Below are 72,089 nucleotides of genomic sequence, written 5' to 3' on the forward strand. Positions count from 1 at the left end.
AAAGTTCCGAACTGGACCTAGCTCATTTCAAAGGTATTGACCCAGGCTATTCCCCACTTTAATATTTTTCTGGGATCCGGGCCCGTCTAGCCACCACAGAGGTTCAAAGTCGCCCATTTACGTATTTTCTATACCAGACACACATTCGGTACTTTTCGGCATATACCTACGGCAAAGTTCCGAACTGGACCTAGCTCATTTCAAATTTATTGACCCAGGCTATTCCCCACTTTAATATTTTTCTGGGATCCGGGCCCGTCTAGCCACCACAGAGGTTCAAAGTTGCCCTTATGGCAAATTTTCATTATTAATCCCACACTCGGTACATTTCGGAATATCCCTACGGCAAAGTTCCGAACCAGACCTAGCTCATTTTAAAGGTCTTGACCCAGGCTATTCCCCACTTAAATATTTTTCTGGGATCCGGGCCCGTCTACCCACCATAGAGGTTCAAAGTCGCCCATTTACGTATTTTCCATACCAGACACACATTCGGTACTTTTCGGCATATACCTACGGCAAAGTTCCGAACTGGACCTAGCTCATTTCAAAGGTATTGACCCAGGCTATTCCCCACTTTAATATTTTTCTGGGATCCGGGCCCGTCTAGCCACCACAGAGGTTCAAAGTCGCCCATTTACGTATTTTCTATACCAGACACACATTCGGTACTTTTCGGCATATACCTACGGCAAAGTTCCGAACTGGACCTAGCTCATTTCAAATTTATTGACCCAGGCTATTCCCCACTTTAATATTTTTCTGGGATCCGGGCCCGTCTAGCCACCACAGAGGTTCAAAGTTGCCCTTATGGCAAATTTTCATTATTAATCCCACACTCGGTACATTTCGGAATATCCCTACGGCAAAGTTCCGAACCAGACCTAGCTCATTTTAAAGGTCTTGACCCAGGCTATTCCCCACTTAAATATTTTTCTGGGATCCGGGCCCGTCTACCCACCATAGAGGTTCAAAGTCGCCCATTTACGTATTTTCCATACCAGACACACATTCGGTACTTTTCGGCATATACCTACGGCAAAGTTCCGAACTGGACCTAGCTCATTTCAAAGGTATTGACCCAGGCTATTCCCCACTTTAATATTTTTCTGGGATCCGGGCCCGTCTAGCCACCACAGAGGTTCAAAGTCGCCCATTTACGTATTTTCTATACCAGACACACATTCGGTACTTTTCGGCATATACCTACGGCAAAGTTCCGAACTGGACCTAGCTCATTTCAAATTTATTGACCCAGGCTATTCCCCACTTTAATATTTTTCTGGGATCCGGGCCCGTCTAGCCACCACAGAGGTTCAAAGTTGCCCTTATGGCAAATTTTCATTATTAATCCCACACTCGGTACATTTCGGAATATCCCTACGGCAAAGTTCCGAACCAGACCTAGCTCATTTTAAAGGTCTTGACCCAGGCTATTCCCCACTTAAATATTTTTCTGGGATCCGGGCCCGTCTACCCACCATAGAGGTTCAAAGTCGCCCATTTACGTATTTTCCATACCAGACACACATTCGGTACTTTTCGGCATATACCTACGGCAAAGTTCCGAACTGGACCTAGCTCATTTCAAAGGTATTGACCCAGGCTATTCCCCACTTTAATATTTTTCTGGGATCCGGGCCCGTCTAGCCACCACAGAGGTTCAAAGTCGCCCATTTACGTATTTTCTATACCAGACACACATTCGGTACTTTTCGGCATATACCTACGGCAAAGTTCCGAACTGGACCTAGCTCATTTCAAATTTATTGACCCAGGCTATTCCCCACTTTAATATTTTTCTGGGATCCGGGCCCGTCTAGCCACCACAGAGGTTCAAAGTTGCCCTTATGGCAAATTTTCATTATTAATCCCACACTCGGTACATTTCGGAATATCCCTACGGCAAAGTTCCGAACCAGACCTAGCTCATTTTAAAGGTCTTGACCCAGGCTATTCCCCACTTAAATATTTTTCTGGGATCCGGGCCCGTCTACCCACCATAGAGGTTCAAAGTCGCCCATTTACGTATTTTCCATACCAGACACACATTCGGTACTTTTCGGCATATACCTACGGCAAAGTTCCGAACTGGACCTAGCTCATTTCAAAGGTATTGACCCAGGCTATTCCCCACTTTAATATTTTTCTGGGATCCGGGCCCGTCTAGCCACCACAGAGGTTCAAAGTCGCCCATTTACGTATTTTCTATACCAGACACACATTCGGTACTTTTCGGCATATACCTACGGCAAAGTTCCGAACTGGACCTAGCTCATTTCAAATTTATTGACCCAGGCTATTCCCCACTTTAATATTTTTCTGGGATCCGGGCCCGTCTAGCCACCACAGAGGTTCAAAGTTGCCCTTATGGCAAATTTTCATTATTAATCCCACACTCGGTACATTTCGGAATATCCCTACGGCAAAGTTCCGAACCAGACCTAGCTCATTTTAAAGGTCTTGACCCAGGCTATTCCCCACTTAAATATTTTTCTGGGATCCGGGCCCGTCTACCCACCATAGAGGTTCAAAGTCGCCCATTTACGTATTTTCCATACCAGACACACATTCGGTACTTTTCGGCATATACCTACGGCAAAGTTCCGAACTGGACCTAGCTCATTTCAAAGGTATTGACCCAGGCTATTCCCCACTTTAATATTTTTCTGGGATCCGGGCCCGTCTAGCCACCACAGAGGTTCAAAGTCGCCCATTTACGTATTTTCTATACCAGACACACATTCGGTACTTTTCGGCATATACCTACGGCAAAGTTCCGAACTGGACCTAGCTCATTTCAAATTTATTGACCCAGGCTATTCCCCACTTTAATATTTTTCTGGGATCCGGGCCCGTCTAGCCACCACAGAGGTTCAAAGTTGCCCTTATGGCAAATTTTCATTATTAATCCCACACTCGGTACATTTCGGAATATCCCTACGGCAAAGTTCCGAACCAGACCTAGCTCATTTTAAAGGTCTTGACCCAGGCTATTCCCCACTTAAATATTTTTCTGGGATCCGGGCCCGTCTACCCACCATAGAGGTTCAAAGTCGCCCATTTACGTATTTTCCATACCAGACACACATTCGGTACTTTTCGGCATATACCTACGGCAAAGTTCCGAACTGGACCTAGCTCATTTCAAAGGTATTGACCCAGGCTATTCCCCACTTTAATATTTTTCTGGGATCCGGGCCCGTCTAGCCACCACAGAGGTTCAAAGTCGCCCATTTACGTATTTTCTATACCAGACACACATTCGGTACTTTTCGGCATATACCTACGGCAAAGTTCCGAACTGGACCTAGCTCATTTCAAATTTATTGACCCAGGCTATTCCCCACTTTAATATTTTTCTGGGATCCGGGCCCGTCTAGCCACCACAGAGGTTCAAAGTTGCCCTTATGGCAAATTTTCATTATTAATCCCACACTCGGTACATTTCGGAATATCCCTACGGCAAAGTTCCGAACCAGACCTAGCTCATTTTAAAGGTCTTGACCCAGGCTATTCCCCACTTAAATATTTTTCTGGGATCCGGGCCCGTCTACCCACCATAGAGGTTCAAAGTCGCCCATTTACGTATTTTCCATACCAGACACACATTCGGTACTTTTCGGCATATACCTACGGCAAAGTTCCGAACTGGACCTAGCTCATTTCAAAGGTATTGACCCAGGCTATTCCCCACTTTAATATTTTTCTGGGATCCGGGCCCGTCTAGCCACCACAGAGGTTCAAAGTCGCCCATTTACGTATTTTCTATACCAGACACACATTCGGTACTTTTCGGCATATACCTACGGCAAAGTTCCGAACTGGACCTAGCTCATTTCAAATTTATTGACCCAGGCTATTCCCCACTTTAATATTTTTCTGGGATCCGGGCCCGTCTAGCCACCACAGAGGTTCAAAGTTGCCCTTATGGCAAATTTTCATTATTAATCCCACACTCGGTACATTTCGGAATATCCCTACGGCAAAGTTCCGAACCAGACCTAGCTCATTTTAAAGGTCTTGACCCAGGCTATTCCCCACTTAAATATTTTTCTGGGATCCGGGCCCGTCTACCCACCATAGAGGTTCAAAGTCGCCCATTTACGTATTTTCCATACCAGACACACATTCGGTACTTTTCGGCATATACCTACGGCAAAGTTCCGAACTGGACCTAGCTCATTTCAAAGGTATTGACCCAGGCTATTCCCCACTTTAATATTTTTCTGGGATCCGGGCCCGTCTAGCCACCACAGAGGTTCAAAGTCGCCCATTTACGTATTTTCTATACCAGACACACATTCGGTACTTTTCGGCATATACCTACGGCAAAGTTCCGAACTGGACCTAGCTCATTTCAAATTTATTGACCCAGGCTATTCCCCACTTTAATATTTTTCTGGGATCCGGGCCCGTCTAGCCACCACAGAGGTTCAAAGTTGCCCTTATGGCAAATTTTCATTATTAATCCCACACTCGGTACATTTCGGAATATCCCTACGGCAAAGTTCCGAACCAGACCTAGCTCATTTTAAAGGTCTTGACCCAGGCTATTCCCCACTTAAATATTTTTCTGGGATCCGGGCCCGTCTACCCACCATAGAGGTTCAAAGTCGCCCATTTACGTATTTTCCATACCAGACACACATTCGGTACTTTTCGGCATATACCTACGGCAAAGTTCCGAACTGGACCTAGCTCATTTCAAAGGTATTGACCCAGGCTATTCCCCACTTTAATATTTTTCTGGGATCCGGGCCCGTCTAGCCACCACAGAGGTTCAAAGTCGCCCATTTACGTATTTTCTATACCAGACACACATTCGGTACTTTTCGGCATATACCTACGGCAAAGTTCCGAACTGGACCTAGCTCATTTCAAATTTATTGACCCAGGCTATTCCCCACTTTAATATTTTTCTGGGATCCGGGCCCGTCTAGCCACCACAGAGGTTCAAAGTTGCCCTTATGGCAAATTTTCATTATTAATCCCACACTCGGTACATTTCGGAATATCCCTACGGCAAAGTTCCGAACCAGACCTAGCTCATTTTAAAGGTCTTGACCCAGGCTATTCCCCACTTAAATATTTTTCTGGGATCCGGGCCCGTCTACCCACCATAGAGGTTCAAAGTCGCCCATTTACGTATTTTCCATACCAGACACACATTCGGTACTTTTCGGCATATACCTACGGCAAAGTTCCGAACTGGACCTAGCTCATTTCAAAGGTATTGACCCAGGCTATTCCCCACTTTAATATTTTTCTGGGATCCGGGCCCGTCTAGCCACCACAGAGGTTCAAAGTCGCCCATTTACGTATTTTCTATACCAGACACACATTCGGTACTTTTCGGCATATACCTACGGCAAAGTTCCGAACTGGACCTAGCTCATTTCAAATTTATTGACCCAGGCTATTCCCCACTTTAATATTTTTCTGGGATCCGGGCCCGTCTAGCCACCACAGAGGTTCAAAGTTGCCCTTATGGCAAATTTTCATTATTAATCCCACACTCGGTACATTTCGGAATATCCCTACGGCAAAGTTCCGAACCAGACCTAGCTCATTTTAAAGGTCTTGACCCAGGCTATTCCCCACTTAAATATTTTTCTGGGATCCGGGCCCGTCTACCCACCATAGAGGTTCAAAGTCGCCCATTTACGTATTTTCCATACCAGACACACATTCGGTACTTTTCGGCATATACCTACGGCAAAGTTCCGAACTGGACCTAGCTCATTTCAAAGGTATTGACCCAGGCTATTCCCCACTTTAATATTTTTCTGGGATCCGGGCCCGTCTAGCCACCACAGAGGTTCAAAATCGCCCGGGTTTAACCTTATTTAAGCAGTCCTCGGTAGGTTTTCACTATACATTTCTGTTTTTGTATTTTTGGCTTTCCATACATATTTATTATTTTTATTTTTAAATGTTCCTTGAGTGATGGTTTTTGTTTTTGTTTGTTATATAATGTATTAAATTACATCTTTGGTGTTGATTTATTGATAAAAATCTATATAAAATAAAGACAAATATGCAACTTATATAATGGTTTATATTCGAGGACAACGAAAATTTACGACAGCTTGAAGGGGTCATAAAACGATTTCCGGCGAAGCCTTCCCTCATGCTTTTTAATGATTTTCAACTAAATTTGAATATTTAACCGACTGCTAGCGGCCGATTGGACATTGAATATCAATTATCGAATAACAAATAATGAACGGACTGCTAGCTTCACATACATATTTTAAACGGACTGAAATGCTTTTAGAACCAGTACAAGCCGTGAAATTGTCGATTTCCGGTGTTAGATAGCATTTAACTAATATTTAGCGATTTTTGGAACGTTTGAGTCTCATTCAGTTTTTTGGTTTTTAGACATATCCCCAAAATTGGCTGCTGGAAAAAAGTGGCTGCTATCTTGATTGGCCGATAAAAGTGGCTGCCAGCTTGAGTCTAGTGAATTTATCTGAGATATTCATTTTGATCGCTTTTATCACATTCTTATCTCCATGGAAAAGTTAAGAAAAGGTTTAAATTTATAACAATTGCATCTGTAAAATCTTCAAATTTAACATTGGATATATAGATATTTTTAGGCAACAATGTATTAATTAATAGCATTGACATTAAAAATGTAAATCCATTTATAATAAATTGTAGTGTATTTAACCCAAATATAACTTATTTCCAAAAGCAGTGTGTAGCAAATGTCATATGGGTATCGGGGCGAATACAAATCATTCAAATATTTTCGTTTTATATGCGTCGTCCTGTGTTCGTTGACATTTGTATTCGAAGCAATTTAGTTCCAGATGCTGACACAAGTGTTTTAATTAATGTTAAGTAAATGTTATCCTTTAATTTTAATTTGTGTTTTGGGCTAGCCGGCGAGTTAAAGTACAAAGTAGGGTTGGTGAATATTCATTTTACATTAGTTTTTCTCGATTTTGTCTTGCGTACAAAATTTGAAACTTGGTATCCATGATTAGTTTTTTTACTACCATTTTTTTTAATCGATTTTAATTGAAATCGATTTTAATCTTAAACTTTTTTCTATTTCAGGGTTAAAGGTATAGATAAGCTAAGAGTGGTAGATTCGTCAGTTATGCCTTCTCATGTTTCTGGAGATTTATATGCACCTATTGTAATGATGGCAGAGAAAGCGTCAGATATCATCAAGTCGACCTACAGAAAAACATACAAGAAAAACAGATTACGATAATTTACGGCCATTGAATTGAATCAGAATATCTTGTTTATTATCAGTTCTTGAACAAAAAGAAAAATAATCGGTGGTTCTAGAAAACCTTTTTGAAATAAAAGAGCGATGGAATATTTCTCAATAAGATGGCAACCAAACAACACAGAAGAAAAGACTTATTGCATTGTCTTTAAAGATTAGTTTTAAGTTACAAATATTGCTTATTTCCAGAAGTTACGGAAGAAGATCAGTTTCTTAAATATTGTTTTTGCACGATTTAAGTATTTAATCTTTCCTTAATATAAGGTATCATATATTTAAGGAAAGCATATAACGCTTACCGACCAAAAGGCAACACAGTGTTGATGGTTTTGACTAGTATCGGATTGGAATTGTATTTTCGTGTTTTTATCATGATATTGTACTTTTAGAGAAATATGATGCAATTAAGGTAGGACAATTTCACGAACTTGATGCATGTACTAGAATGTAAAAAGTCATGGAAATGACGATATTTGTTTTTATTGTTACAGTTGTAAATAAGTTGTGTATATATAACACAGGTATTGAATGACCCATGATATGACGAATAGAATGCATATTGTGCTGTATCTTAGTTTTGTTTTATCTATGGTCGCTATAATGTAAAAAAAAACATTTGAAATTATTATGTATTAACATAGGATGAATTACATAAGTGCATATTGTTTTAGTCTGTGTATCCAAATATCTGAACGATAAGTGGATTGTAAATAAGATATAAAAAAGAAGATGTGGTATGATTGCCAATGAGACAACTCTCCACAAGAGACCAAAATGACAAAAGTTTAACAACTATAGATCACCGTACGCCCTTCAACAATTATTATTATTTATTATTACTTATTTTATTAAGCAGTATCTGCTTACCCTTCCGGGACACTTGTGATCATCCCCAGTTTATGGTGGGGTTCTTGTCGCTTATTCTTTAGTTTTCAATGTTGTGTCTTTTGTACTATTATATGTCCGTTTGTCTTTTATTTTTTAGCCATGGCGCTGTCAGTTTGTGTAAGACTTTAAGTTTGACTGTCCCTCTGGTATCTTTCGTCCCTCTTTATTATTTTTTTTAATTCGAAGACAAACTGACGACGCGATGGAAAAAAACAAAAACATCGAAAAGACATTCTACAAGACAGAAAAGACAGTCTTCAAAATACAGAAAAGTAAACTTTAAAGACTGGACAAAATAAATACGACAAAAACAATATTTGGGTGAACGCAGGTGCTTCGGAGGTGATAGAAAATCTTGCTTAACATTTGGAAAGCTCAAACACCTAAAAAAAAAAAACGAAAACTTTTAAATAGTAGAACACTTGAGGAAATAACTTACTGAAAGTGACCAAAAAAAAGAAAACACAGTTCCATCTTCAGTTAACTTTGACTAAGGAGATTAGAATTGGTAAGATTCTTATTGATTTTTAAATTTATCAACGGAGAATTTTAAGGATGATAAATTATCAATAAATAATATCGGTTCGAAGCACTTACTATTTGGCTAATGCAACCCTTTAAGAAGCAGCGGTATCGACCCATAGCTAAATTAAGAAAATCACACCTACATTCGTTTACATTTTATCTTTTTTGTTGTTCAATTGTATACAATACAATTTGGTAAAATCAAATCACTAGAGCGAACATTTATATTATATCACTAAACGAAGAGAGAAATTCCAAAGCCAAATCTCAAAAGTCCAAGGAAAACTGTAAATACCATGGGAAAAATTGGGTGCTTCGGAAGGATAATCAGTTGACACGTGGCATTTGCAATATTACTCAAAATTTGGTGACATGTATCATCCGTTTATGTCACAATTGAGGAAAAAGTGGACGCTATTACTGTGACAATTGGAATATATCCGTAGTCAACTGTGACATAGTTATTGCATAATTTCGATCAACCGACACGTGGCATTTGCAATATTGCTCAAAATTTGGAGACATATCTCATCCGTTGATGTCACAATTGAGGAAAAGGTGAACGGTACTACTGTGACAATTGGAATATATACGTAGTCAACTGCGACATAGTTAATCCATAATGTCGATCAACAAATTCGTTAGAGAGTGGATAATACTGTCAATCTTTTAATCAAATTTTATTGATTAGTAAAAGAACTAAGGAAATACACTTTAACATTCCTTTACTACGGATGTAGAAGGGTAAACACTTATATACTGAAATCATTATCTATAAATTATAGGAATCAAGAGTTAACACGATAAAGATGACAGTAGTATACCGCTGTTCAATAGTCATAAATCGATTGAGAGAAAACATATCCGGTTATACAAACTGAAACCCAGGAAACACGTCACTTATAAGAGGAAGAAAAAAAAATAAAAGAACACTGAAGTTAAACAAAAAACAAACGACAATGCAACATACGTTATTTTAAAACTATTAGAAAACAGCTGCCATATTCCTGACTAATGGTACAGGACAATTTAAGAAAACAAAGGTGGGTTCAACCTGGTTTTGTGGCTAGCCAAACCTCAATGAGTGTTTCAAATAACGTCATTATATGTAAGATAGAAGAGTGAACATATATTGTGAATAATTTTACTTGTAAAGTGCATTTCATGCAAATATAAAATCAACAAAACAAAAAAGTGTTCAACACTGTTGCTCTCTCCCTATTTCTCACTCGCAAACACGTTCTTTCTCATTGATTCGTGCAATCTCAAAATCACCCATTCTCTCTCTCCCTCTGTTCTTGTGCCTTTTTTTCTCTCCCATTCTTTCTTTTAATCTCAATGTCTTGAGTGAATCTCATTGAACACATATGCCTCTATTTCAAATTAGGAAATTTAGTTCAAAGTTTTATAGAATAGCCCTAACTCATCGCTGATTCTAGGTGAGCAAATACAAATATTTTGCATTTGCTAAATAAATAATGAATTAAATGTACACCATGGTTCAAATGAAGAATAAATTAATGTACCCAATATAATGTCACTTTTAAGAAAGTTAAAATGTCAGATTCGTTTTCTTGATTTTTCATTCCTTGATTTCTTATTTTTATTTCGTCTCCTCCTTTTACGATTGCTTTTGTTCTTTCGTCGTTTACGTAAATTATCATCGATATCATCACTGTCCTCGTCACTTTCATCGTCGCCCGGTACTTCCTCATCATTGTCATTTGTTATTGCCTTCTCATAGTTTTCAGTTTTGTTCGCAATTTGTTTGCTTTCATCTAATTCATCGCTTTTCGTATCGTCTTCATTGTCATCTGAGTCATCGTCAACGTCTACAAGTGTCCTGTTTTTTAATGAAAAATAATTGTTAGAGGGCAGCATCGTAACACAAATACTGGTACATTAAAATTGTATGAGTCCATACTTCAATTTGATGTAATGTTAAAAATATTAAATTTAAAAATCATCAAAACAAAACAAATACAAGAAATTATTTGTAAATTTGTCTTAAGAAAATTTTAATGTTAAGGAAAAAAACTTAATTGATCTAAATGTCCAAAACATAGCAGATTCTAATACATACACTACATATATAAACTAAAGCAATTCGAATGACATACATATAAAATTCTATTCAGTTTTAAAATCAAGACTTTCATCGATGCCAACTTCCGAAGAAAGGTTGTCGGCTCTCCGGACATTCCCGAAGTCCTGTGTTTTATAGCCGAGTTTATGAGCTTCGTTCTTTGCTTGGAAGCTGCATCGATGAAAGGAGGGTAAAAACATGTTTTGTTAAAACTTTGACCCAAATACTAACTTGAAGAATTTTATTTTGTTTTGAGGTTAGTTTCGAAGATACAACAATTAATGTTAAGGTCAATGCAGCGTATGATTAGGTGTTATTTAAAATGAGGACAGAAGCAAAATGAATTGTCAAAAATCACGTGATTTGATGTTGGTTAGTTTCACTTTTCAAGATGATTAAAATACTGAACAAGAATAAACAGGTCAATTTAATAAATGTACTGCATAACAACACTTGCTACCATACAAATTTTAAAACAGTTCACTCATTTAGTTGCAAAAACATGGCAGTGAAATCGCTCACTACAGATTAAAAAAGGATAGAACTAATTTGTAATTCCCCTGGAAAAAAGTGAATGCAAGAAAAGCAGCGACCCCTATATCAGAAGCACTGCTCCGCTTAGGATTTAGTATTCCATGCGCTTTATAAAAAAAGATATCACAGTTGACAAGATAATTTGTTAGTTTAGAATGAGATATTATAAGAAAGAATTTCGTTATTATTTAAGATTAAAAAAATAAATAATTATAAACTCTACAGTTAACTTTTATGTTTCAGGACTTTTTAGAAGCCACCATCCGTCGCGGTCATGCACATTTTCAAAAAATATACCATAAGCAAAACGAATAAAGCATGCACAGAACTATATATGATGATGAAAATCAATGATAATATTACCATTTAGTCACGTTGCATGCCATGATCATGCTACTCCGAAGCCATATTGTTTATTTTCGATGTAAAATCTATAACCGATATCCCATTTTTGATTTTCGTAGTTGGAAGTTTGTTTCTTTTTATCTCTTTACTATAAACTATGCCATTCGTAGGTGAGTGTAATTTCATTTCTAATTTCGAATCTGAGTTACCAAGTTTCTTAATTAGATTTTCAATGAGTTGAGCGACTTCATTGGCCTTTCGTCCATAAGTGTATTTGGAATTTCCGATCGATGGAATAATCACTTTGAGAAAATATCTTAGTATTGCCAGATGATTAAGTATGATTGGAACAATTGGTCTGGTAGATGAACGAATTTTAGTTAAAATTCTGAAAAGTACAGAATAATATCTTATTATTATTAATTTTTTTTTAAATTAGTAAATTTCAACACAGTTATCACACAAACAAACTATCATCTCGTTTTAGTCCATTCGAATTCAAACTTATTATTGGAAATTAGTACAAAACAAATACTATATGATAATATAATTTTCTTTTTGAGAATATTAAACTATTTTTTAAGACTATTCATGCATTAGTGGTTATCATGGCAATCCGAATTTCTTTGTGCATTTTATATCTTGTGAGTTTAAAAAACAAAGGTATTTCCGATGGGATTTTACCTTTTTGAATGTTCAATGCAGCAGCGCATAAAGAAGTTTTTACATCGTCTCTTTCCGGCTTTGTATTGTTTTGCTGTAACGTGAGCCTCGTTCTCACACCTGTCCCAAAAATCACCATGGATGTATCCAATACCATACTTCTTTCCCAGATCACAACACTCAAGTTTAGTCTTAGTTCTTTGAAATTTTCTCTTCAACACTAAAATATATATAATTCGACATTTCATAAACGAAATGCATTTCACCATAATATGTTGGATATGCATTTTATTGAGTTTTATTTACCACGTTAGACTTATCTCTCGGTTTGCCTTTTATATGAGCAACACGTAGTTTTATTCGATGTCCACTGAAATCACCCTTGTTTTTGGTGGGTTTCGTGTATCTCAGTCTCAGGTTTTCTATGTTGTGTTTCGTTTCATGTTTTTTGTCATGTCATTGTCAGATTGTTTTCGACCTATGAATTTTACTGTCCCTTTCGTATCTGGTTCACGTTTTATACAATATGTTTTGGTTTTTAAAAGTTTACATATACCCGAAAATCCGTTATTCATACATGTACCATTTCATATTTTTCAACATAATATTAAATATAATGCGGATCCCAATGCTTGACTTGGGATGCAGACAAAAAGTGTCAAGAATGAAATATGTCAATAAAATCTTTTGAAACTTGAAACTATTTATGGGGTCTCAAGCTGTAAGTCACACTTATAAAATCGTGTTCAAGACCATAATTTGGCATGTACATTTAACAGTTCACTTAATAATACCCATAAAATAGGGGCGAAAGATACCAGACGGATAGTCAAACTACTAGCACATAAGACACAACATAGAAAAAATAAAGACTAAGCAACACGAAACCCACCAAAAACTGTGGGTGATCTCATGTGCTCCGGAAGGGTACGCAGATCCTGCTCCACATGTGGTACACTTCGTGTTGCTCATTTTATTACAAACACGGTAAGTAGTCTCATTCGGTAGGTAACATTCATGAAAAGGGAAGTCACGACGTCAGGAATATGTCCGTTGTTATCTATGAAACGGGTTTCCATAACGGTCAACCATGTCCTGTTCATATGACAATAAAATACCCAGCTTACGCAAAGACTTGAACTATCACGTTGTGTTCATTTACCATAATAATTGAACATACAATGTATCACTGCATACTCAATATATATGTGTACTTAGTTTTAAGTTGATGCAACCATAAACTAAAACCAAGACGTAAAACTACAGACCGGAAAATAATGATCATAAGGCGGAAAATACACATTAAAATCCTTTGTTTGATGTAGAACATACCTTCAGAGGTTTCCGTTGAAAAAGTTGATGCCAAAGTAGTGATGTCGTCCTTCTTTTGTATAGATGGACTTGTAACAAGTTTAACTGCTGTTTCATCTAAATCAGTTTTATGCTTGTTGTTCGTTTGTTTTTCTTCCTTGGATAAGTTTTCGCTTCCATCGACGTTTTCATTTTCGTCACTTTCATCGTCTTCCAATTCATTGTAATTGTCTGTTTTATTTTTCCCAAAACTTTCATCATGGGGAATTTCTATATTATCGGCAATCTTGCCAACTGACTGAATGCTGTCATCATTCTTTGGTTCGTTCATTGTCAAGATCATTGGGTTGTTTTGAAGGTCATCATTCATATCATTTTTCGATTGTACAATCTGAAATAAAACATAATTCTATCAAAATATGTCGTTTGATAAATTTTACCTGAAAAAATAAATTGATTATTTAAAATAAAACAATCATACAGTTTCAAGCTTAATTATATTCACAATGATATAAAGAGTTACAACAATAAATGTTATACCATCTACCTTGTAACCAATTTCTGTTTGGAAATCCTCCAAATCATTAATAGGTTCCGATTCATCCATATTTTCTATGGCGTCAACATGGCGACCTGTTCCGTCCACCATAGGGCCACTTGAAAAACATTGGTACCTCCCTTCGCCTGAAATTTCACTGATAATTGAAGGGAACATATCTCATAATAACATCTCATATTTGTCTACAGGTCGGTGTTAGCTTTTTCAATTTGTTTTGCTTTAGCAATGAAGTTTTTGTTATTTTTAATTAGTTACAAGTTCACTAATAATGGATTTAAAAAAATACAAGTTGATAAATAGATAAATACAAAACACAAATACATTGCTATATCAGAACAAAACAAAAGAAACACCTGCCTTTTAATTGCACTCCTGACAATGACGACCAAAAAATTAGCAAAATGTCGTTCTGTTATATTTTAGGTATAACTATTACGGGATGACATATAGAAATGTCAAATGTCAAATTTGGTTTATAACTGCATTCGAATTATTATGAATATTTATTAACCCAAAGTCCGCATTTCTTTTATGCGTTTTCAAAGGATTACATATTTGATCCTTTGATATTTGAAAACAGATTTCCAGACAATAATAAACAAATGAAAACAGCACGTGAAATTTCGTGCTTTGAAAAATAATAAATAAAATAAAAACCAAAAAAACACCAAGTAGAACAGATACAATGTAAGTTTTGATTGACTTTAGCACTTAGTCTGATGAATCCAATCATATTACGTTCATTTGTGCGATTTTTTGAAGTTTGTTATCAAAAACTAGTTCATCCTGAACATGCATGAAATATTTGCCAATTTTTATCTGGGTCTGCATGATTGTTTGATAAATAATCAACGTATTCTGCCTCTAAATATGCACGAGTATTTGCCACTGGACGTTATAAAGTATACAGAAAAGAACTCGTTCACAATTCTTTAAAGCTACCAATCGCATATTTGAACGTTATTTGGGATGATATAACACGTAAAAGTGACATAGGCTTCAACTCGATTGATTTCATCGATGAAGGATTATTTCATCGATGTTAGATATAATTTCATCGATGTTGGATACAATTTCATCGATGTAAGACAAGATTTTATCGATGTTTGATTTTATTTCGCTAATGCATATAATCGATATTAGATACGACTTAGATATGATTTCATCAATGTTAGATTACGTTTCATCGATGTTAATAATTTCATCGATGTTATTTATTTCATCGATGTTTATTTGATACCTACCTAGCCTCCAGCAGCATTCATCCTGCCTCTTGATCATAAAATCTCTTCTTTTATCTGTAAAAGGTACAATGGACTCTCCATAAGCGCAAAATTTGTCTAACCTGTGGCGTCTGACATCAGACAAGCAGTTCTCTTGCTCAGAGGGAATCTTAGATAAAAACAAATATCACTGTATAAAAATGTATTATATCCATTATGGTTTTTGGTTATTTTATATTAGTTTCGGATAATTTCCAAGTAGCCTCTAATTTTCTTTTTTTCCCTCAATATTTCTGAAATCTTTCAGCCCCCTTTTTTATCGATTCTGAAAACCCCATTTACGCTCTATGGCGTTCCTTCATGGTCCGTCTTATATATATATAAGCAACACAGCGTTTACTTATTGTACAAGTTAACTACTAAACAACTCAAATTGAAATATAATGAGGCCCTTCGTGGGGTGATCACTAATCACATAATCAATATAAATGCATAATCATTAAAAAAAAATAATAAGGTACTGAAGTTATAGAAAACACAGTTCTGGAATATCGATAAATCATGAAATATTTGGTCTGGTAATAACTGGAAAAATCACTAAAAACGGCCAAGTAATTACGTAATCAAAAACTCCAAAAAGGAGGCTCTTTTTCTCACCATTTTACAACACTGCTGTACTTCAAAGATTCTTTGGTCAAAGGCCAATATCCAAGCTTCTTGTTCAATCCATGGCATTTTACTAAAGTCCACCTTTCGTCTTGTTTGGACATAAGTCCGTCTGGCAACATCATCCGCTGAAGCACCGTCCGTTACTTCACAGAGAAGCTTGTATTTCTCTTGTTTCGACATCTTTAAAGAAAAGATATATGAAAGTTAAAAGCTGCATGTATCTAACCCGAAATCCAAATCAGATGAATTCTTACATTTTCCTTTAACAGAAAATATGAACGTTCAAATTGTTTGTTACTCATTTATTGTATCGAAATTGCTAGAATTATTTTAGAAATATTCAAAATATCAGATCAAAGCTTGAATGCTTTGGATATCAACAGACCTTTACGTAAATATAAGAAGATGTGGTATGAGTGCCAATGAGATAATAAACATGGCCGCCATGAAAAAGTCAATCAATATATTGCCTACCTGTTTTAATGTCACCGAGCCTTCTTGGGGGCAGATTCGTTTAGTCAGGTAACCAGTAACGACATCTTCATCTTCCATAAAATAAACGCTTTTGTCAGCAGATTCCACACGAGCTCTAAAATAAACAGTCTAATATACGTACATGTAAGTAATTGAAATATCATTTAAGAACGGATTGAAAACTTCAAGAATAGGAACACCCAAAGGATAGCTGTGGAATAGACATAATGTCACTCAGGTCTTTTTTCAATCTGCAGTAATTTAAACACTCGCCAAAATGTGGCCTCCGTTTGAAACATCCTATAGATTATTTAGGAACACTCTTTGCACGTTCAAAACCCTTGCAACAATTCTTTGAGGGGTCCGTAGAGGGCCAAATGCTATACACCCGCCTTTTCCATTGAAATGCGATTTTTAATGAAAATAAGAATTGTAATTATCGAAACGTTGTACATTGATTTATAAAAAGTACAAAAATGAAGTACGAAAAAACAATTTAACCAAACTTTTAATGTAAAAATTTCGTTGGTAAATCAAAATAAATATATATTAATTTTTTTATTTAACCTCAGAATAATTGATGAACATTACTTTGATAAATATTGATATTAATCATTATGATAATGAAAACATAAAGTAGAGCCTCCTCATGGGATGTTAGATATATGTGAATACCTGGCTGTATTTATATTGATTATGTGATTACCTAGATTGGTCCCCTCCGTAAAACATTCAGTATGCCTTCGGAATATACAAGTATTGTCAAGAATTTCAATAACGGCCGGGAAACAGACTAGTGATTAACAGACCTAATGTGTCATGATTACTACGTATTTGATATTCTGTAACTGTATTTTGATTATTTGATTATCCTGTTTAAAACTTCAAGTGAATTACTATGTGATCATATTGGCCAAAAAAATGTGATTTCTTGAACATCCCCATGATGAACCTCAAATAGAATACCTGACAAGTATGCAGCCACAAGCAGGTGCCGTCCACTTGAAAGTAAATTTATATGCCGCTGGTTTCGTGTCTTTGAAAACCATGTGTAGACAGTTTTCTGGCTGAAGATATAACCCCTTGGTGGCATCGAGTTTTCCAACTTTGCATCTATCCGATTCTGTTTGCAACCAGAGCAGAACATCTCCAAACTGTGTATTAGGGTCTTGTGCCAAAACATTGACTAAACAAACAAATAAATATATGATGATATTACAAATCTACAAAAAGGGAAGCCTTTAAAAAACTGATATCTTGAAATGTTATATTACACTAGAACTCCCGAAAAAGGGTCCAGACTTGGTGGGAGTCTTTATTTCTGTTATCTTTATTTATTAATTATAGTCCATTTTCTATTTTTTTTTTTTACATTTATTCTCGATTTTCCTATTTAATACCGCATCCCCCCTCCTACCCATTATTCTTGTGTAGCCCATATTTAACTCTCCTTTACCTTAATCCCATTATTCTCTCTTTTGTTTAACAACATCCAGACCCTCATAAAATGTAAGAACAATGACATTATACCAAAATATCTCGATACGGATTTATCCAATTGAAATGCCAAATATTATAGGCCTCTAAAAGGTTGATTGATTAGTTATTTACATGTGTTTCTGTTGTAAAAATGTATGAAATATTTGTCACTGGGTGCACAACTATCATTCACGAAAGAAGTACTAAGCAGGTAAAAGAAGATGTTCCCGTATATCTATTTGAATTAAATATCAATGTCTAGAATTAAATATTTATATCTATGCATCTATTTATTTGCTCATTATCAAAGTGATGACTTTATTGTAATATAGCAAAAATTTATTTCGTAACTTTAATCGTAGTTCTATGAGGATATGATGCATCTTTTGATATGCAACAGCATTTTTGGATAAATAAATAAAAAAAGATATTATAAATTTTCGTTTGCCTGGTATTTTTTTTCAGCAAGATTTATTTGGGTGTTATAAATTAGTTTATCAAAAAATGCTTTAATTTGTCTAAAATCTAAACACTTTAAAAAAATTTAAAAAAAACCTGGCACGACCGAATTTGATTACTTAGAAATTGTACAACAAATGGTTGCAAGTTCAAAAACAACTTACTTTCATATTGTTGTCCTGATTCGTATCCATGTTTCTGTATTCCTCCAACATCTATCTTAAATACTGGCTTTTTGTCGTGTCTTACATTGACACCCCTCTGAGAGCCTTGTGGAATGCCGGTTGACGGACAACTTCTACGGAAGTCCGACGATGGTCGGGCATATATACCTACATTTAAAATAAATGGTCATTGAAGGGTTTGAATTGTTTGGTCGGGCATATATACCTTCATATAAAATAAATGGTCATTAAAGGATTTGAATTGTTTCATAATTGTCATGCTGGGTGCCTTTTATATACGACTATACGGTAAGGATTTTACTCATTGTTGGAAGGCCATATACAATGTAGTGGCCTGTAATTGCTTATATTAACTTCATTTGAACTTTGGTGGATAGTTGTCTCATCTTTCTATATTTTTAATAACGTACAGTTTATTTCTTCTGACATTAATGGTTTCAAGAACAATGGAAATTTTGTTCCCAAAATCGTTGACTTAGATGGATTAGTTTTTATTTCCTTCTATTATTTGATAATAACCAATTATTATAGTATTATTGGGATAAATACTTTCAAATTCGAAGGGAATGGTTACTACAGATTTTTTAAAAGAGATTGCAAGCTAACTTATTTTTTTTTATCTGTCACCCTTATGAAAAAGGTTACAAAGACATACATCCATGATTTAAAAAATGTGTTAAGCTTTACAGGTGTTTTGTTTTTAATTTTCTGTGTATATTTCTAATGTCAAATGGTCAAAGTACGAGAGTTTCATAATATTTATTGTTATCTCAGCTCCAATTTACAATACGACATTTCACTTATTATGTAATCAATATCAGAATTTACACAATAAAAAAAAAAAAAAATCAAATTAAACAAAATGATTAAATAGTAAAGGTACAAACAAATAAAAAAGGAGAAGCAAACTGTCCAGCTAAAAAATGACCACGTGCTAGATAAAGGACAAAAGATACCCAAAATAATCCGACAATAGAAAACTTCTAGTAGATGATCCTGCAGGTAAAATATTTTTCTAAAAGATGAAGAAGTTGTGATGTTAATAATTTTTTTAAGAGAATTCAACAAACAATCCAAAAGCGCTAAGCAAAATAGTAAAATTTTTAAAAAATCAAAAAACGTCAAACATTAAAAAAATATATTTTCATTTAACTTAATAAATCAATTAGTTTATAAAAACATTTACTTACCCTTCAACTTTATCTGAATCCCCAAAACCAACAGTAAGAAGAAAGTGTTGACAAGGAACATCTGATTTTGAATCGGTCCCACTTCAAAAGGTCCGTCTGCTCCGGACAGTGACTTTGAAATACAGCCATACCCGCTCTTAGTCTAATATTATATAGGTCTGTCCCACGTGATATCACTCATGTACACGATGAAAGTTATGGATAAAAATGCACATTTCGATTAAAATTTTAAATCATTGTTTATATTAATAAGATTTCAATACATTAATATTTTACGTTTAATAATATATTTAAAATTTTCCATTTTGAATTAAATAGAATTTATGTTACATTTAGTACGATGAAATGTACATGTTTCACTCGTGATCTTTCAATACAAATTTAAATATCAAATATAGACGACCACCAGGCGTGTCCTTAACAATAATGTTAATGTGCTATTTGAATTTAAATCTGTATGATGGCTTTGTTTGATACTATTTCAAATCGGTCTTCCATCTCTCAACCTTGGTCAAACTCATTACACTGTAAAGATTTTCACACGAACTACAGTTTAACGAGATTTAAAATTTTCCATTCAGTTAGATAAGATTAAAAAAAATTGGAGACAAGATAATTTTTTGCCCTCCCCCTTTTTTTCAAAAAAAAACCCGTTAGTTTTCTGTTTTTTATTAATTTCATTTTTTTGGGTGTTTTTCTGTATTATATGAACATACATATAATTAAGATATTTTGTAGTTGCTATTCATTATCTCTCTCGAGTTTACTATCCACAGCGGTCAATGATATATCTACACTTGAAGTTGTAATTGTATTAGCTCACCAGAAATTAATTTGGAAAAAATCGTATTATTTTCCTTAACTAAAAATTCGAATCCCGAGCCTACCAGTAATTGCCTTTATTCTTTTATATCGTGTTTATATCTTTACAGAGTTGTCTATACGAAACTTTAAACTATTCTGTTTTTGTTCGTTGATTTCAGACCAGGAAAATACCCCATTTACTTCGTGTATAACGGTCAGTGGCAAATATTACATGAAAATTGACGAGAATAAGTTGATGTGGTATGAACCCTGTTTGGTACTAGACAAACTGAGTTCACAATGGAAAAGACCAAATCAATTCGTTCATTCTGAGCAGTTTATTCTGACTCGTGTCCATCAGTCTAAGCTCCAACTATTTAAATCAGCGTGCTGATCAGTGACGAAGCAGCAAACGTGGAATTGTACTTTTTTAATTTTTTGGTTTTGCCAGGTCGGGGATCAATTCAACAATCTCAGAAATCGGATTTAAGTGGATGTCGTTTGTTTATGTGTTGCATATCTGTTTTCGTTCAATTTTTTACATAAGTAAGGCCGTTAGTTTTCTCGTTTGAAATGTTTTACATTGTCATTTCGGGGCTTTTTATAGCTGACTTCGTGGCATGGGCTTTGCTCATTGTTGAAGGCTGTACAGTGACCTATAGTTGATTATTTCTGTGTCATTTTGGTCGCTTATGGAGAGTTCACGGTCTCATTGGCAATCATACCACATCATCTTTTTCATATTAGTATATACTATAGGCGGTTGTAGTAGTTATATGACAAAAACCAAATATGGTAGGTCTGTTTTATCCTATCGCTTACTTAAGAAAAAAAGTTCCAATTTGTCAATTAAAAAACCAAGATGTTTTATATTTTTTTTAATGTTTATTACACTTTTATCTTATACAGGTTTTGATCAAAACAACTATCCAATTTTCGCGAGCAGTTACTAGCAATTGATAATCACTTGACCACGATGATCATGAACTCTTTATATTTAAATAAGATGATTATCCTGTCGCGGTCAATTAGCTTAAAATAACCTATAATATATTTCCGTTACTATTAATTTAGATCTTTTCATTAACCCCATCCCCCACATCCCACCCTCCCGCACACACCCCCTCCACATTATTTTTTCTGAGATTAATGTATATAAGAATTTGTATAGTAACCGGTATTTTTGTTTTAATGAAGTATGAACATTAAATTAGATTTTGCATTTAGTCAGTCATTTATGCTGTTACTTTTACCGAGGTCCGTATACAGGTCCATATACCGTGAATCTCTACCACTAATGGACGAGACCGATTTCAACTCCTCTGTAACCACACAAAGCCGGACATAAATGTATTTGTGATATAGAGATGTATGTTTTTTTACTTGTCTTTTAAATAATCGTTTTTCAACAGAAACCGCCATTTTTTGAAATTCAAAATTCAAATGACAGTAAGAAGAAAGGATAGGAAATAGGACAGTTAGGCATATAAGGATCCTTTATTTGTAAGTAAGTGCATCACTGTTTTAAATTGAACGACATCCACCTCTTTTTACTCAGGTGCATAACTGTCCAAAAAATGAAATGAACTTTGAACTTGTGGAAGAGATCCTCATTTGTTTTTGCAAAATCAGGCACCCGACGTCCAGACCCCTCCTCCTCTTTTTATTTGTAAACACAGGCACCCTTGATTCTCTTTGTTTCAACACTTGTACCGCGATTTTTTTTATATAAGATAAGGAAATGTGGTATAATTGCCAATGAGAGAACTACAAATGTATCTGCCAAAGTTCAATTAAGTGAAGGTAAGCAAAAATATAATCTTTTAACAACGAGAAACACCATCCCGTATAGTCGGCTATAGAAATCCCCGACACGAAAAATATGAAACCATTCAACCGGAAAAAAACAGCCTAATTAATTTTTTTTTAACGAAAGCAAATGTTGGAGACATTTGCGATATATAACTACAACCACTGAACTAAAGGCTCCTGACTAGGGGACAATCATATACATAATTCAGTCTGGTTGGACATGTTGAAATGCAACAACCCTCTCAGAAACTAAGGCAGTGGATTGTTAGTACAACATGTAAACTATAAAAATCGGTTTCAAAGGGCAAATATAAAAAAAAGAAGATGTGGTATGATTGCCAATGAGACAACTATCCACCAAATACCAAAATGACACAAACATTAACAGCTATAGGTCACCGTACGGCCTTCAACAATGAAGCCTATTAGATCGAAAGCAAGCAAAACAGAATATAACAACAAAAAAACCACACACACCCAAAAAAACCAACAAAATAACAAACCCAGATCGAACGTGGAAAGGGAATTTTTATATCTATCTCTCAAAAAAAGACACAACTGGTAAATCCCCGAGATACCCCACAAACAGTGATGATACATCTACAACTGAAGATTGCTTGCTTGTGTTAAAATCCATATTTGATATTAATCTCCAAATTGAAAAAAAGCTATCTTTGATCATGTTACTCTCAGATTTAATCATAGACTTTCTTTTCTTTTCTTTTATTTATATTTCATTATTTGTTCTATGATTATTCTTTCTGATTTTTACAGATAATACTATTAAATCATTTATAAAGGTTGACTCTTTATTTTGTTTTTGCAATTTAAAAAATATTTGGAATTTGAAGATATACAAGCACTATGCAAGATCAGAATTAGTACACATCCCTTTTAATATAGATAAATAGGTAGTCAAAAAACTATCGGGAAAACGGTAGCATTTATTCTGCCATAGGTGACAATGATAGCATTTTACAAATTTTCCACTGTTTAGAATAAAAACCGGGACAAAACAGTTATGTGTAGTGTTAGTATTTTATTATTCCGTTTTCAAAATTGGAAGTCAAAAAGTATCACGACCAACTTCCAACAGATCTTGTTTATGTTATCCATGCCCGCCGTCATTTTCCATCAAATTATGACATTTTTCATATGAATTCTCAAGAAAAAATTGCAAAGGGTTTCAAAATTTTCATAGTAAATATACACACTTCAGTTAGTCATAGACAATTCAAAAGTATATAATGTACCCTTAGCGCTCCTAAGTTGACTACCTTTTCTCTTTTATAGATTAATAACAAAGATGATGTAAAACATGCATGTTAGATAAAGTTGAAAATAAAGAACATTTTATAAAGGAAATCTGACCTTTATAGTAACTTAAGATAAGAGTTCTTTGATAACATTTTGAGCATTTGAATTGTAAACATTCACAACTGCCAAATCCAATAGTTTTTAATTCCAGAAGTTAAACCTAGAGGTATTGAAACATTTTGGAATTTATATTAGTATATGTTTTGAACTTACAAAAAATATTAAGAAAGTACAGCTATGTTTATATGTAACACATGAGGAATATATGTGTCTGTTAATATAAAAAATGATATATAAAAAAGAAGATGTTTCATTACTGCATTTTACTCATATGCTCATGGCAGTGGCTTAACACTTACATTTGTGTAGTTGATCATATTCATATTTGTATATGATTGATACATGTATTTGTGTTAATTATAAAAAATAAAAGTAAATTAAATAATAAATTAAAATTTGCTCTTCATATGCCCTTTAATGGGAATAAACTTAAAATATCTTATTTTGTCTATCTTAAAGTAAACGAAAATATGTTTTTTAGCAAGAATTTTAATAAAAAAAAAATGATAGGTTTGGTGTAAGAAAGTTTTAACGGGAAATTGAAATTAAAATAATTAACAAATGAAGTTACCGCGTTACACTGCACTTGAAAAATTAATATTTTTTCTTTATACTGTCAACTGTTCGATATCACCCTTACACCCGGCTCTCGTGGTTTTTTTTTTGACAATGTCATGAGTGCGTAAAATAAATGCATAAAAGGCGCATAAGTGAACGCTTGCTATAATTAGTTTCTGCAAGAAGTTGCACAGCTGTACAATAATAAAATATAATTCGGACAACGATTCTATTGCATTCTACAATAGATATTAAGGTTTGAAGGATTCGAAGTTTAGATAGCAAAATGATTGTAAGTATGTCGTCACTGGTATTGACAATTACGAAACATCTATTAGTGCAAGAAATGTCCTGTTATGTTTCGGTATTTTCCACGAGGTGTCATCTAGTGCAGATTGTTCCTTTTATATTTTTGAAATATAACTTAAAGGTGAAACATCTTTCAATTTTGGACTTTCCTTTTTGAATTTTCCTCGGAGTTCAGTATTTTTGTGTTTTTACTTTTTTTTCATGAATATAGTTTAAATTTACAAAAAAAAACGAAATTATCTAAATATTTTATTTAGTCAATACATTTAGTAATTTTATGTAAAGTATATTCAACATTTACATGAATTTTTCCATAAATCAATTTTAATATTTGAACATTGATATATCTGATGACAAATCTTAGGACAGCTTCGTAAACCGGCCCCAGAATTTTTTCAATGATTATTCTTTCTGATTTTTATAGATAATTATGTTCAATCAGATAAAGGTTCTTTACTTATTTTTACAATTATATAAACGTTTTTTGGCACAGAAATATATTTGGAATTTAAAGATATACAAGCACTTTGCAAGATCACAAAAAGTACATATCCCTTTTAATAGAGACGGATAGGTATGCAGAAAAAATATAGGGAAAAGGGTAGTATTTATTCTGCTATAGTTAACATAACAACATTTTCTAAATTTACTACTTTCTATAATAAAAACGACAAAAAAGTTATGTGTTGTAGTAGTACTTTATTATGCTGTTTTAAAAATTGAAATCAATGTCAAAACTTTTTAAGTAATGTAAAAAAAATGCATGTTGGATAAAGTTGAAGATGATGATCATTTTATATGTGAAATATGCCCTTTATAATTTCTTGAGATACCAATTCTATAATGAAATTTCGAAAAGTTGTAAACATTCGAAATGTTAAACACAAGTGCCAAATTCAATAATTTTTCATTCCAGAAAACCTAGAGGTTTTGGAAATTTTTGAATTAATATGAATAAATCTTTTGAACCCAGAAAAAAATTAATACAATACAGATATGTTTATATGTAAAACACATAAGGAATATTGTCTGTTAATATAATAAGATAATATGTTTCATTATTGCCTTTTACTCATATGCTCATGGCTGTGGCTTAAGATCCTAAAACTTACATTTGTGTAGTTGATTATATTCATACTTGCATATGATTGATTAAATTATATGGGATGATTAAAAAAGTAAATATTGATAAATTAATTTGCCCTTCATTGCACCTTTAATAGGAATAGTAAATTTCTAAAAATATCATATTTGAAAGATCTTATTTTAAAATAAATTATCTAAAATATCTTATCTTGAAATATCTTTTTTTGTCTTATCATAATTTTTTTTTAGCAATAATTTTAATTAAATGATTGATCATTTATTAGTAGACATTTTCAAACACGAAATTGAAATTAAAGAAAAATCAATAGTTTTTCTTTATATTGCCAATCTTTCGATTTGACCCTTACACCTGGTTTGCACGGAATTGTTTGACTGTCACAAGTGCAGAAAATAACTGCATAGAAGGTGCATAAGTGAACGCTGGTTAAAATTGGTTTCTACAAGAAGTCGCACAGCTGTACAGCGATCAAATCTCATTCGGGCAACGATACCATCGCATTCTACAATAGATATAAACGTTTGAAGGATGATACTAGTGTAGATAGCATGATGATTGTAATTGTTTACACTGATACTCACAATAACGAAAAAACTTCTAGTGCAATGAAAAGTCTTGTTTGAAATTGCTATTTTCTACAAGGTGTCCACGAGTGAAGAATGCATATATTGGAAAGAAAACGACGAAACATCTTACATGATAAAGTATTTAAAACAAAAATACCGAACTCAATTTATAAGTAAATTCAAAAAGGGACAAGTCTATAAAACTGACAAGATTAATCGTTTGACTATATCGAACAACAAAACGAAGGAAAAACTAACGGACATATTACGGAAGAAAATTACGGAAGAAAATGGCAGGTTAAACCGGGTTTTATAACTATTATCATTCCGCTAGTATAACAGTTGTTTATTATGTCTGTTTAGTTAACGCATCATTGTAAATAAAACGGAATTTGATGAGACTGTCATCAAAGTGAGAGGGTTGGCGCTATAAAACTAGGTTTAATTCACCATTTTCTACATTTGAAAATACCTGTACCAAGTCAGGAATATGACAGTTCTTGTCTATTCGTTTTTGATGTGTTTTGTTATTTGATTTTGCCATGTGATTGATTATGGACTTTCCGAATTGATTTTCCTCTAAGTTCAGTATTTTTGTGATTTAACTTTTCAGACACTTCTTCGTCTGTTATGTAAAATAAAGGATTCATTATAGAATGATCTGGATAAGGTATCATTCGTATCTCTTTAATTTGTTAGGTCATATTTTTATATTCTCTATATTTCTGTCCAATATTCTCAATTGTTTATTTTTAAGGAACCGAATATTATTTGTAGTTTAATTGTTCATTATGTTTTTTTTTGTTTGTGTTTGAAAAAAGGGTAAAATGATTTGCATTATGCCATAAGCACATGCCTTCCGTGAAACAGTTTTACGTGATTTTTTAAAGATACTGAGAGCAATTTACACTCTATCAAAAGTAAAAGAAAAGAAAACCCCTTCAATCAAACGTACCAAATGTACATGTTTGAAAATGATCACGTTATAACGGATCAACCATTTAACTTAAGAAAATGAGGGGGGGGGGGTTGATTGGATTAGTTTTTTTTTCTTTTTATCTGATATATGTTTTGTTTTAGTTATTCGACGCTAACAATCAAATCTCTCAGGTATGGGGAATACCTGGATTCAGAATATTTTTTTGGTCATCTGCTTGACCACAATATTTTTGTCATCAAATTGAGGATCAGAGTATCTTTAAAAAAACATATTCCCCTTGAAGTTTAATGGTTGTTTCCAAATGATTGGCATTTATAATTGTACATACAACATGAGAAGATGTGGTATGAGTGTCAACTCTCCATCCAAGTAACAATATGTAAAAAGTAAATACTAATAGGTCAAAAGACGGCCTTCAACACCGAACCTTGGATCACAACGAACAACAAGTTATAATGGATCTAAAACTGGCTTGTGTAAAAATTAAAACGAGACAACCAACGTGGTAATGTATAAAAAAAAACGAGCAATGAGAAACCTTTAGGAAACACATCAATACATATTACTTGCCCAGAGTTCTATAAAATACCAAAATAACTCATACACAATTGATGTATCGTTAAAGGTCTTAAGCTCAATAATTATAATACTACTTACACTATGAGGTAAAATGCATTTGTATGCCCAACCTAATGGCTATTTGTTTTTTGATAGTGCTTCTGTCAATCTGTTCGTCTGTCTTGTTTCAGGTAAAAGATTTTGATTAAAGTTAAAAGTCGAAATAGTTTTTGATGAAGTTGAAATCAAATCAACTTAAAACTTAGTACACATGTTCCCTATGATATGATCTTTCTATGAGCTTGAATGTTCCTCTTGTATCTTTCGCCGCTCTTTTCTTAAGTGCAAAATTATATTTTTGACCTCAATTTTGCATGGTCCACTGAACATAGAAAATGATAATGCGCGTGGGGCAACCGTGTACTATGGTTACATTCTTGTTTTTGTTTGTTTATTGATTTTTTTCCAAAAGGAGAGTGAGGGAGCTTTAAGGAATATAAGTTTATCATTAGTCATATTGTTGACTGCGAGGTTACTTTCGTGCTGTGGTAAAGTGTTTCACAAAACATACTAGAAAATTGACACACAACAATAAAATCAAATGTTTTACGAAATATACTACATTCTTTTACGTCATTTGGCATCTGTTGAAGAGTTATCTCACTGGCAATCATATCACATCTTCCTTTTTCATATACATGTAGTTTCATAGTGATTTGTTATCATGGTCTTTTGCCCTACTTACATGTACGTATTGACGAATATTAAATTTATTATTTATAACTTGAATTTGTACAATAAATTGGCCATATACTTTAAAAACTCTATATATTTTTTTCTAGCGCTACGGTTTTTGAATATTAATTTATTTCATTCGTATGAAAACGGATTGAACAACATGTACAGCCTATAATAACTCCCTCCGCATTACTTTTCAACGGTGGTCATAAGATGTATAACTCTATCATTTAATTACTCGGCTATTTCAGAATCCAAAGGACTATTGGTAATTGGATTATTCCTACCAAATAATGAAACTAACGTCACGTCATTGGTCGAATTTCTATTGATAATATCATTTTCAACCAACCACGTCTTCTTTGTGTACACTTTTGATAATAATAACCAGATTGCTATACATTCTTTAACGGCGACATTGGTCATCTGCGATAAACAGAAGGACTGAACTTTAAGTTAAATATTTTGCTGAAAGTCGGTTATGTTGCATATTTAAATAGACATCAACTCAAGACTTTTTTCTACAATAGTTATTTACTTGCTTCTCCTTTTTTTTTTTTTTTTCTTTTTCTGCTCTGGTGGTTACTATGATTGATATATAAGTGTACTAAATGTTTCTGTTTTCTTTTTATGAGATAACATTTCTTTCAGAACACTTGAGATGAAAGAGAAATTTGATTATTCTGAATTATCTTAAACATACGCAGTTATAACTCAAAGTCGTTTGTTACTTCACAACAGTTATCAAACTAGCTTTAAATGATAAATTTAATCATACGAGTTCAAGCGGGTTAATTCTTCAAAAACAAATGAAGTCAAAGTTTAATTTAAAGAAAAAAAGTAATTGAAATAGATGACGTCAGAAATAGACTTTGTCAACTATATAAACGAGAATTTGAAAGACACTTTCATTCTTATTTAAAACATGGAAAAAAGAGTCGTAAATATGGATATAGTTCGAACACTTATGATTTTGCTTAGCCTATCGTTTGTTCGAGCTTCATCAAGTTCAATAGGATCAGAATTCGAATCTTCACTCTCCTGTTCAAAATTTCATTTTGAAGAAAAAGTACTTGAAAAACTTGTGCGGCTGGAAATTAAAGTGGACATGTGGGAAAAGTCAATAACTTCTAAATTGGACGAAATGAACAATATTAAGAAACAAACAGAGAAATTTGTTCAATCAGTACAAGATGCTCAGATACAGGATCAAAAGAGATTTAATAAATCGTTCCAGGAAACTGTGGAACATTTTAAAACCCAGGTCGTCAACAAAACTGAAATTTATGGAGACCAGATGAATGCTTTGCTGGGATCTCTGTCTTCGAAAATGGAGGTATTCACTGAAGCTGAGAAGAAAAGGAAAAGTATTACAGAGCTAATGATGAGCAGTCTTGACAGAGAACGGGAACAATTCAATTCCTCGTATGATCAAATTGTGGAAAACTTTAAAACTACCTCTAGCAAGACGTTACAGGAGTTAATTGTAAATCAACAAAAAGGTAGAATTTATTTATTTTAAAGTAGTATTATTGGTTTTGTCCTTCTAGTATTTTATTTGTCCACCGTTAAGCATAGAATGCTTAACATATTCGTGTTTACAAGGAATTACAAACCTTAAAGATTTGTATTTCCTTGTATTTAAAAAATCCACATACATTGTATGCATGTTTATTATCTTATTTTTTAAATAAACCGTTGCGCCATGTGAGCATGCTTCTTCGAAACAACGCTATTTTAAAGTTCAAAATAAAAGACAATTACTGGCAACAAAGCGTTGATTACTTTATAATTGTCTTCCTACATTATGATTAATTCCAATTTCCATTATATGTAAAATCTGAGAGATTGCACCGAGCTATTGTTTTTATCGCTTGTCATGTTTATCTCACCTAGTACTAAGGGCCAAATAAACGTTTGCCATCACTTGGCGTCTGTCGTCAGTCGACGATCATTCTTTTCCGTTATTGGCGTTCGTCGTCGTCCGTCATCCATTAATATCTATATAGATGATCTTCTCTTTGTAACTTAGCTACATCATCAATTGAGGATCTTGTTTATTTTTTACTAACTGGTCATCTTTTATATAATAACGTTCACTGTTGTATCCGAATGCAAGAACATTGTTCTTGAAGAAAAGTATTCATCATATTTATCAGATTTAAAAACCGAGTTATCATCGACATTGCCACACGTTAACACTTCAATATGAAACGCAGTTAATCATTTATTGGATAACCACTAAAGACCAAGGAACATTAACTGTCAAATTAATCTTCACCGAATTAACACAATTACTCATATTTGACTTTTTAAAGACTAAAATCAAAGTTTCAAATAGTTTAAAAGAAATGATTAACAAGACATGCCAGTTGACTTTTTTTTTAATGTATCATGAATTCATACGTATATCTGGATTACATATTATCTAATAATCCACCAACATGGCTGTCGTTGGTCGTTACTTTACGACAAAAGGGATGATTTCAGCTTTCCAATTGTGAACTTTTCATTTCTAAGTAGCAACATTCCATTAGCACCTTCATACGGGGTATATATCTCCCAATTAATACGATATTCTCGTGCTTGAATTTCCTATCATGATTTTCTTGATAGAGGGTTGCTGCTCACAAGGAAGCTATTAAACTAAACGTTCCAAATGGTGAAGTTGAAATCACTACTTCTTAAATTTCCCGTATGCAATCACGAGTTGGTTGGCTATCGGATATGTTCCTTACGTCGTAATTACAACCCCTTCCCTTTCATGAATGTGACCTACCAAATTAGACTATTTACCGGATTTGTTATCACATAAACAACACGACGGGTGCCACATGTGGAGCAGGATCTGCTTATCCTTCCGGAGCACTTGATATCACCCCTAGTTTTTGGTGGGGTTCGTGTTGTTTATTCTTTATTCTAACATGACGTTCTTCAAACGCTGTGAGTACACACCCGTGGTAAAATATGAATATATTGCATTGGCTAGGGTTTATAGTTTTCAACCACTAAAAAATCTAGTCAGCCCTTTCACGAAATACTTAATTAGAACTTTTTTAAATGTTTAGGAACGTTCGAAAATTCCACCTGACAACCGATCAGACAATAGTTTTAAGTTGAATCAATGCAGACAAGATCATTTACTGATGCTCATTTGCTAGTTGATACATTTGTCTTTTAAAATACAAATGGCATATAAGGATCGTAATGGTACAATGTAGATAACTTTATCGGTTTCAAACAGCTAAATTGGCAGCGTGTTATCCCTATAAGGTTATAATGTTTGAAAAAGAAACAATGCTTTAATTTTTTTGTCTTATTTTTAACAAATGTCTCATTTAATCCCTTATAATAGAAGTCATGATGACAGCATAAAACAAACGTAAAGAACAAAATATCAATTATTTTCATGCATTTTATGTGCCTTTATCATGATGAAATGCATGACTGTGCAACTTTTTGGAATATTTAATGCATTAATGAAGGAAATAATGCATACCTTTGAAACACACATAACACATTTATTATGAAATCAAATGTTTGCCAAATTGTTTTAGTAAGAAAAAAAAAATTCATATTGTTCCAATTCAGGTTATGACGACTTGGTGAAGAAACGAGACCCTATTGGTTTCTCGGCTTATCGGACAAGTTCACAAACTGTTTCAAGCAACACAAAAGTGAAATTTGATAAAGTCTGGACCAATGTAGGAAATGGATATGATCCAAATACAGGAATATTTACAGCTCCAAGGGCAGGACTTTATCATATTACTGCCGTGATTCTGTCACAGTCTGGGGCTAACTTTTATCCTAAACTTTATCACAATAAGGTGCAAGTATCTGGAAGTTATATCACTGGTGACGGTGACAAAACTGGGACATTCGATGCTGTATTTAGTCTACAGAAGGCAGACGAAGTATACATTGTGGGACATAGTACTTACACAATCTATAGTGACGGCTTTGCACATGCTACATTTTCTGGGCATATTATTGCGTAGCTCAAAACAGAAATAAATGAAGGTCAATTATCGTCTTTGAACCGATAATATCTACGTATCATGTTATGTTTGAACTTTTATTCAAATGTCTATGTTATATTTATACCTTGTTAAAAACAGTTGCAAGGTCTCAACTGTTTTCTCTCGGAGTTCCAAAACTTGATCATTGTTGAAGGTTACAAGCCTTTTTGAAATTTATAATCAAATACTTAAGAAAAGACAATTTTTGAACGTTAAACTAAGGATTTGAGAACGGATTAAAATGTTGATATGCAAAAGGATATAAATATTAAAAAACCCAACTTCGAATCGGAGATTAAAAATTAAAAAAAAAAAAGATTTGTAGAGATAAAAGGTATATTTATCTTACTTTTGTCTTAAATTGATGAATTGTTATGACATGTTGTGTCCGTATGGAATGAGGTCATTCACAACATTTTTTTTATTGTTTGTCATTGTGGATGGAAGGATTATATCGATATTAATCTTGTGTTATTCCAAATGTTTGATTAATCTTTTTTTCCCTTTTTTGTGTTTTTTCTTTGTAAACATTATAAACAAAAACATCTTGTCAATACATTTAATAGAAGAAAAAGCCTGAACAGTATTTTGATACTGATAAGCAAGAATTTGATGGAAAAAATGCATTAATTTTATATTTATGTTTATCAGGTCAGTATTTGATTAAGATAGATCAATTCAATGCCAATAAGCCGTTAAACATCTTTCATCAGATTAATGCGAAGAATCGTAGTGAACGAATTTTGTTGTTGTTAACATTGAGAATAATACATGGCAAAATCCGTATCATATGTTGTATCATCCCGAGACATCAATATCAGCCCAAGGGCCTTTAGGCCCGAGGGATGATATTGGTCGAGGGTGATACGGCATGTGATACGGATTTTGCCATGTATTATACGCTTTATCATATGTTTCAACAGAAGAGTATTATATGAACTGTTTTCTGATCCATAGCACTGGGTTACCTTCAGTTCTACTTTTGTCTTGTTTCAAAGGCCTAAAGAACTGCTCAATTACTAATCCGAAGCACCTTGGTTACCTTACAATTTGCGTGCTGTTGTTGTCAAAATGTTTTGGTTATTTTTGTATTTTTATAGTTGCATTTAGTGTGCCAAAAAGTATGAAAACTTGACGTTTGTGATGTCACATACAAAATGAAAACGACATTCATAACGTCACATACCAAACAATGACGTCATTAAAAAAAATTTGAGGAAAATTTTTCTTTTGCAAAAAAAAATTAAAACTGACTTAATATGTAAAAAAAAAAAAAAAAAAAAAGGAGGGGTGTGATAAAGGGTAGGGGTGCGATAAAGGGTATGCGATAAAGGGTAGGGGTGTGATAAAGGGTATGCGATAAAGGGTGCGCATCAAAGTTGCACGATATGGATTAAACAGCAGGCTATTTATCACATATGCAAAACTACTGTATTAACTACTAAACATATGATAAATAAAATTAAACGATTAAAGCTTATGTAAAAGATTCAATATATGTACATTTCCACTATATATTATTGATTAACAATATACTTCTCGTTAAATATTGCTCTATCAATATTTCAAACATGCAATATCAAGTGAAGAAATTTACACTGCACAACCCGCAAACGGACTATATATCTCCCAATTGATACGAAATCTCAGAGCTTGTTATCATGATATCATTGAAAGAGGGTTGCTACAAAACAGATCCAAGTGGTGAAGTTGAAATCGTCCCTCTTTAATTTTACAAACGCCATCACGAATTAGTTGACCTTAATGGAATACCCGTTTCACTAATGACAACGGATATGTTCCAATTGTAGAAATTATAAACCCGTTCACTTTTTCTCCCAAATAAGATTTGCCGAATTAGACTAATCACTGGGTGTGTATATGCATAAACGACAGGACGGGTGCCACATGTGGATCTGGATTTGCTTACCCGTCCGGAGTATATAAGATTAACCATAGTTTTTGATTGCGTTCATGTTTCTTTTCGGAGTGTTTGGTTTTCTTTGTTGTGTTTAATGTTTTCTTGTTGTTTATGTATACATGTAGTTGATGAACTTGGTCTTCCTCAACTTTCTACTGATGTTAGATGGAAAACTATTGGTATGCGAGAAGCTGGAATGTCGTTAAGGCAGATTGCCCGATGCATGGGTCACCACAAGCATTCAACTATAAGCAGAATTGTAAGTTAGAATACCACTTCTGTGAAGGACCTTTCCTTCATTAACTTCTGATCGTGAAAACAGAGCTCATTGCCGAGTTATTCGAAGGAATCCCTTCATTAACAGTACAGTATTGAAAAGAAAGTGGTTTCCACGACGTGCACTCTCCTAAAAAAACTTTGAGAAATCGACTCATAAGGGCCGGATAGCGTTCGAAGGCCCGTGAAAAGACCACTATTAACGCCTAGACACAAAGCTGAACGATAACGGTTGTGTCGAGTTCGACGTCGCTTGAATTTGGTATCTTGTAAAAGGGTACATTGGTCCGACGAAAGCAGATTTTTGTTGCATGTCATGGATGGCCGAGTTCATGTTAGGCGCCTGCCAAATACCGCATATGCCGAAGGAACATTGTTTCGGCAGTAGCTTTCGACGGTGGCTCTGTTTTGGTGTGAGGATGCGTGTCTTATGTCTGCAAGTAAGACCAGAATACTATTCGTGGTAACCTTAATATGCAGATATCAGCACGAAATCTTAAGTAAAGTGTAGTGCCGCATTTTTACAATCAACCATTGAAGCCAAGGCACATTTTTATGGACGATAATGCATGCCGGCATCGGTCGCGGGCGTAACAGCGTATGTTCATGACGAGTTAGGGAAGACATTACCTTGGCCAGCATGCAGCCACGATGTAAACCCGATAGAGCACATTGTGTACATCATCGGTCGAAAAGTGCGAAAAATGACATGTGACAATGATTATTTAGAGTTATGAGAAGGCGACTTGAAGCAGTGATTAGTGTTAACGTCAGTTATACAAAATATTGAAATTTCTGGTTTAATTTGACAAAATTGACCAAAATGGGTGTGTTTGACATCAACTCGAAGTTTTCCGATGGGATTGGAATCGCGTAGACCAATAGTTGTAAACAGTGCATTTGTGCTAAAATTTTGTATAATTGAATTTGAATTTGTCAGTTTTAAACATGTCTAACAGCTGTAAAAAAAAAAAACATAATTCACCCCCAAACTATAAATATTTGACTATATTTTAGAATAAAAATGGTACACGTAAGGTTTGAAATTTGTTTAATGGAAACAATCAGGTGTTGCAATACTTTTTTCCAGGTGGGTAAATTAGAGTCGTGTATGAATATTAATAGTGCAGGAAGACATGATCTTTCGCCAATGAAAGCTTAATTTTAATGTACACTGAACACTGGCAAAATAAAAGAAAAACTTTATTATATTTTGATCTTTAAGTATAGATATCTCCTAATTGAAATAAATTTAACTGACAATGTTGCATTCCCGTTGCAAATATTTGCACCTGTTCTAAGTCAGGAATCTGATGTACAGTAGTTGTCATTTGTTTATGTAATTTATTCGTGTTTCTTGTTTCTCGAGTGTATATAGATTAGACCTTTAGTTTTCCCGTTTGAATGGTTTAACACTAGTAATTTTCGAGCCCTTTATAGCTTTTTGTTCGGTGTAAGCCAAGGCTCCGTGTTGAAGGCCGTACATTGACCTATAATGGTTCACTTTCATAAGTTGTTATTTGGATGGATAGTTGTCTCATTGGCACTCACACCACTTCGTCCTATATCTATGTTACTTCTAGAAGAAAATTTGCTTTAAGCACATCATTGTCAGTCAATTTCTTTTCGTATACTGTTTTATTTTTCGCTAGCAAAGCAAATCTCTTAATGAAGTTAAATCGCACAGAATTAAAAAAAACATCGGTTTGCTCTGCTTGAATTATGTCTTTACATGAATTTAAAAAATATATATGATTGATTCAAACAAAACACATATACTAGATTTCACTACATTTTAAGAATAAATAGTTTTTTTTATTGGGGTTATTTGTTTGTTCTCTTCACAACCTTTAGATTTAAGCTTAACCAATGTTTTTCATGCTTTCAAATGACAATATCACGAGTGCATAAATAAATTGCATAGAAGGTGCATTTTTGAACACTTGTTATAATTGGGTTTTGCAAGAAGTCGCACAGCTGTACAGCAATCAAATCTAATTCGGTTAATGATAATATCTCACTCTACAAAAGATATAAAGGTTCGAAGGGTACCTTACTTAGATAACCTTAAGATTGTAATAATGTCTAAAATGGTTTGATAAATACGAAAAATCATTTAATGCAATTACATGTCATGCTTCGTATTGTAATGTTTTATAAGGTGTCGACTAGTACAGTTCATAAATTTAAAAAATGAAACGGCGAAATACTCCTCAACATAAATTGATGCTCCATGACCTGATATTAAAGGGGGAGGGTACTCCTCACAATAAAGAGTTAATAGATAATTTTGCGTGAAAAACAATAGCTGTTATTTTAGAAATGTTTTATTTTATCGATTTTATGAGTTAGAAGAAATTTAACATATTCGATATTGATCAGGTTATTATAATAGTCATTTTCAATTCTGTAGTACTTACTCAGAGAGTTCTATATAATGTAATAATGTAAAACACATCAAATAAAATAGATGTATCATTATAGTTTAACAAGTAAATGACCTGATTACACTGTGTCGTTATAGATCTGCAAACCCTCTATAAAGAAAGATATACGTAATGTTGTTTAGAATAAACTATAAATCGATATAATACTCGACAGAAGTACTTGATTCAGTAATCAACCAATTTCAAAATGGAGTTAAATTATTTTTCAGACACCACTGACTGCTTCCTGTCATATTCTATTTGTACTGTTTGATTTATTTTTCAATGGAGAAAGGGATAACAAAAGTGTGTAATGACCAGTCATATATTTTGATATACAAGTTTTTTTAGTGCTGTTTGAAAGTCCAATTTTGGAATTTTGGGTCCTCAATGCTCTTCAACTTTGTATTTGTTTGGCTTTTTAACTATTTTGATCCGAGCGTCACTGATGAGTCTTATGTAGACGAAACGCGCGTCTGGCGTATAAAATTATAATCCTGGTACTTTTGATAACTATTTACACCACTGGGTCGATGCCACTGCTGGTGGACGTTTCGTCCCCGAGGGTATCACCAGCCCAGTAGTCAGCACTTCGGTGTTGACATGAATATCAATTATATGGTCATTTTTATAAATTTTCTGTTTACAAAACTTTGAATTATTCGAAAAACTAAGGATTTTCTTACCCCAGGAGTAGATTACCTTAGCCGTATTTGGCACAACTTTTTGGAATTTTGGGTCCTCAATGCTCTTCAACTTTGTATTTGTTTGGCTTTTTAACTATTTTGATCTGAGCGTCACTGATGAGTCTTATGTAGACGAAACGCGCGTCTGGCGTATAAAATTATAATCCTGGTACTTTTGATAACTATTTACTATATCCTTCTACGTCACTTTAATGAAAAGTTTTCAATAATACCACATCGGCTTATCTTTATATCCGTGTAGTTTCATAATGGTTTTCGTCGAGCTTGCGACTACTGTCGCAAAGATCAACATATGGATAGGGATCCGGTTATCTATCTCTACTTCACAGCTTTATATCTTAGACGGTTTGAGACCTGGATGCTTTATACTGTGTATATATATAAATGCCTTATGTTTTGAAGTTTTCGTCTGTCATGTGTCATTTGTCCTTGACTTCATTATCATGGTTCAGTTACTACATAAAAAAATAAGTTTAAATGTAATGCTAATTTCTCTCTTATTATGATTGATATGAAAACTATGTTTAGTATGTGCGTATCTTGCAAAAATTATCTGTAATGCACATGATTGAACATTATGTCATAACATATCATCCAAATGACACTTTTTCCAATAAAGCAGCTGCAGTCAATTTCTTTCTTTCAAGCCAGGCATATATCATCAATGGCATCTGACATTGCGTCAGATAGCATACCACAATTTTAAACCTATATAAACCAGAATCTAACATATATTTTGATATATGAAATGAAAATAAGTGTAGGAAATATGGATATCGTTTATACCCTTTTCATTTTACTTAGTTTATCGTTTGTTAGGGCTTCATCAAGTTCGATTGGGTCAGAATTCGAATCTTCACTTTCCTGTTCGAAGTTTCATTTTGAAGAAAAAGTACTTGAAAAACTTGTGCGACTGGAAAATAAGATGCAAATATTGGAAGAAAAGATGGACGCTAGGGAAAAGTTAAACATTGCTAAATTGAATGAAATAGGCAATATAATGAACGCTAGGGAAAGGATGAATACGGCCATGTTGGATGAAATAACCATTATTATGGACGCTAGGGAAAAGTTAAATACAGCTAAGTTGGATGAAATAAGCAATATTATGGACGCTAGGGAAAAGTTAAATACCGATAAGTTGGATGAAATAAGCAAAATTATGAACGCTAGGGAAAAGTTAAATAATGCTAAGTTGGATGAAATGAAAAATATTAAGAAACAAACAGAGACATTTGTACAATCCGTACAAAATGCTCGGATACAGGATCAAACGAGATTTAATAAGTCGTACCAGGATATTGTGGAACATTTTAAAACTCAAGCCACCAACGAAACTGATAATTATGAACACCAGATGAATACTTTGCTGGAATCATTTTCTTCGAAAATCGATGTGTTCACTGAAGCTGAAAAGAAAAGGGAAAGTGTTAAGGAATTAATGCAGTTGTCTTTTGACAAAGAACAGAAAAGATTCAATTCCTCGTATGATCAGATTGTTGAAAACTTTATTTTTAACTCTAACAAGAAGTTTCAGGAGTTATCTTCCAATATACAAACAGGTAGGAATTATTTATCAAAATTTTTTTGGGGGTTTTGCATATATATATTTATCATGTATATAGTATCTTATTTAAATTTATTACATTGCTTGCAATGAATTACCGTGACACGAAAACCGACAATTTCACGTGTGAAATGATATTGGATTATGTGATGGCATATTTCATATTGCATGTCTCATCAACCCAAGGTTCAATATCAGCACAAGAGTCGCCTGGCTCGCAGGCTAATATTGACGAAGAGCTAGTAATACATGCGAAGTGAAAAGAGACATGTTTATTTGATTTGTTTATCATATGATTCAGCAATAATGATAAAAAGAACAAATTGATATATTCATCTTTTTAGTGGTTCTGAAATAGAAGTTCAAAAAGTGAAAAGTGGACTTCGGGCCTCAAATATAGTATATCCGATATGACATCTTTCTATCATATGCCTCAACAGAAAAGATAAACAACCATACGATATATTCTGATATAGAAGATAAATAATTCGACAATAAAAATATTGAATGAAAATTGTTTTGAAAAGTTTTAACATTTTTAAAGTAACTTTCTAAATTATGTTGGAAATTTAAAAACATGCATCTATTTTAACATTTGTTTGTTGGTGTGTTTTCTTCATTTTACCCAATATACTTTCCAGTATCCAATTAATGTTCTGTAATGATTTTCAAGGAAAACGTACCTCTGAGGTGTATAACCGAAAGCTGCCGAGTATTTACAAAATGTCATGCGATAACGTTATTTATCATATACTTAGCTTTTGCATATGTGTAATAAACGGAAGTACACAAGCCATAATGTCCCACCCTGGCTGATAACCCTTATTCGGGGCATCTCGTGCACAAAACCCATAAAAGTGCCTCTCGTGCAAGTTACTTCCGGTTTTTCCGGTATTGTTTGTTTACTTTTCAATTTTGGCGTCAAACATTTTTTATTATGACGTCAACATTTTACAGGAACTTTTGTGATGTCCATTAACGGCGGAAAAATTGCAATACGTTGTATCGGATCCAGTGGTATTTTTTTTTACAGAACTTGATATAAAGGAGTATGTCCGGTAAGGGCTGATTTTGGCCTCAAATTTCAGGTTCGTCTAACAAAAGATTTTGCACATTTTTGAATACAGAAGTGTCTATTTCAATTGATTTAATTAGTTTAAGGTGTAATACCACCAAATCATGGTACGTCACATCCGGTTGCATACGAAAGTAGGTCTAAACAAATATTCCCTTGAATTTGACCGTTGTAGGTAATTAATCCTACATTTTATTGCAGTAAAACTATTTCTGTGCCATAAACATATGTCTTGGGTATTTCAAAACACCATTATTTTTTATTTGTGATTTCTATAGAAAATTGTGTAATCTTGAGGTTACATGGTGACTAAACCTTGTACACAGATAGAATAAGGGGAGAAATTTGATTGGTTAACTTCCAATGATGGTTATTTTCTTATATGCAATGAAATGTTATGTCAAACTTTTTCTATAGAACTGGACAGGATAAAACTTTACTCATGCCAAGTATTTCTTTATTTGAAACAAAGATAAATTCTGCACATTTTTTTGAAAAGTGCAAATTTAACAAAGACTAATAGGGGAAAATCAATGGTGGTATAACACCTAATATGGGAAGCTGCACATGCACCTATGGCCTTGTGAGTAATCTCATGTGTTAAAATTTCTTGCTATTTAAGTGAAATAATACATAAAATGAAATATTCTGAGTGAATTGAGTCTCCAAAACACATTTCATGAGAAAATTGTCTTGAAATAGGACTGTACCATGAATATTCAGTTGACAGAACAAGCCATTCTAAGTGCATATATTGATTTTTTTGGAGGGGGTGGGCTTTTTCTCCTTATTTCTTATTTTTTGCTATGATATAACATTTTCCTAGGTAATACTTAAATAAATATATAGTTATAAAAAGATGAAATTATTTTTAATGTTGTAACGACAAGTTATTCACTAAAAGAAAAGCCTTTTATGTCCCTCTTTGGAACGCGGCGTAAATTTAATTTTTACGTAAGGACTTATTGAAACCTCCATGGAGACAGTAAACTTTTTTATGGATTGTTCATTCTGCTAAAATGCTTCAATTACTAATTCATAAATGAGTGAAAGTTTCCCCAATATTTGTATTTATTAGCCTGAAAAGTTGAAATTTTGAGGAAATGAGAGGTATAAATTGACCCAAAGAGACCTTATAAAGAAGACAAAGAGGTTTATTAGTGGTATTTTATCTTCCTAAAATTATCTTGTGTATCATTTTCAACTGTTTGTAAGCAGATAAGGTAGATATTTGATCATTTATTGGTCCACACTCTATTCTATCTTGATGAAACTTGGTTTGGATTTGTCGAAGAAATTTTGCTCGAATCGCTGTAGATGTCGTCTTTCAATATACTAGATTTTTCTCAAACTATAGAACTGATTATGACAAAACTTGACATAAATGCTTGAAATAACCAGTATTACAAAGGGGAAACGTCACATTCAGTTTATTGAACAAAAAGGTCTTCTTTAGGTGTAATACCACCAAAATCATGGTACGTCACATCCGGTTGCATACGAAAGTAGGTCTAAACAAATATTCCCTTGAATTTGACCGTTGTAGGTAATTAATCCTACATTTTATTGCAGTAAAACTATTTCTGTGCCATAAACATATGTCTTGGGTATTTCAAAACACCATTATTTTTTATTTGTGGTTTCTATAGAAAATTTTGTAATCTTGAGGTTACATGGTGACTAAACCTTGTACACAGATAGAATAAGGGGAGAAATTTGATTGGTCAACTTCTAATGATGGTTATTTTCTTATATGCAATGAAATGTTATGTCAAACTTTTTCTATAGAACTGGACAGGATAAAACTTTACTCATGCCAAGTATTTCTTTATTTGAAACAAAGATAAATTCTGCACATTTTTTTGAAAAGTGCAAATTTAACAAAGACTAATAGGGGAAAATCAATGGTGGTATAACACCTTAAGTGAAAGATTTGAACTGATTGAGTCATTGAAACGCCCTAATTCTAGCTTAAATATGAAAAATCTATCAAATATGCCCAAAAAAAACCGTTACTTTACAGATGTTTTGTCACAATGAGAGTGGTCGCATCCGTGTTCATCCTCAACCTTCAAATATGTTATGTATTATCATCAAATACAACTTACTCTTCAATATTATGAATGAACACGATTGCGGCCACTTTCATTTAAGAAAGAAACCGTATAAAATTTAACAAAATTTCTAAAATTGTGAAGATTTCAGTAATTTAGCACGACTCAGTGATGCTAGTATTCGAAATATGTGCATTGTATTGTTAAAACAGCCCACATTTACGTAGCAGAAGCATCCTACTTTCCAGTAAATAGCTTACAGATTTCATTTTTACAATTTTGTAAAACTTCTATATTTTGGGGCCAAAAATGGGTCTTACTGAACCTACTCCTTTTCAAAATGATGATAGTTTAAAAAAAAAAACAGTATTTAAAACCCTTGACTTCGTCACGGGCTTATATGGGGGTCTTGGGATGATAACCAGATCGATATAGAAAAGGTCATGTAATAATCTCTATGAAAAGGCATGTGATAAAAGTCGAAGCATGTGATAATCCTTTCATATCAGCCCGTTCAGCACGAATTCGAAAAATATGAAACTTCAATTTAAGGCTATTATCATACTGTAAAATTATATGTTAGTTAGTCTAAGTATATGATAATATCAGATTATTACATGATATTGTCATATCAGATGTTTTATCAGCCAAAGAGAAGAAGGCTTGAGTGCTGATAATGACCAAGGACTGATAATTTATCTGATATTAAAAATGAAATGTTTTCAAGAAGAAAAAAGAAAAACAAGTTAACGAACGTCAGCAAAACATGTTATACATCCGATATGACTATTTCAAGCATATGCCTCAACATAGTAGAACAACACTTGTTTGACATATATTTAATTTGACGATATAAAAAAACATATGACCACTGACATTTGTAAAGTAACTTTCTAGATTATACTTGATACTTTGACAAATGAATTTATTGTATGATTTGTTGCATTTAACAGTTTATGTTCCTGTTTCCTAATACTTGTTTTCTGATAAATAACTTATATATTTTATTGTTCGATAAAAGCATTAAATTTACATGAATTCACACGCTTCCAACTATTATCACATGCCGTTCCGTAACGTTATCGCATTTTGAATTCTCGGGTTACTAGGCAAATTTTGGAAATTTCACCCTAATTTTACGTTTTCAGTGAAAAATCGTGCATAGAAAGGTACAAAACAATTATAAATAAATGATACGTTACAAAATTTAATGTTGACAATATAAAAAATATGTTGTTCTGTTCCATTTTTCCTCAGTTGAGGGATATGATAAAAAGTTTCATATCGGATGTATGACATTTCATATCCGACGTCCGTCAACTTCTAACTTTTTGAAACTCTACTTGAGAACCACTTAATTAAACTCATCAAAGATACCAGGACTAAATTTAGGTTATACGCCAAACGCGCGTTTCGTCTACAAAAGACTCATCAGTGACGGTCGAATCATAAAAAAGATTAAAAAAACCGCCAAATAAAGTACGAATTTACAGAGCATTGAGGACCACAATTCCTAAACATTTTGCCAAATACAGCTAAGGTAATCTATGCCTGAAGTAGAAAAGCCTTAGTTTTTTTTTCAAAAATTTCAAAATTTGTGAACAGTAAAAGTTAAAGGATTAATGTATTAAACATTTATTTTTATACGTTGTTGAACGTGTTGAAGCATATGATAAAAAGATCATAACATGTCAATACCAGATGTATTATCAGCCCTCAAAATTTTTAAAAATAACCACCATACGATTGATACATTACAATATATACTATATTAATGAATGTCTGATGAACTTCGCGTGATAACACATAATACCACGTATACAATTATCTGTTAAATTGTTAAAAGTATGATAATTGTTCTGTACGTCTCGTGAGATATGTCAAATCAAATGACGATAAAGTATGTCTATGAACATGTCATAAAAAACATGCGAAGAATGAAAGCTTTATGGCATACAGATATTTACAAAATATCAATTTGTCAATATGGCCAAAGATGCCATTAACCAGTGGTGGACTGAAAATAGAAAACTTTAGATATATGTAAAACTATTTGAATCGTATACACTACTTAATATATATACTTTTTAATTGTTAAACTTTAATGCGAGTAGTCATCAATCGTGAAATAAGCAATGGATATGAAAATTGATCTTAAACATTTTAAAAGTTGCAGATTATTATTTGCAGATCCGATGGTATTAATAATCAATGTTTTTATTTTTTCAGTTGTGGTAACTGGTTGTTATGTTGGTGGTGGTACTGTTTCTGCCGGACCACTTAAGTTTCCTGACATTAAAACATCCATACGAGTTTCTAACCTATCGTCTTTTAAATCTACTGGGAAATTTACCTGTCAAGTTCCTGGATATTATAATATTGCAGTAACACTGATGTCTGTTGACGTCTATACGAAAATTGAGATAATGAGAAATTCTGTCGCCATACATTGGCAATTTATGACTGGCTATACTAAAGAAAAAAGTTACTGGACACCAGGAGCTGCTAATGTGGCTTTAGAATTGAAATCTAATGACAATGTGTGGATTAAACTAGTTTCCTCGCAATATATTCACCAATCATGTCTTACCATATTCAAAATCAACTAATATAACATGCTTCGGAAGAAACTGACTCACCTATAATGAAAAAACTGTTTCTTTTGCCATTGTTGCTGATACATTTGGAATAATATATCCGTAAGATGTTTACAAAATCAATAAAAAAATCAACAAACTGATGAAGATAAAAGAGGGACGAATGATACCAGAGGGACAGTCAAACTCATAAATTGAAAATAAACTGACAACGCCATTGCTAAATATGAAAAAGACTAACAGACAAACAATAGTAAATATTGTAGAGTTAAGCACACTATCAAATTTGGTTGGCGTTTCAAAAAAGGTACTGGAAATAATACAAACTGGACCTATCATGTAATAAGATAAAATCCAAGTATTTATGTTTTGCTACTATCTCTACTGTAAAAGCTTCATGTTATGACAATCAGCTTTACTATTTATTCAAACTTCAAGATATCGCGTAAAATATTAAATATATATTATATATAACATATCTTATTTGATTTAGTTTAAAATAATTATCTTAAAAAGATAATTAGATAAAATATTTTGTATAAGATATCTCAGATAGTTTTCACATATATTCTTTAAAGGAGTAGGTCCAGTAAGACCCCTTTTTGGCCCCAAAATATAGCAGTTTAACAAAATTGTTAAAATGTAAATTTTAGTTATTTGTTGCAAAGAAGAATGGGCTGTTTTTAACAATGCGTTTCACATATATTGGGTACTAGCATCATTAAATCGTGCTAAATTATCGAAATCTTCACAATTTAAGCATTTCAGTTAAATTTTCGATGGTTTCTGTCTTAAATGAAAGTGGTCGCATTTGTGTTCATCCTTATTATTGAAATATAAGTTGTATTTGACGATAAAATATAACATATATACAGGTTGAGGATGAACACGAATGCGGTCCACTTTCATTTTTGACACAACCCTCCCGAAAAGTGACATTGTTTGGCATATTTGATAAATTTTTCATCTTTAAGCTTGAATCGGAGCGTTTTTAATGGGTACATCAGTTAAAATCTTTCACATTAACCAATTGATTCAACTGAAATAGACACTTAAGTGTCTTAAAAGTGTCCAAAATTTTGCGTCAGATGAACCTGAAATTTGAAGCCAAAATCGGCCCTTACCGGACCTACTCATTAGAAGACATGTTATAAATTTTATAAGATATCTGATAAACTATTTAGTATATGCAACTTCTTGTAGTTAAATTAAATAGTAAAACGGGTTTCCATATCAAATTATATATTTATTTTTATAGAAATCGTATTTTGTATTTTTATTGTATGAATAATGATATGGAAACGCTTAATAAACTTGTCTATAAATTATATAATCAAACTGTATACAACGATTTGGAAACCATCTTTATCATATAAAATTGAAAATTTGAAGATTTGTTTCAAACATAATTTTGCCTGAATTCTGCGATTAGAGAGACAAAGAAAAACGAATCCATATATAGTATTTTGCTTGTTTGTGCTATGGTTTCACATATGAATATTTTGTTTATAAAATAAAGCTGATTTTTGTCTCATGTGTGTGTTTTATATGTATTAACGAAACACGACACCACATGTTGTTTTGCTATTGTTATTAATGTCGACAAAAAGCTTTACAGAGTTTATTCTGGTATGTTGATGTAAACCCGACTTTGAATAAAAGAAAATAGTCTTTTTCAAACAAATTTCATCACAGTTTGAAACTCATTAGTCGAAAAACAACAAAAGACTGTGTAACACGAAACTCTCCAAAACCTTAGGAGATACAAGGTGCCACGGGAGGTTATGCGGATGCTGCTTCATTTGTGGCACCAAATGTGCTGCTCGTGTAAGTACACACCCGGTGATGAGTCTGATTGAAAATAAAAGACTGAATATCAAATTCTGTTGGAAGGGGCAAATAATTGTGGTGAGCACTGTTGATGTAGCTCCAAAAACCACTTCATACTATAACGATAACCATTGTAATTTAGATAATTAATATTAATGTAGCAATCTAATATATAGAAACATCTGTGAATTTTATAGACAGCTTCTTGATGCTTTAGTATACAATTAGTTCCAATTCGGTAATATAGATAATAGGAGATTACCACGTACAAGTACTTTGCACAAACATCTTTCACTTTCAATGGTCATCTAAGTCCTGTTACAATGCTTTATCTTTAACCATACCCAGCATAGAACTGTCAACCCTCAGAACCATCAGAACTCGTGAACTTTGTTAATGTCGCATCTTCTTCAATATTCACTAAATGTTTTATATTTTGGAACACGTTACTTCTAGTACATGTATGACAACATAAAATACATTTATTCCAACACATTGTTCCGTTAAATTCATTGCTCCACCAAATGGGAAACTGAAAAAATATAATATAAAAGATATAATCTGTTTTCCATTAGAAAGTATTTGTAAACACGCATCTCTAAAGTATGATAGAGAAAAGATAATAACGTGCAATCGTGTTCAAGGTACAAGTTATAACTTTTGTCTTTGGTAAACTCTAAACAATTCGATAATACAAGATAGAATATATTTATAAGGTTTAAAAGGGTGTAATTCTTTAAAAACAAGTACAGTGAAATTGTATTCACCAGACACTGAAAAGAACCAAAGGCACCATATGTTACTTCATATCTCATTATCAGCTATATAAACGCGTGTAAAACAGATTTTTGATGTATGAAATGGAAAGAAGTGAAGGAAATATGGATATCGTTCGAACCCTAATGATTTTGATTTGTTTGTCGTTTGTTCGGGCTTCATCGAGTTCGATAGGTTCAGATTTCGAATCCACATTCCTGTTCGAAATTTCATTTGGAGAAAAGTACTCGAAAAACTTGTGCGACTGGAACATAAGATACAAATATGGGAGGAGGAGATGGTCGCTAGGGAAAAGTTAAAGACTGCTAAAATGGACGAAATAAGCAATATTATAGACGCTAGGGAAAAATCAATTACTTCTAAGTTGGATGAAATAAACAATATTAAGAAACAAACAGAAACATTTGTTCAATCAGTACAAGATGCTAGGATACGGAATCAAACGAGATTTAATAAATCGTACCAGGAAATTGTGGAACATTTAAAAATCAAGCCACCAACGAAACGGATATTTTCGGAGACCAGATAAATATTTTGCTGGAATCGTTTTTTACTCTTGTAGGAACTTTGAAGCGATTGCATCGAGCCAAAGAATACAAAACAACTTATTATTGTATATGTAATCTATGTACATGTATATTTGAAAATGATAGGTTTGCAATGAAGCATATTTTTTTCCGAATCGAAGCTGTTTAAATAACAGACAAATAAAAGACAAAAATTGCCAATTCAAAAAAATTAAAAAACGTACTTAAAGCTACTATAAAAAATTAAATGTTAAGAATTGCATCGAGGAAATGTTTTGATTGCTTTTCAATTGTTTCTATTAAAAAAAACGATTATAAACTATTATCATACTTCATGTCAAAATGGCACAAATTGATTGCTTTATACCAGGGCGATACAATACCATGCCCGTGGGTGAGCAACCTTCATATCGTTCTTAGGTTTCCCTCAGTTTTAGTTTGTTATCCTAATTTTGTTTTTTGTCAATAGATTTACGAGTTTTGAACAGCGGTATACTACTGTTGCCTTTATTTAGGCACGGGAAATGAATGTTTTCTTCCACTGCCTATGCTTTGTTAACTACATTTGTATATAAGCATACAATATAAACTAGCATACATTTGTTTTCTTATCCATTTGTTTTATAACTAAACACGACATACACATTGATAAACAGTACGGATTAATAGTTAATTATGTGTCTCTTTTTGTTTTAACGTCTGACATAAATTTGAACACGAAAACTAAAAAGAATATGTGGTATGATTGCCTATGAGACAACTCTCCACAAGAGACTAAAATGATACAGGAATTAACACCTATAGGTCACCGTACGGACTTTAACAATGAGCAATGCCCATACCGCATAGTCAGCTATAAAAGGCCCCGAAATGACAATGTAAAACATATATAAATCCTTTTAAAACAATTTTGTATTTGCGTTTATGACGGTATTTGGCGAAATTATTTTTTGACAAAATTTACAAAAAACGACAACTTTTTTAAAAAGAAGTTCCAACTAATGATGCCAACCTCTCATTTAAAGGTTAAGACAATGTTTGCCATCAATTCTTTTTTTTAAAAATCGCACAGTTTCTTTCTTGATTTGTAAAATAAAGTTCGGCCCCACAAGAAATCGTTCAAATGTATACATTATCCATTGATTTACCATAGACAGTATGTGTAAGGTGAAATTGAAAAAAAACCGATAACAATCTTAAAACTAATCCAAACGGTTCAAAATTTATAGTGTGTTGTTTTCATATCTAAAACATTGATTTGAGACGTAAACAATTTTTCTTTTTTTGCATTTTTTGAGATTTCAAAAGGCACTTTTTTTACCAAAAAATAAAAAAAAAAAACATTATTTCAACCCATTAGTTACAATATGAACATGACTTGATTAGCATATTGAGTATTTTTAAACAAATTTGAAAATTCATTTAGTACTTTGAAAATTGCGTGTCGATTTTTTATCCAACTTTCCGCCAAAAAATGTGCACCCTAAGATCGTTTATAAGGAATTTTGTTTCTTTCCGACAGGATTATATTCTCATTATCATATGCTCATACATCACAAATTAAAGCTTTTTAAAATAATGTATCTTATTTTGTTTTATATTTAATACTTTTTGAGTAATTTTATTCAAACGTCGTGTATCGTTTCTTTTGTTGACTAGTATATTTGCCCTAAATGCATGATTTTAATGGTACATTTTTTTTTCCATTTTTTTTTTAATACTGGGAGAAATTAAATTTTATCAAAGGTTACTGTCAAAGAAAAGAAATACAAATTCAATTATTGTTTGAATCTTTATTGTTTATGACGTTATTTTAACCAACGACGACATTTTGAGAATATTACACAGTGCATTAGATTCTATAACGGTGACATTGAGACATATATATATATATGCGTCCACTTTACGTCTTAACTTTGTTTGAAATATTTTGTTGAAAGTCGGTAATGTTGCAGATTGACGACGACTAATGTTATTCATTTGCTTCTTCTGTAAAATATGTTTTGAATTTGTGGTTACTTTAATCATGATAATAAAATGATTGAAGAGTTTACCTAATGTTTCTGTTTTCTTTACATGTAGATAACATCTCCTTCAGAATACTAGCGATTAAAGATCAATTTGATTATGTCTATTCCACAAATGAGATGTACTAGTAAGTCAAAGTCGTTTGTTACTTCTAAACAGTTTTGATTTAATTGATTTAAGATAAAATCAATCGAGTTCAAGGAGGTAAATTCCTCAAAGACAACTTACGTCAAAGTTTCAGGTAAAATAAAGGAAGTGAAATTTATCGTGTCAGAAATTGCTTCAAATAACACCCTCGACTTCCCAGCTATAAAAATGAGAATTTAACATGCATTTTCATGTTGATTCGGAAAATAAAAAGTAGAGCGAAAACATGGAATTTTTTTGGCTTGGTCTTTGGTTTGTTGGGGCTTCATCAAGTTCGATTAGGTCAGGATTCGATACTTCACCCTCCTGTTCGAAATTTCATTTTGAAGAAAAAGTACTTGAAAAACTTGTGCGACTAGAACATAACATGCAAATATTGGAGGAAAAGACGGACGCCAGGGAAAAGTTAAATACTGCTAAGTTGGATGAAATGAAAAATATTAAGAAACTAACAAAGACATTTGTACAATCCATGCAAGATGCTCAGATACAGGATCAAACGAGATTCAATAAGTCGTACCAGGAACTTGTGAAAGATTTAAAAACCAAGGTCGACAACGAAACATATATTTACGAAAACCAGATAAATACTTTACTGGAATCATTTTCTTCGAAAATCAAAGTATTTACTGAAGCTGAGAAGAAAAGGGAAAGTGTTATAGAAATAACGCAGTCCAAACTTGACCAGATGAAGAAGAGATTCAATTCCTCGTATGATCAGATTGTGGAAAATATTCAAGTTAACTCGAACAAGAAGTTACAGGAGATAATTTCAAATATACAAACAGGTAGGAATTATTTCTTAAAAAAAAAAAAATTTTGATTTTGTACAAGAATTTTGATTTTTTTTGTATTTGTACACTGTTATATATATAGAATGAGTAACATATGTGTTTTAGGCTTAAATTTTTCTGTTTTTGAAAAAAAAGCAATTATATTAAAATAAGAAATGTGGTATTATCTAAAATAAGACAACTCTCCAACTTGTATCTAATGACATTGGATATATAACTATAGATAATCGTACGGCCTTGAACAATGAGAAATATACACACCACATTGTCATCTAGAAATGGCTCAAAAAATGACAAATGTAAATTAATACAATTGGGAAATCTAACGGCCTGACCTATGTGTATATATAATTTATATTTTAGAATAAATCAATGTGCCATGATATCATGGTACTCAAAAGCTAGTTTGAAATTAAAAACAAATTGTTCAAGGAACAATTGCAGGTCTTTCAACAATATATTTCTAAATACTAGTAATTGATTTTATAACTTTGATGACCTCAAAGTTTTTATTGCTTTCAATTATAGATTTCGTCATAATGATTAAAACAAATGGTTTCTATATACCTACGACTGAAATATGGGAGATACTTTTTTTAATTCCGGTTCAAGTAATGCCAGTTGCTGTGATATATAATAATCTGCGATATAAACCACTAGTGCTTCCAAAAACAAAGCTATTTCAAATTATAACATGTACAATATAAACACCAATTTCTTAGAGAACAATTGCCTGTCTTTTCACAATAAATTTCTAGATAATTGACAAGCGACTACTTTTGATTTATTCAAAATTACTATTGGCCTCCCAGTCTTGGTTTCTTAAAGCTGATTCAAATAGATATATGGTTTCTATATACGTTTGACTTAAATATGTGAGAGAGTTTATTGCAACTGGTTGGGGCAATGTTATTTGTTGTGATTGAAAATACTCGTCGATATTAACCAGTGTTTTGAAAACGTAATATAACCAAACTCTACATATGTTTTAAGCCTGTTAATTACGAAGTCATGTTTTCAATGAACTTAATATGAAACAGGCATTACCTTTGAAAGGGGGCGAAGTCTGTATGAATTATTTTTTTTGTAACTTTAAAATCTGCTGAAAAGGAAACGGATAAACTGTAACCTTTCCGATTTTGGTTCTGTAGTAAGGGATTTAACTTGTGACGTTATTTAAGTTCTGACGTCAAGTTCAATATCAACAAAAAAAAAACGCGATCATCAGGCAACGTTTATTCATATCAAAGATAAAGAGTTATCAAAAAAAAGAAATTTAAGGTATTGTGTTCCTTGAGTTCCAACATTTTGCTAGACTAAAAGTTTCAAAGTCTCATGATATCGAGACCGGAAGAAGGAAGTAGATTTCTATGATCTGCGCAAATGCGGAAATCTATAAAAGATACCAAAAAAAGTAAACGATTTCGAGTTCATAAGTACAATGAAAATTTCGGGAATTTTCTATATTTTCACTGGCTTATATCTCATAAAAAGCACACGGACCCTTCTTTTTTAAGTTCCATGAATTATATATCATCAATTTGTGGCAATCTTTTAAAAGTCTTGTCATTTTGAAAATAGAGTAGCGAACATCGTTGAATTTTTATTGATACCACATTCACGTGTTGATATGAAAAATATTACTTTAGTTTTAGAAGAGAGCATGCAACATTTTTAAATCAACTATCAAAATACAGCCTTTGGATGGTGTAAAATTCCAAAAACACGTGTATAGTGTAATAGTGTATGGCATATGGTGCAATGGTGTAAGGTGTATGGTGCTATGGGGTATGGTGTAAGGGGAATAATGTAATGGTGTTTGAGGAATAGTGTGATTGTGTAACGTGCGATCGGGAATGGTGTGAATGATGGTGTACGACATTTCATTGGTTGAAAACGAAGATTTTTTTTATTCATTTTTTTCGAATTGTAAACATAAACAATAATAATCATCTTAATATTTCAAATGTAATTGCAAAATGGGTAATTTCGGATCATGTAGATAGAAAGGGGAATGGTGTATGCTGTAATGTGTAAGGTGTATGGTGCAAAGGTGTAACGTGTATTGTCTAATAATACAAGGTGTATGGTGTAATGGTGAATGGTGTTAGTGGGAAGTTTACACCATCCAAGGACTGTACAATGCACTTCTTTTGTATTTAAAGGTTTTATCAATTAAGCGGTATTTATAAAAAAAAATGATTGTTCTACTGTTATCCCCATATTATGAAAATTATAAATTATTAATATAATGTTGATATAGTCAGGGTTTTGTATATAAAAGGCGAAACTGTTATTTAAACTTTTTGTGCTAAGTATCATTTTTCCCCCATAAGTAAAGAAAGTTTTCCTGTTGTATTTTTTTTAAATCTCCTTTCATATAGGAGTGGAAAAATGAAAAAAATATACAGGTCAATGCGCTTTATTTTGCGTAAGGATGGCATTTATGGTCACTCATAATGTCAGTGTTGCAAAATCCTGTATTTTCAAAGAATTGGAAAATCTGCATTTAAGTTTTAATTATAACAACAATTCATTCAAATATAAATATATTTTCTTTTAATGTCAACAAAAATATACCTTTATTTCATTTTCTACAAAAATTGTGCATTCAAGGCATATAGTCAATGTGTTTTTCCCGTTATAAAAAAATAAACAAAAAAGTACGGAAAAGAGAATGAATCCAAATGAAACCTTTGATTTAACCTGTATAAAATAACAAGAATTTTCAAAACAATTTAGAAATTATTCATTATTATAAACTACTGACTGAATATCAACATATTCATGATCATAACATTTTAATTATCATTTTATTTCCATCGACCAACATTTAAAAATATATATTTTATTCTTCCGAAATGAAAATAGAAAACGTGGTATGATTTCAACAGAGACTGCTTTCTAACAGCATTTCAAAATGTTAAAACTCGAAATTAAAAAAAATATGCTTGAGAAAAATTGGTCCGTTTTATATTTAAGAAGATGTCGTGTTACAATGTGAAATCCTGCGGGGAAACAGTATACATATCCACTCACAAGGTTTCATTGTGTTACACATAAGACGACGCCAATTAACATACAATAAAACAGTAATGATGGTCAAATAGAAATGGCATTATCCATTATAGTCAACTTCATTTGATAAAGCAATCACTTGTATTAAAAACCTTTGTACATTGAATAAAATAGTCTGAAGTTTGAAACGTTCACAGTCATTATATATTACAATGAATAAAAAAATAGTTTTTTAAAAAAAAACCTCAAGGTTGATACATAACAAAATATATTATATTAATGAATGTAGACGGGTGAACTAGACATTATAATTAATAATCCCACATATACAAGATTTCTATCAAATTGTCACAAAAAGGTTTTGTTTTGCGTTACACAAAAAAATCATTGTTCCATACGCGTCTCGTGATATATGTCAAATCAATAAAGTGTGTCTACGTACATTTAATTACAAAAATCATACGAATAGTGAAATGCCCATATCCTCAGTAATTAATCATCTTGCATCAATTGCAAGATCATGTTCAGTAAATGGCATGGACAACTGTATAGGAGAGAACCAAATACAAAATAATATATATACGATTCAGCATCCAAAATGTAAACTACTATTCACAATGTTATGCATAACAGCTCACTAAATATAGTGCTGAGTTGTTTATAACATAACTTCTCTGGAGATTCAAAATGAAGCATTATAATCAACAATATTGCTATCTTGGATCTATATTTTTTTTTTACCGTTGTAATGAAAAAGCAAGCAAACATATACGTATCTATTTGCCTTCTTTGGCTTTTCCCTTGAAAATTTGTTCAGTCAACACTTGATCACACGGTAGTTCCTGTGTTTTCTAATGTTGTCCCGTGCTCATAAACCCAAATTCTTACAAGTTATACCAATATCTAAATTTCAATATGAAAACATATACACGTTATAGTTATAATGGATTGGAGAGAGGAAAACACATCATCCTTATCAACACAAAAAGCCAATATGTATTGCCTGACCAAATAGAGCCCCTTTTGGTTTTTGTTCATTCTTGGTCTATAAATAAGGCCGTTAGCTTTCTCGTAACAACTGTTTTACATTTGTCATTTCGGGGTTCACAGATAGTTTTATAATTAGCCACATCTTCTATTTCTATACTTAAATCAACCACTTGGATATTGAAAGAATGAGGATGTATCACATGTGCTGCCGCCGAAGATATTAACCAATGAAGTTATATCAATATCCTCAGTGATTGATATAATCTTGCATCTAGTTCATGTGCAGTTATGGGCATAAACACTCTGTTGTTTATTCAGTATATTTTCATGCTAATCTAAAATCACACCACTAGAAAGCCTTCCCTTAACCCCTTCCCATTCACACTGGTACAGCTTACCGGTGAAGCCAATTTCAAGATTTGTTTGGTGCATTTAGACTTGTTCCATAGCCATTTGCTGACGTGCAGATGTGGTTAAGGGCTCAAATTAATCATCAGATAACCAGCAGCAATGAAATTTAATGTGCAGCAAACCTCTATCATTATGAGTTAACAAATAAGTCGTCTCTTACTGATGTGTGATTCTTCTGTAAAAACCATTTATTTTTCTTCGAATTTTGAGGAAAATTCTCAAAAAGAAGGGCAAAGAAAACTGCTCTTTTAAGAGGATTTATGACTTTTCTCAATAACTGTGCAGTGAGTTTTTGAAGAATAGTATTAAACTGATAGTTCTAACTTGTACACAAGTTGCAAATGTAATTTTTAGAGTAGAATCGCACTCACAAACTTGAAATATGCTAAAAATCCGAAGTCATTTCTTAGAGATATTATGAGAAAGAGACAAAAACCACTTAAATATTCTAAAAAAAATTTTGCAAAGTTGAAATAGATGTAACAAAACATGGTTTCGTAAGTGTTGCGGTATGATAAAGTTGAAAACACTTTTGTTTGAATAAAGGAACCTGTATATTTCAATGAAAAAATGGCATTGTAAAGAGTGGATTCCTCCTAGATTTGCGATAAAACATGCATTCGGCAACAAAAAATTATCATCTGAACACATAATTCCAAAAGGAAAACAAACTGGGTGAGAATCTTTATATTATTTTTTTTTTTAATTTCTTCCGTAGAAGTAGACTTAAGTACTTAAATTTCAATAAATTCAATACAATGCCAGTGGCGCAGGGGTACGATGATGTATCCTAAGGCGCTAAGATTGAGTGTTCGAATCTCCCTCCTATATTAAATGTAACTTAACTTTACTTTACTTTCAATTTCAAAAAGAAAACCTACGAAATTTTTTTCAAAGAATGTGTGTGCCAAATTCCCCCCTTTTTTTACCCCCTTGGTTCCATCGGGCTCGGTCAAGGGTGTCCCAGATCAAGCTTGCATTGGTAATTCAATGAATTTTCACTTGTAAAAACAAAGTTTAAGTTGCTGATTGATTGAAAACGAATTAGACCAATAACTAGGGTCCAAATTTGAAATCGGACAAAAATGGTGTCTAAAATCAGTTAGTTTGAATGTTACGGACATCTATATTTCAAGGCCTATAGCACATTATGCGTCTATTTATTCCACTTTGATAACTTTTATGGCTTCAACAGACTCGAGGCATCGTGTTTCCACCAAAACCTGACCCTATTAGCCCACCAATATGTCTCTGCATGACTTTTTGTCCAAGGATTACGTATTTTTTCACTTTTTCGCCAACAGTCACGTGACTTTTGGAAATAAACCACGTGACCAAAAAATGACGAATTATCTCCAAACTTAATTATCTGAAATATTTTACTAATTTATCTTTCATTTTAGCCCAACATGACATGTGTATGACCATTGATGCGAATGCAGTATTCATTTAAACTTCGATAGTGTCTTTTCGATAAGTAAAGGCCTAAAATGCCTGAATGGGAAGGAGTTAAGGAATAGTATTCCAATAACTTAGAACAAAAATACCTTCAACATTTGTATTAAAAATTGTTCCTTTAGTTCGTTACAATGCTACTAATCAATTCAATATGCGGGTAAACAGTTCTTGATATTTATCAATAAATTCTCATGATGTTGACCAGGGGCGGATCCAGGATTTTGGAAAGGGGGGCGAAGATTTTAAATTTCTCCGAGCGGAGCGAGGCGAAAAAATTTTGGGACTTTTTTGGGCTAAAAAACATCAAGTAAGTGTAATATGCACTCATCTGTTTAAATGGTTTCTGGCTTATCCATATTTTATAGTTGCTGTAAAGTGTAAAGGTTGGACATTTTTTATGCTGTTTTCTCCCTATTAATTGTCTATCATAAAATTATAGTATTGATTCAAAGCTATGTACTGATATATTTGATGTATACTTACTTGTCAGTAAAAATTAGACATGGAAATTCGATGAAATTTACAATACGACTTACACGAGTTAAAAAAGACAAACAAGCAGTTATTATCAAAATATTCGATTGATATGTTTCACCCAACATAACTTAGGGAACCAAAGTGAGGGCCGGGTTCCAAATCAATCAAAGACTACGAAAGTGTCTGAAATGACAAAGAAGTTGTGAATGACTGTCGACAAATAGAGACATAAAGGTCAACACCCAGCAGGCAGGTAACATTCTTGTCTTGAAAAAAGTATTCAATATGTATAATAAAATCAACGGTACCAATTTTGTTGCACCAGATGCGCATTTCGACAATACATGTCTCTTCAGTGATGCTCGTGGCCAAAATATTTGAAATCCAAAGCATATATAAAAGATGAAGAGCTATAATCCAAAAGGTCCAAAAAGTATAGCCAAATTCGTGAAAGGAATCAGAGCTTTGCATGAGGGAGATACATTCCTTAATTTATAATAATTTCTCAGATTTTGTAACAGCAAATTTTAATAACACAAAAAATCCGTATTTTCATGCCAGTACCTATAAGTCTGGCGAAACAGACATTCCAGCCAGACATGCAAACCCCGGTCACAAAAAATACGCCCGTTTTTATTCATTATGTTCATTTCCATGTTAAATAATTGTGTTGGAAGTTTTTAATAGCAAAAACGTGGACACGACTATTGTTTTCAATCCAGATACGGCCAGAATTTTTGTTTAAGGCAAGAATCAGAGTCAATTTTTTTTTCTCTCAAATATCTCAGACTGCCTCCTCAAATCAAATGGTTCGTTCTTGAAATCTTCATGGAGCTTAATTATACTGACTGAGGATCATTATTCAACTTTATTATTTATAAAATAGGCTGGGGTATTTTGGATTAAACATGTGTTCGTAGGTAAATAATATTGTGTAACTGTTTATTCATGAGAGTGTAATAGTCTATAGAGTATTTACTATTACTTTCTGTTTGGTGGAATAGTGACATCTAAGTCAATACTTCTTGCCCAATCCTTTGTCGCTTTGACGGTGTCCTGATTGTCATGTCATTCTCAGCCTAAGAAATGTGTATTACCGTGTAATTTGAATTTCAAAATGATCGAGTGCCGTTTTTTCAACGCACTAATCAATTCCCCCATTGCAAATCACATGACTTTGACAATCAGTAAATACCAGCGAAAAATATCTTTATAAGAACTATCGTATGAAAATTAAATACTCGGAAAATGGCAAAGTTCACGAAGTCTAGTCTGATTAATAATTTTTACCAAAAAAAAAAAGAAAAAAAGTCCGAGCAAAGGGACGCCCTCTACGCCCCCCTCTGAATCCGCCACTGTATTTGACCACATAGAAACTTATTTGGGTCGCATTAAGACAATAAACTCTAATCAAAATGAAAATTATTTGATATCTTTAGCACGTGGAAAGATTGTTGTAAGCAAAAGGACTTCACCTACAAGTATCAACTATGCTGGCTTGTCTCTTAATACGTTTACTGTTGTTGAAACAAACACACTCTTTACTTCAAAATCTAGAATATTGACAATTGTATTTACACTTCATTATTCACAAAACTGCTAACAATATATCAAATTGTATTTGTTCTTCAGCATCAGTCACATTTTGAAAAGGAAATATCCTTTTGCCTACTTGTCCTACAATCCACGTTTAAAACCACCAGGGATTCAGTGTCTATCGAAATGCTGACATAGAATTTTTTTTTTGCCATACTTGAAATTGATGTATACATTGGTATACACAATCTTTCAACATTATGTTTATTCAATAAAACGGAACAAAACAAAAATATTGCAACAAATAATCTTCCAAGTAAAACATTTTTAAACACATTAATCAAATTCAAGGGAAAATACCAAGGCTAGTATTTTCTATTTGAAATTGCCACCAATGAAAATGTTAAACATTATAAAAGTAAAAACACAAAAATACTAAACTCCGAGGACAATTCAAAAAGGAAAATCAAAAATCAAAAGGCAAAATCAAAAGTTCAAACATATCAAACGAATGGTTAACAACTGTCATATTCCTGACTTGGTACAGACATTTCCTAATGTAGAAAATCGTGGATTGAACCTGGTTTTAAAGCTAGCTAAACCTCTCACTTTTATGACAGTCGCATCAAATTCCATTATATTGTCAACGATGAATGAACAAAACAAACTCAAAGAGTAAAAATATCAAAAATAGGGGTACAGCAGTCAATAATGTGTTATCATCTTAATATCACTGCAAAAACAACAAATGTAACGAGGAAACACAAAAAGGCATACATCAAATTTAACACACTAATTTTGTTATTCTTATACGACTTAATTTATGTATGTAAAGTCTACCCGTAAAAGATAGAAGGTTTTCAGTACTGGTGTAAAATTGCGCGTTTGAAATTCGCACAGGTAGACATTAAAATAAAATTTGTCGTTCAAAGTATGACGGCATACAAACATGCAGAGTCACGTAAAGTAGATATAACATAAACAGATTTAACAGTAAAAGTAATAATAATAAATAAAATAATTGTGTGGTTCAAAGTATGACGGGATACATAAGTACAGTTTCACGTCAAATGTATATCATAAAAAACAGACTTAAGGATGTATTCTTCTGACTTTTCAGTCTCATTCAGTCTGGTTGAAATCTCGTTCTTAAACTATTTCCAAAACATATGATAGAAGTGGAAAATATCAATGAATTTTAAAAATATTATAACCAAACATAACTCTGTGAAAAAATTGTGTATTTACCATGAACGGTTTTTGAAAAATCCAGTTTTCAAATTTTACGACGATTCAAGTCAGTATTTTTAGTCAAAATTTTGAGAAAATGGGTGAGGGATACAAAAAATGATTTTACAAGAATAATATACATCCCATCTCATTTTGGTCTTTGCAAATTTCTTAGATATGTATTTTTTCAATCATTTATAACAAAAAAGTTGAATTAATATGCATTTTGTTCTTTAAAATGAGAAAAATCATAAAAATATAAAATTGGCAGTATGGTAAATTTTACACAAAAAAGCATCAAAATATGATAAAACTTTCTTATATTAACACCTACCTATAGTTTTTGTAAGTTAAATTTATTCAGATTGGTCCACTTCATCTTTATGGAAAGTATGAAAAAAAGTTTAATTGTGGAACTTTTTTTTTTTTGTGGATTTTTTTCACGATAATAGCCCAAAAATAGGTAAAAATCGATGAAAAGTGAGAAAATCATCAAAATTGGGCATTTTAAAAGGGCCGTAGCAAAAAAAGAAGCACACCACCATATGATTTTTTCTTCAGCAATTGTTTTGTTACAGTCTTATAAACATAAAAATCAGGTTAAGAAAAAAAGTTTAATTCTAGAAATTTTTGGCTCCTCAGAGGTGTACATCCTAAACAGAAAAGGTAGTATTATTGAATAAAACAGTTTTGTCATTCATAGTATTCAAGATCCATACATAAAAGTTATATTAGTAAATGAAATAATTTTGTCGTTTACAGTATGATGTTTTACATAACCACAGAGTCACTTCAAAAGAATATCCAAAAAAACTGACTTAACAGTACAAGTAATATTAATAAAGACAAATAAAAGAATACTATAACACGTTATTAAGATGATAACCTAACGTCAGTTCGAAAAATCTATACTTCAAGACCATCTTGTATTATTATGATACGGAATATTTATCAACAAGTTCTGGGTATCTTCCGATGAACTTTTTTAGAAAAAGGATGAGACGTTCTTTGACATACCCCTGGTTCTTTAACTTTCTGCCCAGACACTGGTGACGTTTTACATAGTCTGAATAGGAGCTGCAAGCTCTTGAATACTTGATAAGTTGGGAAATGTATATTCCATATGTAGGTGAAGTTGGTATATGACTACTAAGAAAATTGATAATTTCAAAATTAAAATCGTCTCGTTTGTCATAGATTCTGGTACTGAGATGACTGTGTATGTCAAATTCGAGGTATAAGTCTAAAAATGAGGCGGAGGAGGCCGTGTCTGTGGTCTCTTTAATTTCTAGTTCTGAAAAATGACCACTTTGGTCTATTGCCACCAAGGCAAATATAACTGACAACTAATGTCTTTAAGCCACCAAGGTTTGTATTTTCCATTTAATATTGCCACAAGATCAATCTAAAGTAAAAGTTGTAGAATATAATTACTCTGCCGATAACAGGTGGAGCACGACCATCAAACAGCTAGTATATTGAATTAATGAGGATATATCACATGTACTGCAAGCAAAGATATTAACTAATGAGGTTCACAATATATCAATATGTTACTAATGTCAAACATGTCCATATCCGGAGGGAGACAGTAAAAATTAAAACTTAAGAAATACGTAAAACTGTTTGAATCTCATAGACTCCTCTCTTTATCCGGTATTATTTCAGTTGTTAAACTTACAAGCGAGCAGTCAAATGCTTTCAAATAATCAATGCATATGAAAATTGAGACGAAACATTATGTTTGTAGATTAAAATGCAAATTCGATAGTATTAATTATTAATGTTTTTTTTATTTTTTTCAGTGGTGGTTACTGGTTGTACTAATGGTGCTCATACTGTTTCTGCCGGATCTCTTAAATTTCCTGACATTTTAACATCCATGGGCGTATCTGACCTGACATCATTTAAATCTTCAGGGAAATTTACCTGTCAAGTTCCTGGATATTATTACATAACAGTGACACTAATATCTTATGATGTCAATACGAAGATTGAGATAATGAGAAATTCTGTCGCCATACATTGGCAATTTATGACTGGTTATACTAAAGAAAATAGTTACTGGACACCAGGAGCAACTGCTATGGCTTTAGAATTGAAATCGAATGACAATGTGTGGATTAAACTTGCTTCTTCAAAAGCTATTTATCAGTCATGTCTTACCATCTTCAAAATGAACTAGTTAACATGCATCAGAAGATAGTGGCTTTTCAAACATTTAAAACTTTATTTTCCTGATTATTTGGCTTATCAAAATATACCCGCAAGATGTTTACAATACAAATTATATATACGAATCAAACATTGAAAAATTGATAAAGGTTGATATTGGAGAGTTAGGCACACTACCACATATGGTTGGCTTTTCCAAAATGAAGTGGAAATAAAAGATATCGAAACTATAATAAAATACAATCTCTACTGTTCATATTATGAAAATCAGCTTTACTTTTTATTGTAACTTCAAGATATCTGGTAAAATATATAATATATTTCATATTATATATAAGATATCTTATTTAATCTAGTTTTGCATATTAAAGATATCTCAAAAAGATAATTATATAAATATTTTGTATAATTAGTTATCAAAGGTATAAGATATATAATATAGTCTTTAAAAGGTATCTTATACTTTTATAAGACATGTTATACATTTTATAAGTCATGTTATATATTTTATAAGATATCTATTTCACTACTAAATATGTGAGACATATTAAAGTTAAAATAAATAGTAAAACGGCTTTCAATATCTTTATTGATTTTTTTTTATATGGAAATTGTATTTTGTTTTCTTATTGTATGAAAGTTGATATGGACATGCTTAACCCTTTCCCTTTCAGGCATTTTAGACCATAACTTAGCGAAAATACATTATCAAAATTTAAATGAATACTGCATTCGGATCAATGGTCATACACATGCCATGTTGGGCTCAAATAACAGTTAATTGGTCAAATATTCCAAAAATTAAGTTTGAAGATAATTCGTCAGTTTTTGGTCACGTGGTATATTTCCAAAAGTCACGTGACTGTTGGAGAAAAAGTGAGAAAAAAAAGAAATCCTTGGGCAAGAAGTCGTGCAACGACATATTGTTGCGCTAATAGGGTCAGGTTTTTGTGGAAAAACAATGCCTCACGTCTGTTGAAGACATAAAAGTTATCATATTGGTATAAAAGACGCATAACTTGCTACATGTCTGAAATATAGATGCCTGAAACATTCAAAATAACTGATTTTAGACGCTGTTTTTGTCCAATTTCAAACTTGGACCCTAGTTATTTGTCTTCGTCGTTTTCAATCAATCAGCAACCTAAATTTTGTTTTTAAAGGGAAACTTCATTGAATTACCAATGCTAGCTTGACGAGTGCCACATGTGGAGCAGGATCTGCTGACCCTTCCGGAGCACCTGAGATCACCCCTAGTTTTTGTTAGCGTACCCATGCGCCACTGGCATTGTCATTTACTTAAATTTAAGTACTTAAGTCTACTACTATTAAAGAAATTAAAAAAAAATAATAGAAAGATCCTCACCCAGCTTGTTTCCTTTTAGAAATTATGTGTTCAGATGATAAATTTTTTAGCCAATTGCATGATTTTTACGCAAATCTAGGAGGAATCCACTCTTTAAAATGTCATTTTTGCATTGGAATATACATGGCCCTTTATTTAAACAAAAGTGTTTTCAACTTTATCATACCTCAACACTTACGAAACCATGTTTTGTTAAATCTATTTCAACTTTGCCAAAAAATTCAGAATATTTTAGTGGTTTTTGTCTCTGTTCTCATACTATCTTTAAGAAATGACTTTGGATTCAACCATATCCTCAGTGATTGATATAATCTTGCATCCAGTTCATATTAAGTTATGGGAATAGACAACTCTAGAGGAGAGAACCGAATACAAGATAATATCTATACGTTTCAGAAACCAAACTGTGGACTACTATGCACAATGGTATGCATAAAGAGGTCACTGAAAATAGTGTGGAGTAGTTTCTTATATAACTACTCTTGAGATTTTTTATTTTTTTAATGTTGTCTCGTGCTCATCAACCCAAAATGCATACATGTAATACCAATATCAAAATATAAATATAAAAACCTATCCACATTTTGGTACTAATGGGTGGGAGAGGGGGAACTTATCAAGAACCTCATCCACCCAAACAGTCAATGTGCATTGCCTGACCAAATATAGCCCTTGAACCATCCACTACTTGGATATTGAAAGACTGAGGATGTATCACATGTACTTCCGCCAAAGATATCAACCAATGAGGTTATCGCTAATGGCAGGGTTTAAGAACATCAGTTGTTCGACCTGTTAGTCAAATGCGTTTTGTTTAAATGTACTTTTTCACTTTTTTGGTATTTTGGAAAATGTTGTTTGTGCTGTTTTTAGACCCTTCTACAACGAAATTTGTTTTACATGCACATGCATAAAAACTGCGGTTTTTATCCAACGCAATCATAGGTTTCAACGTAGTTTTCAATTTAGACTCTTTTATATATTTTTTTGTAAAGCCCAGGTGGTCGTGTGGTCTAGCGGGACGGCTGCAGTGCAGGCGATTTGGTGTCACGATATCACAGTAGCATGGGTTCGAATCCCTGCGAGGGAAGAACCTAAAATTTGCGAAAGCGAATTTATAGATCTAACATTGTTGGGTTGATGTTTAGACGAGTTGTATATACATTATGTACACAGCCATGTATCACCATCATTGATAGCGATCCGATGGATAAATCTGTTGTAGAGTTGTCACTGACTTAGACGTACTTATGAATATAATTAATTTCTGTGACTGTATCTTACATGAATTTGTAGGATCCTTTACTATAGATAATTTAGCTGATCTGTAACTTTAACATCTCCATGCCTTATATATCATGTACTGTAGTACGCCGCTAGATTAAAACTGACGTGGAAAGGTAACACATGCCCACCGAAATAAATAATAGCAACAGTAGTATAACGCTGTTCAAAACTCATAAATCCTTGGACAAAAAACAAAATCTGGGTAACAAACTAAAACTGAGGAACAACATTAAAATGTAATGACACAGAAACGGACAAAGCATTAGACAAAATCCTATAGCTATTAGAATAACAAATATAACATCAAAACCAAATACATGAATTTGGGATAGATACGTACCGAACACGTCTTACAGTAATGTGAATTCACACTCAAAAATAAGAGAAAACGAACGACACAACGGAAACACAACGTTAAAATGTAACACACACATAAACAAACTATAATATAACAATAGCCATATTCCTGACTTGGTACAGGACATTTTTAATGGAAAAATTGGTGGGTTGCACTTGGTTTTAGGGCATGCCAAACATCCCTCTTTTATCGCCATGTGAAATATAACATAAAAATGACAACACAACATTACAGGACTACAATATGAATAAATAGAAGAACATAGTTGACGTAGAAACACACGAATAAAAGGCAACAAGTTTAAAATTTTAATACGCCAAAAGTGCATTTTGTCCACACAAGACTTACTAGTGACGCCCAGATACAAAAGTTTGAAAGCCGAAACAAGTACAAAGTTGAACAGCATCGAGAACCAAAAGATGAAAAATGTGTGCCAAAAACGGCCAGGGTACCAGAATTATTTATACTATTGCATACAATAAATTTCATAAACATTTCTTATTTGAGCATTTAAGTTACTCATTATCATTGTATATCCATAAGATCCATATGCAATATAACAATCCTCTAATTTCAAAAAGACTTAATTTTTATTAACGACACAGAAGCTTATACTACGTAAGGGACGACATCAAAAGTTCAATGAAGGATAAAAAACCTAATTCACATAGTTTTTTCGCTGACCCCCCTACCCCCCCTCTTAACTTAATTTGGAAAAAATTGATAGACTAATAAAGGGCATATATGCTTTCAGAGTATACCTTTTGTATCGGATGTTGTTTTCTCCTCAACAATGTATTTTTGTTTTGTATATTGACTTCAACATCTCTTTTATTAAAAATGTGTGAAGAAAGTGTGGGTGTAAATTTATGCATTGGGAAAGATACGGCTAAATCATAATTTTATTAACAATACAATCAGCATGGATTCTGCATTTTTCATCTGTCCATTGTGGTTATGTTTTTTCTCTATAAACTTCTCAATATTTCATATAAAATATATAGCTTTGAAGTAAATATTGTGCCAACAGCGGAGAGATTTTATTTACGGATATTTTCTTTGAGCTTATCAATGATTACGACACGGGCAAGTTCGACTGGAACGGATTCCGAATCATTGCTGACCTGTTCAAAATTTCATTTTGAAATTAATGTTCTCGAAAAACTTGCACGATTGGAGCATAAAATGGAACTTTAGGAGGAAAAGATGAAAATCCTCGAAAGTTCAATGTCAAAGAAATCGGAAAGAATGAACGAAATTGAGAAAGAAACGAAAACGCTAGCTGAAACAATGCTTGACAAACAACTTCAGATTGAAACGAGAATAAATGATTCTTACCAGGAAATTGTTGATAACTTTAAAACTCAATCACACAATGAAACAATTTTTTTGGAGAAAAGATGTACTCTTTGTTGAATTCTTTGTCTTTGAAAAGTCAGGAATTAAGTAAAGCTGAAAGGGAACGGGAGAGGTGAATAGAATCCATACATCGTGATTTACATGAAGAACAAAAACGGGTTAATACGTCATATGACGTCCTTGTGGAGAACTTCAAAGTTCGATCTAATAAGACACTGCAGGAACTGATTTTACAACAGGAGAAAGGTAAGGTTCACTGACAATAATTATGTTTATTTGATATTTTTGTTTCGTTATAAGATAAAAACAATTAAATGTTATCATATACGTTTAGGCAAAACAGTTGGATTGCTCACCTGAAATTAATATTTGGTGATCAAGGTCTTGTCTATTGGTAGTTCCTGTTGGTCAGACAGAGTCTGATAATTACATGTATATTCATGATATATAATAAAGATCGGAGTCTATCGGCATGTAACCCGAAAATAAATGTTTCAATTGTCATTTTTCAGATACGACTAACTCCGTAAAATTTTATTGAAAAAATTGTATCAAACCTGACAATGTTCGTAAATTATGTTTTGATGAAGGGTTGAACATTAATTGGGTAGGAACTTCTGTCCATTCAAAATCACCTATCAATGTTTTTCTTATGGTTGTATTGTTCAATATTTAGTTTATTGAGTAGAGCTTTTTCCTCATTGTTTATCTTTATTTCTTTTGTCATGAAATTCTATCACTATAATTTAGGTTTTTAATTTCTCGACCCCTGGATATCCTTTTTATACCCCCGCTTTAAAAAGGGGGGGGGGGGGTATACTGTTTCACCTCTGTCTGTCCTTCAGTCAGTCCGTCAGTCAGTCCGTCCGTCCCATGAATATTTTTCGTCGCATTTTTCTCAGGAACTACAATACAAGGATTTCTGAAATTTGGTTTCAGGATTTATATAAATCAGCTATACCGTGTGATGCGTTTTCAGATTCATCACTCGATAACTTTCTGTTTACCGAACACTTGCATATTTTTACACTATTAATATTATCCACTTGCGGCGGGGATATCATCAGTGAGCAGTAGTTCGCAGTTTCACTTTTAATTTCTAATTTACCGATCAATGTGTCAATTCCGTACGTGAAGAGAATGAAAAAAAAACAATATTAGTCTCATTAAATTATTAACAAGAACAAAACATTGAGACAACAAGGTATGAACAAAACATATTGAGACATTACCGGAAAAAGTGCAAAGAAAAAAACCAAAAACAATCAAATTAAGTAAAATTATAAATGGGTCATTAATTATATCAATTGTCATGAAGTGTTTATATTTTCTGATATCTATATCTGATGTTATCAATAACGGTCGAACTATGGATACACAAATTTGGAAATACATCATGTACATCTCACATGAATTTTCAGAGAAGACTTCATTAGTTCAATTAACCTGTGACTCATCCCTTTTGCATATTTAAGGGAGTGAAATATGTTAAACTTAACTACAAGACTTCATTATTTTGACTGGCCTATATATTAATCTTCATATCAAGCAATTAAAACAAAAACATATTTCACTTTTCCAGATATTAAGGATGTTGGAAAAAAGAGATACAGTTGCTTTCTCAGCTTACCGATCAAATTCACAATCTTTGTCAAACGGTGAAATAGTAATTTTTGATGGAGTATGGACCAATGTCGGGAATGGATATGTACGAAGTATTGGGGTATTTAAAGCTCCAAATCCAGGTCTTTATCACTTGACTGCTGTTGTTATTTCAACTGATGGGAAAAGTCTTAGATTGAATCTTTATCACAACAGAGTACGGATGACACGAAGTTATCTCACTGGCGATGGTTTTAAAACCGGAACATTTGATGTTGTTATTCATCTACAGATGGGAGACAAAGTTTATATCGACAGTGATCAAATTCGAACAATCGTTAGTAACAGTAATAAATACGTAACATTTTCGGGGATAAAGAATCACATAAACTAAAAAATCTTTCATTATTATTTTTTGCAGAGTTAATTCCGCTTAAACACATTTTATCCTTTTATACGAATTGTTTGTTTTGACACTTCCAAAAGTAAGTGACATTTCTGGAATACATGCATTTTAATTCAAAGTATAAATCGGTGCTTGCATTTTAACAAGAAGTAGTATAACAATCATCGTAGTCTTTTTTAAATAAAAGTAGAAGGTGTCGTATAAATTCTTATTCAATTACTTTTCGCGATAGGCTAAAACAAAACAAGACAATGTTACGATCTTCGACAATGATCAAAGCACATACCAAATAGTGAATTTAAAGTCAAGTTACGAGTGACCGGTGAAAAATAATGTTCTTTCAATTCTTGAACCAATTCATACAAACATCATTAACTTACTAGTCTTCTGTGCACGAATTTATCATTTGTTTCGTGTAAATTTCGTATAATCGTCAATTTTTTTTTAATCGGTTAGTGTTGTTGTGAAAATATGGCTGGTAATTAAAGTTCGTGTTTTAAAGCCGAAGTTTAACGTTTGTCACCTGCTTGTCAACACTTGACAAAAAAAACACCAACAAAAAGCATGGAAATTGAGCCCGTGTTTAACATGTTAATTCAGATAATAGTTTATTTTAAGGACATCCATGCGTATTGTGATCACAGGATTATTACGAGATGAGTCACACTAAGGTCACTTATCTGTATACGAAAAATATGTCGGGGGAATCGCTCCCCTCCTGCTGTCAAAACTAAAAAATTCCAAAAAGTAAAATTAAATCAACGCCCTATATATATATATATGAGAAAAGTAATATAAAAACAAGTTCATTTCGTTTTTTATCAAATGCATAGTACGTTGAAAAACAAAATTTGAATATAGCATATTTTATAATCTAATTAATATTGCATTTATTTGTTTTTTTGTTGAGTTCAAATTTAAGCCTACTCTACTTAATTGTAGTTTTTACTGTCATATATACACTTTTCTATTTACTATTATTTAACTAACTAAAGCGATACTTTTATTTACTTATCCCGGGGTCAGGAAAGAACACAATATGGAAAGGTTAATGTAACTTATCATCGGAGGTTTACTTGTCAAATGTTGACACCACGACAGATTCGTCTCATGACACATGATGTGCTTACATTTTCGGAGAACTCAAGGTATCCTAGATTTTTATGTTTTTTTTTATATTTCGAATATCAATGTGCACTTGTATAATTATGTATATATATAATTTTTGTCATTTTTCTGTTGGAGTCTTTGAAACGTTGAAACATTGAAACATTTTATTTTATTTAAGGCCTCACATAAGGCATGATAGTATAACAATAACAAATAAGATATAATGCATGAACAAACATATTTACAAATGCATGAATAAATGGGAAGGTAAATATCATTTTATAAATTGACATTACAATTTTACAGAACTTTGCTAAGCTAACAAAAACTAATTTATCTTTGATGTTCATTAAATTAGAGAATCTCATAGTATTTTCAACTTTACAAATATCTGCAGGCAAAAATTTCAGCCTTTCAGCATTAAAGAAAGTACAATCATATATATATAAGGAAATTCATTTCCAAGCACATTGCTGTTACATAAATCACATATTCTTTCTGAACTATCAATACTATAAAATCTACCACATTCAATAGGTAACCTATGACTACTGCATCTATATGTACACAAATTAATTCTTAGATCAAAAGGCAATGTAGTTAAATATTCTTCAAAACCAAACTCAGACTTGTTCATTCTATAATTTAAACATTTTAACGTATCAAATATCTGAGCCTTCCATTCACTTACAAACAAATTGTGGTAATAGTTTTTCACAATTTTGGACAACTGACAGTTTGTATCTATTTATTGATTATTCCAGTCATTAATAAAACCGCATTCAGATATAATATCTTTTACACAAATCAACCACTTAGAGTGATAAACATTACCAGAATCAAGTTTATATAGCATTTCATACAATGTACGAGAAATTTTCTCTTTTTTGCCAGTAACAATACGTTTCCAAAAAACAACCATTCTTGCTTTAATATTAACAGACATTGGTACTCTACCTAGTTCACCATATAAAATGCAATTAGGTGTATATTTTTAAACTTTCATTATATACTTACAAAATTCTAAGTGCAGTGATTCAATTACATAATTTTTCTCATACCCCCAAACTTCTGCACCGTACCTTAATATAGGGGCAACCATAGCATCAAAAAGTTGTAACAATACATCTATAGGTAAATACAATTTTCTTGCCTTACGTAATTCATAAAACATTGCTTTTCTGGCTTGTTGAACCAGTCTAGATTTATTAACATAAATAGTACCTTTTCTAGAAAATACAATACCTTAATTATATTGAAATTCATCAATAACAGATAAACGGTAATTTTTATTTATAAAATGAACATCATCGGCCTGTTGACTTTTAGAAAATATAACAACATTGTTTTTTTTCAGTATCAACTTTGAGATTCCATGTTTCACAATATAAATACATTGAATTCAATGCTGATTGTAACTCAACTGCAGATTCTGCAAAAATGACTGTGTCATCCGCATATATAACAACAGATACAATTTCAAATACACTTCAATATCATCATTGTCAAACAGTAAATGAAACATATTACAAACATCATTCATACCACTATAAGCATGTGACATAAACTCAGTCAAATCATTAAGAAAAATTAAAAAAAATTAGGGGCAACAGGTTTTCACCCTGCCTCACACCAATTTTAGATGCAAAAAAATCTGAACAATTAGATCCATCTCTTACACATGTTACACAAACTTTTGCATTTTTATACAAGTTTTGTAATACAATCAGCAATTTACCTTCCATACCATTGTGTAACAATTCTTGCCATAATAATATTCTGTTAACAGAGTAAAAAGCCTTACGAAAATCAACAAAAGCACAATACATTTTTTTCTTCTAAATAAATACAAATCAATGAGACATTTTAAATTAAAGATATGGTCAACAGTGCCATACCCCTTTCTGAAGCTTGCCTGTTCTTCGCATAATAATCCTAAACTTTCC

General features: G+C 32.7%; 3 protein-coding genes across 4 annotated transcripts; 2 read left to right on the forward strand and 1 right to left on the reverse strand.

Moving 5' to 3' along the window:
* Window positions 1-9,798: 9,798 nt before the first annotated feature.
* LOC134687195 (uncharacterized) lies at window positions 9,799-19,984 on the reverse strand. Of its 2 annotated transcripts, XM_063547293.1 has the most exons (11): window positions 19,846-19,984; window positions 18,635-18,802; window positions 17,499-17,718; window positions 16,533-16,647; window positions 16,047-16,238; window positions 15,411-15,558; window positions 14,155-14,291; window positions 13,629-13,998; window positions 12,318-12,516; window positions 11,652-12,021; window positions 10,282-10,511 (listed from the first exon to the last, which is right to left on the reverse strand). In XM_063547293.1, the coding sequence occupies exons 1-10, from the start codon at window positions 19,904-19,906 to the stop codon at window positions 11,682-11,684; spliced, it is 1,950 nt and encodes a 649-aa protein (XP_063403363.1). In that variant the 5' UTR covers window positions 19,907-19,984; the 3' UTR covers window positions 10,282-10,511; window positions 11,652-11,681. The 2 variants fall into 2 exon arrangements, with proteins under 2 accessions (XP_063403364.1, XP_063403363.1); XM_063547294.1 differs by lacking the exon at window positions 11,652-12,021 and having other exon boundaries at window positions 9,799-10,511.
* Window positions 19,985-29,558: 9,574 nt separating this feature from the next.
* On the forward strand, window positions 29,559-32,613 carry LOC134687806 (uncharacterized). The gene is made up of 2 exons (XM_063548262.1): window positions 29,559-30,114; window positions 32,204-32,613. Exons 1-2 carry the CDS (start codon window positions 29,559-29,561, stop codon window positions 32,611-32,613), a joined length of 966 nt encoding a protein of 321 aa, XP_063404332.1.
* Window positions 32,614-68,616: 36,003 nt separating this feature from the next.
* LOC134687807 (complement C1q-like protein 4) lies at window positions 68,617-69,021 on the forward strand. Its single transcript, XM_063548263.1, has one exon. The coding sequence runs from the start codon at window positions 68,617-68,619 to the stop codon at window positions 69,019-69,021; it is 405 nt and encodes a 134-aa protein (XP_063404333.1).
* The last annotated feature ends 3,068 nt before the right edge of the window (window positions 69,022-72,089 follow it).

Source organism: Mytilus trossulus, chromosome 10 (assembly GCF_036588685.1).
Source record: "Mytilus trossulus isolate FHL-02 chromosome 10, PNRI_Mtr1.1.1.hap1, whole genome shotgun sequence".
NCBI lineage: Eukaryota > Metazoa > Mollusca > Bivalvia > Mytilida > Mytilidae > Mytilus > Mytilus trossulus.

Bases quoted from the DNA above. Each gene is read 5' to 3' on its own strand.
- LOC134687195 (XM_063547293.1), bottom strand. From the start codon at position 19,906: ATGTTCCTTGTCAACACTTTCTTCTTACTGTTGGTTTTGGGGATTCAG. The intron at 14,292-15,410 runs GTAGGTATCAAA...GTGAAATTTCAG, and splicing joins TGAATGCTGCTGGAGGCTAG to GCGAAGGGAGGTACCAATGT. The intron at 12,517-13,628 runs GTATGTTCTACA...TATATATTTTAG, and splicing joins TTCAACGGAAACCTCTGAAG to TGTTGAAGAGAAAATTTCAA.
- LOC134687806 (XM_063548262.1), top strand. From the start codon at position 29,559: ATGGATATAGTTCGAACACTTATGATTTTGCTTAGCCTATCGTTTGTT. The intron at 30,115-32,203 runs GTAGAATTTATT...GTTCCAATTCAG, and splicing joins AATTGTAAATCAACAAAAAG to GTTATGACGACTTGGTGAAG.
- LOC134687807 (XM_063548263.1), top strand. From the start codon at position 68,617: ATGTTGGAAAAAAGAGATACAGTTGCTTTCTCAGCTTACCGATCAAAT.